Below are 50576 nucleotides of genomic sequence, written 5' to 3'. Positions count from 1 at the left end.
ATAAAAAAATTGAGTACTACCTTCATTCAATAAAAGAAAACCTTAATGATCCAAGTAAATTTTGGAAGTTGATTAAATCTACATCAGGGTCTATGACACCCTCTACTCTTCCTGATCTTTTAAAGGTAAATCAAAATGAACTAAAGGGTACGCATAACATAGCAGATGCATTTAATAAGCATTTTATCAATGCAGGCTTAGCTACTCTCTCAAATCTCCCTGTAGATGGTAAAGACAGTGTACCCACCACCCTAAGTTGCCCGGGAAATAGTTTTAATTTTTCCCCTATTTCTCCCACTCAAGTTTATAAAGCTCTATCGAGTCTTGATTGTAAAAGGTCTGCTGGTCCTGACCAAATTGAGCCTTATTTTTTTTTTAAACAGCAGCAGATCTGGTTGTGGGACCTATTGCCTCCATTTTAATCTTAGTCTAACCAGCGGTTTGATCCCCAGCTCCTGGTGTCATGGTTCTGGGGTGCAGTGGCCTTGTGCTGCCACTAGAAGGCACCCGGCATTTGAGAAATTTCTTAATTTGTTCCAGGTGTCTGATTCCCAATTATTTTCACCTGGGGAGGTGCCTTTATAAGCACTGACAGAAAAGCTATCAGCGCTTCTGTATAAAACCCCTTTATCACAAAGCAGGTACAGGTACAGGTACAGGTACAGGTACAGGTACAGGTACAGGTTGGTTGGTTGGTTCTGTGTCCTCTTTTAAGGCGATTCAGTCTCTTAGCGCAGTGAGCGCATTCTGACGCCTTAAGAGTATTTGTACTTTTATTTTGAGCTCGTGTGAGCCGTTGGGTATTGGGACGTTGTCCCTGGTAATGTATTTTGTTTGTGTTTTTCTGAGCTGCGTCTCAGGTTTTTCTTTTCGCTGAGTAATTTTTGCTACTCAGTTGTCTATTTTCTTTTAAGACCAGCTTCGCCTCTGTACCACTGGTCCCCTTCTTTTTCGCCCTGGTTTTCACGGGTCGTTTTTGGTTTTGCGAGCCAGTTTTACGGCTGGACAAGGTGGTCCTTCGGAGTGACTTTTTACTCCGTGTTTTTTTGTTGTTTATGATCCTTTGTGTGCGGGAGTTGATCTCCCAAGGATCTTTTTTTTGTGTTTTACTTTCGGGTGTTCCCTTTCCTTTGTCCTTCGGGACTTTGTGGTTAACGCTTCCTGTAGCGTTAGCTTTTCGTTCCCCTATATTAGTCGCTTCTGTTTCTCCAACACCCCCACATCATTATACCTGGAAGTCAACATTTGTCCTTCCTTTATTAAAAGGAGGAGATCCCTCTGTTCTGGATAATTATCGCCCTATTTCCAGGCTATCCATTATAGCTAAAGTATTTGAATCCCTAGTAAACAAACAGCTAAAACATTTTTTGTCTGATAATAATATTTTAAGTCAAACTCAGTCAGGTTTTAGACAAGGGCATAGCACTATAACTGCAGCCATATCAGTTACAAATGATATTATTACTGCTCTGGATGATAAAAAATCATGTGCTGCGCTTTTTATTGATCTATCCAAAGCGTTTGACTCAGTGAATCATGGTCTTCTCCTGCAAAGACTCAATTGTATAGGATTTAGTAACCCTGTGCTAAGTTGGTTTTCAAATGATCTGACAGGGAGAACCCAGTGTGTGTCTATTGACAATTATTATTCTGTACCTCTAACCGTAAAGACGGGTGTTCCGCAAGGATCTATTTTTGGACCGATTTTATTTTCTATTTATATAAATAATCTTGGGGTAGGATTAAATCCAGCAAAGGTACACCACCTTTATGCAGATGACACAATTATTTATACTATAGCGCCATCTTTAAAAGTGGCAATGGTCCCTACAGACTGCTTTTAATTTATTGCAGATGTCACTTGTTAATTTAAAATTGGTTTTAAATTCTAAAAAGACTAAATTTATGATTTTTTCACGTTCCCGTTCATCACCCACTGACTGTACGGTTTTAACACTAGATGGCACTCAGCTAGAGAGGGTTACCGCTTACAAATATCTTGGCATCTGGATTGATGACAAGATGACCTTTAGCGTCCATATTGATAGCCTTCTAAATTAACTTCGACCAAAGTTAGGTTTTTATTTTCGTTTAAAAAAATATTTTCCTTTTACTTCTATACATATTATGTTTCAATAGCTACTTTTTTGTCAGTCATTGACTTGTGGTGAATGACATTTATATTGCATGTCATCTTCATCTCTATTAGAAAAAACTGATGTATTAAGCTTCTGTATCTGCTCTTCCGGCTTTGTATACTTGTGCAAGATGTACATACGCACTCGATTGTAACTTTATATGAAATGGTTCAATTGACTTCATCGTATTCAGGAGAAAAACTCCATATGTTTTTTTTATTTTAAAAGCTTTATCTGGGTAAACTCCTGCAGTATACATACTCCGTTTACTGAAATATTACTTCTAGTAGCCCATAATCACTAGATCCTCGCACAGAAAATTCTCTCCTCATGGTCCTCAATACTCAGTAACAGAACATGGGTAAAATCAGCCTTTTCCTTTCATACCCCGCATGTCTGGAATGAGTTACAAGGCATTCTTAATCTGGAATCCTTACCCTCTCTTGACATGTTTAAAAATATGTTAAAATCAGCTTTTACTGAACAATGTTATTGCTTTTAGCAACAAGTGCCTTTTAGCTCCTGATCCTTGTGTGTGTTTTTTTTGTTTTTTTTTGGTATGTTTTTAATATGAAACTTTTATTTTTCTGCTGCCATCTTGACCAGGACTCCCTGGCAGAAGAGATATTGTATCTCAATGGGACCTTCCTGGTTAAATAAAGGATAATAAATAAATACATAAATAAATCGAAGTTTCTCTGTAAGGCGCATCAGGTGGGTCCGTTTATCACGGCATTCATATCATATACATTACATGCATGTACATTTTTTTTCTAAACTTTTGCGGATATTTTTTTTTCGTTCAAAGAGTACCAATTAATGCAATGTAGCCTACTGGCTAAAATACTATCAGTGTCGGATAAAATTCTAATTAACCTAACGTGAAAGATAGGCTATGTAGCCTACAAGCATAAGAGAAATAAAAAGCATGTCCCAGTTGCCTTTTGTACTTCTAGATATTGCCAGTAATGTTAAAGCACTATGGTCTTTGCTGTAAAACTAAATTGTAGCATCCCGACACAAATGAACTATATTGTGCTTAGCAATAATTGTTAAAATTTATTCATTCGCTTATTTAAACAATCAGTAATTGTAGGCCTATTGGTATTACGCCACTGTTCTGTAAACTGGTCACAGCAATAAATATTTTAGCAATTCTCTCCATCAAGCATATGACTTATTTCCCATATGGATATCTGTGCAGCCTGAGTGGTAGCAGTGACACCTAGTGTCTTTCAAACGTACAGTCACAAAAGCAAGTAATCAACTAAAACCATCAAGATACCGATCAATTCTGTCTATTTCCCCTTTCATAAAGGTTCTAAATTGTGTAAGCTTTTTTTATATACATAAAGGCAGAATATAGACACTCACCTTAGCTTACTGGCCCATGCTAACATTGTTCATTAACAATATGCAAATTTAAAAAATTATAAGAATTTGTGTGCTCATAAATACTGTAAATAAATAACAAATAAATAACAGTCCCTTAAAAATGTATCCATTTCTGCTTAACTGGAGAATCACATACAAACAGTTATTGTTCTCCTTTTCTTTTTTTGTAGGAAGAAGAGGCAGACCAGCTATTGATGTTACCAGAGAACATATTGAATTTCTGCTGAAGCAAGGTCATACAATTAAAATAAATCGCTAAAATACTGGGATGCTCTTCATCATTTCTGTACAAGAGGCCAAAGTTGATGGGTATACCTGTGAGAAGTAGGCTGTCTGCAATAGATGATGGCGAACTGGAACAGCACGTGAGGCGACTTCAGGGTCAATATCCTAATTCTGGGAATCGGGTCATTGGTGGTCTTTATCTTTTGTAATTCACATTTGCGTGTCATTGTTTTGCGAGTATCATGGTAATTTATTTCAGATGATGAGAGCCCTGTTGCATGCACAGGGTGTGATTGTTACACGGACCAGGGTGCGTGAGATGTTAACGAGGATAAATCCTACTGCTGCTGCAAGGAGATGGAGCCAGACAGTTGCAAGACGGGTTTATCATGCACCGTACCCCAACAGTTTGTGGCACATTGATGGGAACATGCACCTTATAAGGTTAATTACCAGATCTGTCATACTTTTGAATATTTTGAAAAGAACTATTGCAAGTTAAAAACTGAAGTTTACAGCTATATTGTTTCCAGACTGCTGTCCATACTATATTTTCATTTAAGTAATTTTCTTATTTGTTATCTGACCTTTCTAGATGGGGCTTTGTGATTCATGGTGCCATTGATGGACACTCCCATCTGATTACTTACCTCAACTGCAGCACAGTGCCATAACAGTGCTTTCTCAGTTTTTGAAAGCAACGTGCCTCTATGGGCTACCCTCGAGAGTCAGATCTGACCATGGTGGTGAAAACCTGCTTGTGGCTTTAATCATGCATCTAGTTCAAGGAATTGAACACAGAAGTTCCATAACAGGAGAGTCAGTTCACAATCAGAGAATTGAATGTCTTTGGCGTGACGTATTTTTGCTGTATATATATACGTATATATGTGCTGCAGCACTTTTACCTTACATTCTACTCTGTAGAGGATTCAGAGGTTCTAAACCCAGATAATGATGTCCATATACTTAAACTGCATATTGTTTATCTTCCTGAGATTCAAAACAGGCTGGAGCACTTTGGACAGGCCTGGAACCACCATGCGTTGCGAACAGAAAATAATCTTACACCGACTCAACTCTGGACAGAGGGCATGCTCACAAACATTGCAACAGACAACACAGCTGTCAACAATGTGTTTGGGGAAAATCCCTACAGCGACCAAAACATTGATGCCATCTTAGCTCGGCATGGAATTCAAACACTGCTGACACTTGATGACAGACTTCCCGGCTGTAAGTGTAGAGCCACCTCAACTCATCCTCACTCAGCAACAACAGGCATCTGTGCACAATGTAGTCCAACACATTTCTGATCTAAAGATAAAATATCAGGCTTGCTGTACTGCAATTGTCTGTATTTTACAAGCTCAAGTATGAGCTAGTAAAATTTAAAGCCCAGGGACTAAACCTGATCTGTTGCATATTATCCAGGATGGAAAAAGATTTTGGGTCTCTTCATACTTCAAATCCTGCATTAATTGTCACTGCATTAAGTCAGTAATAACAATTAGACATTTTGAGGCAATATGTAATATAAGTTGTTTGCATTGTAATTTGAAATAGACATGCCTCTATTTTTGAATTTGAATCCTAAAATGCATCAGCTTAATGTGACTATTATGGTTTATGTTAATCATTTGGTATAATGTCAGATTATTACTTTGTTAGACTTGATTGTCCATGTATGAATAAAAACAAGACATGGTGGTTTTTCTTGAGCAAGATATCCATTATAACTGTAAAGATCAATAAAAATGCTCATATTTATTTTTAAAATTTGTCTTATTTCCACATTTATTTATTTTATTTGGCACTTTAAATGTTCCATTAACAATGACATGCTGGAAGAAATGAAAAGACACAAAGTACTGAAGAACTTTTTTTAAATTTCATGTTGTAAGTGTAATATTTCTTGCTGACTGGAATCTCTGGAAGGCTGATAAAACTTTGTGAATTTACGGTATGCATGAATATAACAAGAAAGCATTTTCCCTGTCGTTATGTTGCGTCTTATTTGCTGTTGATGTCACGGTTTCTGTGCAGGGTAGATCATTTTTCCGTGCCTGCACCGGCTCAGTGGTTAGCATTCCGATTAGCCACTCGGCTAATCGTTATTTTGGTGTGTGGGGACGATTAGTTTCGAGCTTGCAGATTAGCCACTCGGCTAATCGTTGTTTTTGTTTCCTGCGGGATGATTGTTCCTGCGCTAACATTCCTTGCATTCCTGCAGGATTACCTCTGATCTGTTTCACCTGTTGGTTGCTTGCATCTTCCGCTGATTACCAGCCACACCTGTGGCTGGGTATTTAAAGCGTCAGTAGACAGTGGAACGGTGCTTGAGTGGAACGTTTTTTGCTCTAGCCAATTCCCTGTCGCTTTTCTGAGCAATGTATAAGGATTTTAGGAACCCAGGAATTTAAAAGAATTGAGACTTCAGTTAGTTTTTTGGGAATAAGGTATTAGGACAGTATTCTGAGGTTGGCAGTTTTTAGGGGTTATTGTGTCACCTTCGGGGCACAAACCTTTCTGCCTCTTACTAACCAGTTTTCCCGCTGGTTTTAGTTGGCCTCAGAACGTCTTCTGTTTGTTTTTGAAAAGACATTTTCCTTTTTCTCAGCTTCGGTTCGGAGTCGTTTATTCTTCATTTCTCATTTCCCTGTTCCTTTTTTTTATATACTCCTTCCTCAGTTACCCGTTTAGGGGTTTCTTATTCATTATTTGGGATGCGTCCCTTAGGAGTATAGCACCCCCTTATTTCGTCTCTCACGAGACTTGGTGGTTACTGGAGTGCCCTTTGGTAACTTGTAGATCCCCCTGTCTGGTCTTCACACTTCCCCTTCCTCACAGTTGATTAATCTAACCTGTGTTCTAACAGCAAAAATTTACTTAACAGGTTATTAAATATTTTTCAGAGAACTTTTAAGTCACTCTGACACTGACCTTCCCTCTAACATGTTTTGTTCAGAGTCAACTGAAGTTACTTGGTGCAGCCTTGAATCTATGAAAAGTGAACAGAACTACTGCATATTTCCAATTGTGGACACAAGATGTAATTTTCAATACTTTGTAAAAACCACATTACTGCATAAGATTCTAGACAAACTGCAGGTATCGGTTACCTATAAAATTTCAACCTGAACCAACATTGTTAGAAAAATACCACTAACAAAGCACATCAACGTGTGCAAAAATGTTTTTTTTTACATTATAGTGACATTCATGACAAATTATGCAACTCTAAAGGTTGGAGCTTGCAAAATTCCCTGCGTCATGTATTTCTTGAAGGCTTCATAGGAAGAGTGCATCGGCAGGTGGAGTACAAGAACACAAGTATTTGCTTCTGGGAAGATTTTTCTGCCCTCATGGAGAAACAGGATTTGTGGCTTGTGGGGAGATCAAAGGGGAGGCACTGCTGAGGCTCCAGAGGCAAATTCCAAGACAGTCTCAAGAGTGATAGGGCCAGCTTCCTCTTCTGTTGGACACCAGGTAGAGAGTAATTATCAGACGTGTTGGATTTAATTCCTCAATTATGTTACTTGGTACTTAGGAATCCTCTTTTTTTAAATTACAAAATACAAACCCTCAATATCAATCAACCAGTCTCTCCAGAAGCATACTGTCTGGTTTTTCTCAAGATCTTCTATTGCTGCCCTGCATGGAGAAGTCCACAGTGAAAAGACTGATCAGGTCCCTGGCCTGAAGTGGTCTTTCTTCACAGACAAACATCTCATGGAAGAGGGCAGGGTATATCTGGAGGTGTTCAAGTAATCCAAGAGTCTTGAAGCCCTCCGCAAACCTGCAGGACAGGAATATCCCTATTAGGAGCCATGAATGAATTTAGAAGGTGAAAGTGAGTGAAATTCATAGTAATATTAATGTTTTGTGATGGTTTAAATGGATGTTTGTTATTGTTTGTGATTTTTATTTATTGTGCAATCATGGTGATTATTGAGTTTGGTCACATGGGTATGGGCGGTCATATTCATAGTTGAGAAGCTCCTGTTCACCTGCATGCAGCTGGTAGGAGAGAAGGTGAGTGCGTTTTTTTTTTTTTTGTTGACCGCCACTTTCTTTTGATCGCTGTGATTATTTTGATTATTGTTATGCACGTTGTAATACGCTGATCTTTTTCATTAATAGGTTACGAAACATTTTTTTGGATCTCAGAATCTTTTTGGTAGCGCGTCAGACAAAGCATCCAGGACACACAATTTCATGATCAGATGGAGTGTCAGGATGCGTGGGGGGTTGGGACCCAAACGCAGAGGGTGGGAAAAAATACAAAACTCCAAATGAAAGAACAAGAAGACTTTACTTGAAACAAGGAAACAAAGGGAACAGAAGGGAACAAAAAACTTTGCAGGGCGGCCTTCAACAACGAAGGGAATACAACCAAACGCAGGAACAAAGAAAATCCAAAAAATACAAACACGAGGAAACCAGAACATGGACAGGGACGCATGGAGCAGGTACTTGAGGAGGGGAGCACAGAACAACCAGACATAACCACAAGGATCCAGCACCTGAGTCAAGGGAGGGGGAAACTTAAATAGACAGACACTGACGCGACACAGGAGGGCACCATGAACAATCAGGCCACGGAAGGGGAAGGGAAAACGAGACAGCCAGAACCAATAATAGGACAATTGAAAACAATCATACAATTAACACAGGGGGAGCAGGACACAAAACAGAGGTGCCGCCATCTGGCGGCCCAACAGGGAAAACGCAGACAGGCACACAGGACCATGACATGGAGACCCAACATTTGCATTTTGCTGCAACCTATTATTTATTCTTTTTTAGTTTGCTTTGATTTAATCATTTGAATTATCATGTGATTGAATTAAGAAGTTACAATTACAACTTAAGTCATACATCACTTCTGGAATGCTTATTTTTTTAAACACAATATGAATGGAATATTTTGGAGTGCTTAATTCTTTTGGTGATGTGCTCCTCTAATTGAAGGTGTCTGATGCAAAATTATATAGATTTTGCAATTTCCTTTGTGATTGTAAACAGACATTTTAATTATGAATAAATACTTTGACATTCCTTCAGGTCGTCGTTATTGCCCGGTCATTTTTTTCCCCATCAGGTACACCAGGTATACTTACATAACCCTACCCAGCAGAGCACATTTTATTTTAGGTAATTATTATTATTATTATTATTATTATTTATTAAGAATAATAATATTATTCACCCCTATGTACTTACTATGGCTTCAAAAAAGAACAGAGTTGAATAAGACCCTCTGACATTATCAACACATGAACATCATAAAATTGAAAAGTAAACATTTGTTTAGGTCTTTTTTACAGATTTGATTGTGCAGGTAAACTTTAAAAGTGTCAGCTGGCTGCATGCTTTGTTTAAATGAATAATACAAGACCAGGAATTGCTTACTGGTCAACAGCATCCCTCATTCTTCCATTCATGAGGAACTCCACGGAGTCCTTATTACATTTTTGTCACATGACTGAGGGAACCTATAATGCTCAGGCTATCTGCTGCTTCTCCAATGGCAATATTTGCCTCCTCAATTGTTGCTGCTTCTTGTATCTGAGTGAATTAAAAGAAATTAATATATTCAACATATACAAGTTCAACCAATAAGTTTTAATGTGAATACCAAAATTAATACCCATTAATGTTTATACTCATTATTTATACATTATTTATACTTATACTGGGCCTCGCCAGGGTTTAAAGTACCTCATAGCCGTAGTGCGCCGCCATGTGGCCCGTTTTGGGTATTGCCAAAACCGACTGACACAAATCTTAATACTTTCAGAAAATAATAACGGAACAAAATATGGGTGTCTTTTGAAATTCATTTTGGTTATATCTAACTACATTCTGTTTATCTGTGTAATAGATAATAGATAGCCTAGCTACTACGGTTTCTAATCTCGTTCCTTGTTTTTTTTCCATCTTTTATTAGTTATTTGTTTTGTGACTTGAATGTATGGATTTTCTATAGATTATTAATAGTAAAGTAAAATATTATTTATGAAAACATTATTATTTCCTCATTTTGAAAATTGTTAGGCCGCTCAGAGAAGGCTTAGCAGGCCCTGACGGTCCGCCACAGTAAATAACAAAGGTAGCCTACATATACACAGTCCGTAGTGCTAACATGCTAAATCAATCGTGCAAACTTACTTTGTGCCACTGGATGACGTCGGAAAAGTTGCCTTGTGGTAGAAAGTAAACCCTGCGGACTTCGACTTCGGGATGCAAAATCCTGTCTTGCACGAGAAGCTGCATTAAACAGTCGATCAAAATTCGATGTTCTGTCCCTTTCCCTTCCCCGGTCGATTTCTTTCTCGAATCCCGCTAAAACGTCTTGTGACAGTATCCAGTAAGAATCTGTTCCTAGGTGATGTGTTTTAGGCCTACAGGTCACACACAGTTACACGTCAAAACATTGCTTCAAACATCGCAGTTACGTTCATTATATGTCAATTAAAATTACAGATATCTAAAACTGCATTCTGGATAGGAAGAATTACAATTATGGATATCCACAATATTCATACAGATGTCCACAATTGCATTTTTACTAGTCATAATGCCAATTATGCATATCCATAATGACATTTTTACTAGTCAAAATGTATTTTTGGATATTCAAAATTACATTATAGATATCTGGAATGGTTTTTCATTTTGGATATCTGAAATTATATTATGACTAGTAACAAATCTTTGAAATTTTTGCAAATTTATTAAAAATAAAAAAATCACATTTACGTAAGTATTCATACCCTTTGCTATGACACTCAAAATTGAGATCAGGTGCATCCTGTTTCCATTGGTCATACTTGAGATGTTTCTACAACTTGATTGGAGTCCACCTGTGGTAAATTCAATTGATTGGACATGATTTGAAAAGACACAGTTGACAGTGCATGTCAGAGCAAAGACCAAGCCATGAAGTCGAAGGAATTGGCCATAGTCCGCCAAGACAGGATTGTGTTGAGGTACAGATCTGGGGAAGGGTACTGAAAAATGTATGCAGCATTGAAGGTCCCAAAGTGGCCTCATCATTCTTAAACGGAAGAAGTTTGGAATCACCAGGACTCTTCCTAGAGCTGGCCGCCTGGCTAAACTGAGTAATCCCACAGCCACACTGACCTCCTTTGAAATGCTGGAGGACTCCGATGTATTACAACTCATCACCTCTCATCGCGCAACCACCTGTCCACTTGACCCCATCCCATCTAAAGTTCTCCAATCTATCTCCAGCGAGCTCCTTCCCTATCTGTCTTCCATTGTTAATTCCTCTCTCTCCTCTGGTCATGTTCCCTCTGTTTTTAAGACGGCTCGTGTTACCCCACTACTCAAAAAACCCACCTTAGACCCCTCCGATGTAGCAAATTATCGACCCGTATCCCTTCTACCCTTTCTGTCCAAAACCCTCGAACGAGCAGTTCTTAAACAATTAACCTCTTTTCTCCATCTGCTAGACCCTCACCAGTCTGGCTTCCGATCTGGGCACTCAACAGAGACTGCACTCCTAGCTGTGACGGAGGCACTTGCCACTGCAAGAGCCTCACGCCTTTCCTCTGTCCTGATCCTTCTTGACCTGTCTGCAGCTTTTGACACGGTCAACCATAAAATACTCCTCTCCACCTTGGCTGGGATGGGAATTGCCGGGACTGCCCTGTCTTGGTTCGCTTCCTATCTTGCAGATAGGACCTACCAGGTCACCTGGAAGGGGTCTGCCTCTGCTTCTCATCCACTTGTTACGGGAGTGCCGCAGCGATCTGTACTGGGTCCTCTGCTGTTCTCCTTCTACACCAGATCTCTTGGTTCAGTCATTAATTCACATGGTTTTTCCTATCATTGTTATGCAGATGACACACAACTCTTCTTTTCTTTCCCCCCCTCGGCCACACTGGTCAATGATAAGATCTCTTCCTGCCTGGCTGACATCTCCACCTGGATGGCCAGCCACCATCTGAAGCTCAACCTCAACAAAACTGAGCTGCTCTTCTTCCCGCACAAGACCTCCTTGCTTCGTGAACTCTCAATCACGGTTGATGGCACCACAGTGACTGCCTCTCACTCTGCCAAGAGCTTGGGGGTGGTCCTGGATGACCAACTGGACCTCAAGGAGCACATCAAGGCAACATCAAGGTCCTGCAGATTCCTCCTATACAACATCAGGAGGATTCGACCATACCTGACGATGCACTCCACCCAGCTGCTCGTCCAGGCTACAGTGACCTCTCGCCTTGATTACTGCAACTCTCTCCTTGCAAACCTGCCAGCTTGTGCCATACAGCCACTACAGATGAGCCGGGCAGCGGCATTCTGAATCATCTACAACCTCCCCAAATTCTCCCACGTCACTCCTCTGCTGCGATCACTTCACTGGCTACCGGTCGCTGCCAGGATCCGATTCAAAGCCCTGACCCTTGCCTACACTGCCGCCAACAGGACAGCCCCCATCTACTTGCAGGACATGACTCAATTCTATGTGCCTGCTCGACCACTCCGCTCTGCAGCAGCAGGGCGTCTTGTAACCCCTCCCACCCGCCCAAAGGGATCACAGAGCTTCTCCACCCTAGCTCCCCAGTGGTGGAACGAACTCCCCGTCCCTCTCCGAACCTCCCCCTCACTATCCATCTTCCGCCGTGGCCTGAAGACTCATCTCTTCAGACTATACCTAGAATAACCACCACCATGCTGTGTATATATATATATTAAAAAAAAAAAAAAAAACCCTTTTTCCTTGTCACTTGTTACATGTTGCCCCATCCCTGCACTTCTTGGTAAATTGTATTTGTCCTAATACTCTAGCTTAATCTTCTGCCTAGTTTGGCTTTGCAGATGTTAGACCAGGATAGTGTTCATTGTTCTCAGCTAGAAATAGCTGTACAAAATAAGTAATTGTACCTTACTGAACCCGTGTTCAGCAGTTGTCTACGATCATGAAAATGCACTTCTTGTACGTCGCTTTGGATAAAAGCGTCTGCCAAATGAATGTAATGTAATGTAATCGGGGAGAAGAGCCTTGGCCAGGGAGGTGACCAAGAACCCGCTGGTCACTCTGACAGAGCTCCCGAGTTCTTCTGTGGAGATGGGAGAACCTTCCAGAAGGACAACCTTCTCTGCAGCACTCCACCAACCAGGCCTTTGTTAGAGTGGCTGGACGGAAGCCACTCCTCAGTAAAAGGCACATGACAGCCCGCTTTGAGTTTGCCAAAAGGCACCTAAAGGACCCTCAGACTGAGAAACAAGATTCTCTGGTCCGATGAAGCCAAGATTGAACTCTTTGGCCACAATGCCAAGCGTCATGTTTGGAGGAAACCAGGCACCGCTCATCACCTGGCCAATACCATCCCTACGGTGAAGCATGTTGGTGGCAGCATCATGCTGTGGGATGTTTTCCAGCTGCAGGACTAATCAGGTTCAATGGAAAGATGAACGGAGCAAAGTGCAAAGAGATCCTTGATGACTCAGAGATCCTCAGGACCTCAGACTGAGGCGAAGGTTCACCTTCCAAGAGGACAATGACCCTAAGCACACAGCCAAGACAACACAGGAGTGGCTTCGGGACAAGTTTATGAATGTCCTTGAGTGGCCCAGCCAGAGCCCAGACTTGAACTCGATCAAACATCTCTGGAGAGATTTGAAAATACCTGAGCAGCAACACTCCCCATCCAATCTGACAGAGCTTGAGAGGATATGCAGAGAAGAATGGGAGATATACCATAAATACAGGTGTGCCAAGCTTATGTGTCCTACCCTAGAAAACTTTTGTAATCGCAGTCAAAGGTGGCTCAACAATGTACTGAGTAAAGACATAAAAGAATACTCCCTATTCTATACAGAACAGTTAAATAATACACAATTGTGTATAGTTCATATCAATTCTATTTTTTTTTTTTTTTTTTTGCTACCACTCAAATATTTATTGATTTATTGGTCATTAAAGACATTTAAAAGAGAAAAAAATTGGTTATGTTCATACAATTGTACTAAAATATTTAGGGGGTCATGCTCCCATTGTATTGCTTGGTGGTATTATTATTATTATTATTATCAGACTTTTTGTAAAAAAAAAATGAAAAGCACAATGTCCCGATGGCAATCGTTGTAAAGCTGGCAGGTTCTCTGAAATTTTGAAAATATCTAAAATATCCTTTAGCTATTGCAATTAAAACTGCCCGGGTCAATACAAAACCTACACTAAAACTAAAATAGCCTAATATTTAAACAACCCAGAAAGTGAACTACGTCAAGGAGTTATGCTGAAATGCTTGGGGAGGTTTTCCTTGGCGACTAATAATTGTCGTCATATTCTTATTTACAAAGATGTAGGCCTACTTGGGACTACCGTAATATCCCCGAACGCTAAAAATTTATATTTATTTATTTATTTATTTATTTATTATTTATTTGTTTGTTCTGTTTCTGATGTCATTGCATAATTGTTCTGTTTTTAGTTCTTTAATTGTTCTATATAACTGTCGTGGCCCGTTCACTCTAAGGATATCTCAAATGGGACTCCATGGTAAAACAATGGTTAAATTAAAATGAAAAGAAAGTAGAAACTAAAGAAACTCAAGAAGACATCGACGTTGTTTAACTGTTTTCGCAAGGTTACATGACGGTGTCTCCCCAAGTTGTGCGGCGTCAGAGACGGCGTCTATGCAGACCCTGACGTCAGACGCAGACTGCAGACGCAGACGCAGGCTCTTCTGGAGGAACGAGAATGCAGCCATAGTGATATGTATGTAGCATATGCATGGAGCAATGTCGGGTCTTGTGAAAAGAGAGTGTGACATTTTCCCTCACCCAGAGTTCAATCCAAGAACGACGCAACTACTGATTGAACTGACACAACAGCACTGGGACCAGTACAAAATAAATAAAACTCAATTTTATCAAATGCTGCACGGTGAATTCCTTGCGCACGGATACAATATTCCGGCGCAAAAGATTAGGAAAAAGTGGAATAATCTGCTTGTCACTTACAAGCGAACAAAAGACAGAACCAGGGTGTCAGGCGAAACGAGGATTACTTGGGAGTACTTTGAGGTACGTTAAGAAGCTACCGATCAAATTTAGCTACATATAGCTTGTCAAATCCGCGACATTTCCGTCCTCTCACTTGCAACACTTCGTGGACATGAGCCCCGGTGTTTGTCAGTTTAAGTGTATGATCATAAGTTTTATTGTATTGAAGCTTATTTTTTCAACAAAATGTGTGTGGCACTAATGTAGCCTAAATCCTGATGCCTGGGACGGCTAAACAGGTCTCTGGGAGATAGCAAGGTTATTGCTGTGTACTGTTGTAAAGCTATCTGTGCTTCCTTATGGAGGATTATTCCGAAACTATGCTTTCTAATGCAGTGTTAAAACACGCGTAAATCTCGATTGATCATTCCTGCGTTAGAATTAACGTGCCCAGCCGAGGTTTTTAATCCATTATCAATTAGCCTGCCATTCCAATAAAATAATTGAATTTTTGAATAATTAAATTAATAAATTATGGAATATTTAGTATTGTGAATGTTTAAATTCCCGGTGATAAAATGCCAGCACAAAGTGAAATCAGTGTTCAAAATACATTTTTGTGTGCTTGTTTAAAGTGAGTCCACAATAAACTTAAATATTGTTCAGTCATTTGGGATAGAAGGAAACGTCATAGGCTATAAATGACATGAAATTGTAGAAGCTTTAAGTTCATAACAAACAAATAAGTAATCATTGGGTTATTTTTCTAGTTGGAATATTGGTCTTAATTTGAGGAAATGCATAATGGGTCTGTTACTTGGTAAATGGACTGCATTTTATGCAGCCCTTTACAGTTGATGCCTTTCATTCACCCATTCACGCACACACACTCACACCAACAGTGAAAGGTTGCCATGCAAGGTACCAGTCAACTGATTGGGAGCAATTAGGGGTTAGGTGTCTTGCTCAGGGACACTTCGACACGCCCAGGGCGGGGGATCGAACCGGCAACCCTCTGACTGCCAGACAACCACTCTAGTTACAGGGGCATATTTTGGCTGTTGATTTTTATTCTTGGATATTGGTTGCACCGATATTCAGTGTCCGATACTCAGTATGTTGAAAACGCATTGTAAACACTGATAATTGGTTAATTACTAATTTTTTAAAAATGACTTCCACTATTTCTGTTACTATACTATTACTATAATACTAAAATTAAAATGACTATGGGCAGCAGTGTAGTATAATGGGTAAGAAACTGGTCCTGTAACATAAAACATTGCAGGTTAAATTCCGGGGTGGGACATTGTCATTGTACCCTTGAGCAAGGTATTTAACCTGCATTGCTTCAGTATATATCAGCTGTATAAATGGAAGCAATGCAAATGCAATGTAAAAGTTGTGTAAATCGCTCTGGATGAGAGCTTCTGCTAAATGCCGGTAATGTACTAGTTGGAATGTGATAAATTAGTGACTGAACAAAATTATGATTAGCTAACTTTGTCATTTACCGGGCTATTCCTTGTACAAATAAAATCTGCAATTGTTTTGTTTTGGATTGCGGGCAGGCATATGTCAACTTTACAATCTGTGAATTTTAATCATCATAAAAGCTGAGCAAAGTAAAGATGATTCACCTTGCTAATTTATACTATAGACTTGAGCTGTGTGTATGTAAAAGTTCATATGTTTGGTGTTTCGTTCTGCAACTTCAGGAACGAAACACCAAACACAAACTTCATTTGTGATGGCTGCACTAGTTCCGCTAGCCTTGTGCAATATTGCATACACAAACGCTGCATCTGTCGCCACCTAACTGCAGCTGGCATCCCCATAATTGCCTTTTGCATTGCTAAAATTAAACATGGTTCCTGCGGATCCACTTTTATGTCTTTAAAGTTTTGGTGCAATATGTTGTACATTGTGAGGTTTGAGTCTTTGAAAAGTGCCTGTTCTCACTGATGTTCCCTAAAGAGGGAAGGAGTGCTGGGCATCAACACTGTTGACTGTCAAACCTCTGATTGCAACAACTGAAGAGAATCTTGATCCCAGAATCTGGGAATCTGGCAAATTATCGCACTTTGTTTCTCCCAGCATTTGGCAATAGGTTGTTGTTAAAATGCTTAGCCCAATACAAATAACTCTGTGGGCTACATTAAGGTTGACAGACCATCCAAAACTGCTGAAAAATCATGGAAAGTACTAAAAATTGAGGAAATTGTGGAAATGGCAATAAAATAAAATAAAATATGGAAAGTCTTGGAATCCGTGGCACCTGCGACTTCCGTGACAACCACCCAACCTTACTGATCAGTATATCCCAATCACCATGAAATCCCCATCTTTATTATCTGAAATTATTTTTCTCACAATCATGCAAAAATAATTTCCAGCATATTTTTTCCCTCTTAAATTATACCCTCGGTTAAGTTATGTTCATGTTGGCATTGATGTGAAGTACATATCAAGAGACAGCACAGTATGTGTAAAAAATGTACAAAATGTGTCAAACACATGTTCAGGTTTAATGGCTGCAAATGTTTTGTGTAGGACTTCATTCCGATGTGCAATGTCAAGCTTTGATTTTCAACCATATTTTTGTGTCCATTCTGCAGGCCCTTGACAGCATTCTGTCACAGACAGTGGGCGTACTGCCAATATCGAGGGCCGCTATCTCCACAGCGCTCTTCCCTACCGTTACCGAGCAACGCCCAGCACCAGCGCTTATGTTGCCCTCCCCTGCACCGTGTACGCCCACTCCTTCGCTCACTCAATCACCTGACGGAAGCCAGGGAAGCCCCACGGACTCCACCATCACCACCTCGCCAACGACGTCACGCCCGCCCAGGGCAGAGGCGGACAGGAAGAGGAGCACGTTGCTGGATGCCACAGACATGTTTCTGGAGAATTACGAAGGGCACGCGCTGCGACGCACGAAAGTTCTGGAGAGCCTGGCCAACAGACACACGCGGCGAAACTTTGTAGCGGAAAAACGGAGGGAAAACCGGGAGACGAGGAGAGAGAAGCGGGAGGAGGACATGCTGGCCTGTTTGAAGGACATGTCTTCAACGCTCCGCCAGATTTCAAAGCAACAGGACCGTATCATAGCTCTGCTGGAAAAAAGACCCTAATTTGTCCCTCTAATTGGTTTTGCATGTGTGTGCTCTATATATTTCATACATATGTATTTCATACATATGTATTTTATCTGAATAGCTTGTGTGCAGGCCAGAGAGTCAGAGTATGGTATGGAAGTCCAGCAGTCCTGGTCTAATTTTGTTTAGTGATGTCTACACTTGTTAACCCAGCTCTAAGTAAAAAAAAAAAGGAAGTTGCACAGGAATGTGAGAGTGGGTTAATGGTGCATTAGCATTTCTCACAGCTGTAAACACAGTGACCCAATACCAGTGTTCTTTTAAAACCCAGATCCTTTTTTAATGTTTACACACAAAATTCAAAACAGCAGGTGAATTGTGCTAAATTATAATTCCCTTTATATATATTTGCAGTCAATATAATTAATTGTTTCAAATTTCGTAGTGCTAACCAAGTGAAAATAAGTTCCATCTCTTCTGCTTCCCGTTCTATGAATAAAGGCCCTGATTACGTTTAAGCAGTATGTCCACTTGGGGGCAGTGTGTTAAATCAGTCAAACGTAATCAAGCCAGAGTAACCCATGCAGATGTTGGTGAAGGAGGCCTGCTTACACAGATGGGTGAATGATAGAGAGCCAGGTAAAAACAAAGCCAAGTTACTATCATTTAATACATGTGTTTCAAACCCTCAATACTCAAATACATTATGGCAAAGACTTGATTCTTAGAACTGATGTGTGATGCTTGAAGTGATGTAGACCTGAAAAAGTTGCTCTGTTTTATGAGCTGTGTCACCCTGAATCATAAAGGAAAGCTGGGGTTAAACTCCTATGGCAGAAGCTGGATAAATTGACAACTTTAGTATCCCCCCAGGTGCATTGTAATTAGAATCTAAAAACAACAATTTACTTTTATGATAAACTTCTCTTCATTTTACAAAATGTGTTTTCTCCAATATACATCTTGCCAGTGCTGAGGCACGTGTTTATGTAAGTACAGTAGATGGGTAGTTACTTGACTAACTCGTCTACCAACCTAGGTAGGTATTGTGAATAATGTCATGGTATTTTATGGAATTATGTTATGGAAACATTATGTTATGGAATTTTCTGCATTCATCATGTGATTGTGTTTTACAGCAGATTCTATAGAATAAGTTTATGGTCAGCTAACTCAGCTTGACACATTGTACTCATTCAAACCCCTTCGTGTATCTCTGTAGGATGTGTCAAATGAATGTTCCAGCATCCAGCATTAAGAGGTCAGAAACTTCAGTGTTAAGAATTCAGAGCTGTGAATTTGTGTTTTTTCCACAAAAAATGGAATAAAAAGTTGGCGTAACAGACAGTGGAATTTGGAAAAATGGGAGAGAGGGGAATAGAGTAACATCCACATCCGCATAATGGGGATTCACGCCTCGCTCCCATCAGCTGAATTGATCCTGACTGCAAAAACAATGACAGCTGCAGTGACGTTCAGGTAATTTCAGGTGTGGAACTAGGCCTAAAGGACTGTGATCTCCTCACTTTCTAGCTTGATGAAGGGAGAGATGTGTTATTATATTTTTAAGATAACTGGATGTTTTCCAAGATAACTGAATTCCACTATGCCAAAATAGTCAGTAGATTACCAAGCTGAGGGTGATGTTGACTTAGACATTTGTATGTGTAAATGCAAGTGTGAGAAATGACTTGATTCACGGGTTGTGTATGTCAGTCAGTGCTGTAATTAAAGAGACACTGTGACTAGGTCGACACACAAGTCTCCTTAAAACTTTCTCAGTCTACAGTGGAAACCTGTTCAAGAAGGTTTTTCTCTTTTTTCATTTTTAAAATATGTCTCATTTAATCCCTACAGTGAAATAGATGAAATGAGGTTCCATTCTTAGGCAAGTAGTATACAAATGTTACTACCACAACTACCACTGTTCTCTTGAATGTTTCTGGAATGCACATTTTGTTCAAAGAACACCCCAGTTCCTCACCAAGAGTACGAGTGCCTACGTTTGAATTTAGCCACGGCGTTGCTAAGTTTAGTCTCCATTTTGAAAGGAAGGTTCAGTGAATGCAGACATTTGAGCATATGCCCTTAACTGGTCTCATAATCACAGGTTCAAGCCTGGACTACGTCATCAGCCAACTATGACCTGGTACTGTGTTCATAAATAATCTCTAAGTAGGAATGCTGATCTAGGGTAAGTTTGGCCTTTCAGCTGTTTATGCACGAGGTCATTGTATGGGCAGGAGAAATCTGCCCATACAATGAGCCCTGGACTCCTCAGCAGTAGGAAACAGTTTGTTCTGCCTGAGGTAGCATAAGACAGCGTTCTTCAGGTCACCCTGTATTTAATTCCACTCAGTGACAGACCAGGCACCTACTAGCCTAACTTGTTAGGTTTGTAACCTGCTACAATGAGCCTGACCAGGTTGACACTGATGTGAGAGAAGTCTGCCCAACTTCCAGGAATGTGCTCTGCTGATAAACCAAAGGTCAGGTACTTCTTCAGACAAATCGTTAACTTGTGTAGGTTGGTGGTGATTCAAGCCAACTCGATCACTGACTTAACTCAAAGCTGGCTACAACTAGGTAGAAGCAATCACATTGTGAGAAACATTTCACAAACGGTGGGTTTCCTTTCAAGATGCTCTATAAAGAAAGCATATGGGGTATAGAGTGGACACCCACAGTTGCTATCAATGAAATACCCCTCCTCAGACTGAGACTAGCTCACCTGTACTACTATAATGCATATAATGTGCTAAATATTCACTGGCTCTCCTGTAGTACTATATAACCTGTAGGGTGTAAAATAGCCAGTGACTCTCCTGTAATAGTGTGGTCGGTAGGGTGTGAAATAGACACTGGCTCTCATGTAGTGTTATGTGACATGTAGAGTTTAAAATAGTCACTGGCTTTCCTGTAGTATTGAGTGGGTTGTAGGGTGTAAAATAGTCATTGGCTCTACTGCTGTATTGTGTGGCCTGTACAGTGTAAATAGTCACTGGCTCTCATGTAGTACTGTGTGGCCTGTAGGTTGCAGAATAGTCACTGGCTCTCCTCTGATTCTGTGTGGCCTGTACAGTGTAAATAGTCACTGGCTCTCATGTAGTACTGTGCGGCCTGTAGGGTGTAAAGTAGTTTCTGGTTATTGAGTGAGGGTTTAGGAGGCATCCTACAACTGCAGTGGTCCTCATACAGGTGTGCCAAGAGCAAAAGCAGTGAGCTGAGAGGCACAATTGTGAAAAAATGGGGGAAATGGTTCTAGAGACTATGGAAGATGCTGAACTGCAGACTTGTCACCATATAGTTAGCAACTATAGCTAAATCTAGAAAACAAATTAAAATGTTGAAATTGCTACAGAGCATTATATTTGGAATTTGTTTTTGATCTTTTTATAATAACACAATTATTTTTTATGGTATGATTCGATTTCAAATTAAATTAATCTTATTTTAGAACATTTACATTCACATACAGGTCATTATGCGGGACCTTAAGTGTAATGCATGAAGTTCCTCATTTTTGAAAATCATCAAGGTGTAGTAATTACATATTACCAACAGGGGTCACCAAAGCATAAACAATAAAAGAGTCAGCACTATTCTGTTTATTCTGTTTGCTCAAATTACTTTTAAAGTTGACAGCTGTCCCCAGCTCGTCCCTCCATTCTGTTTACACGACCCACAGGACACAATAACATTTCCTAACGAATCTGTATATTGGTGTAAAATCTGCTCCTGTTTACGTTTTGTAATTTGGCCTGATTGCATCGCAGTTTGTTTCAGAAAAACAGAAACAGTTTGGCCCTCGGCCTAAATGGTAAAGAGGTTTTTGGAAAGGAGAAAGGCCTACAGTCCACTAATCAATGCCATCTGTTTACGCGGCGTCTCCGTCCTCTTGCGCTCCCAGCGAAACTGCAACGCGGAGCCGATTTGTTTTCACTACTTGAAAGGGGAAAAAAACAGGATGTTTTTTCCACAGATTCCCCCCGAACGCGCAAATAAAAACATGCAGCCTACTTCATCTTCTGAAGTATGTCGGGATTAGGTCCCTTCGCTCATGCACTGCGGTTTGTTGTGTAATCGATGTGCTATGCACCGCGGTTCCTCGCTACCCAATGGTCTGCCAGCTCGTTTCCAGCAGCGATCTGGGCTCTTTTCCATCAGCATCGACATAATGCTGTTGGGAGTGGGGTGTGCTGCAGTATATGTTTTTATTTATGAAGCGGAGAGTGCCCAGTCCCCTCTTGTGTTGTGTGACTGTCAACTAACTACATGCTGCGCTAAGTAGTTGCAGGTCTTTCTGGATTGATTGCATAATCAGCACAAATACGATATTTCCCGCACAGGGGAACTCCAGGAGTATGCACAATTGTTTACGAATATCAGAAATCTCATTATAGCCCCTAACCAGCCATTCATCCACTCTCTTTGTATGAACCATGAACAGCCACGTCTCGCACATCACCTGTATACGCACTACGGATAAGGCCTTCAGAATGCCTTAGTCTCCATTAAAATTCCCTCTCCATTTCGTAACACACCCTGCATTCAGACAACCGAATGAAACAAAACAGGATGTCCATTTCAACCCAGACATTCAGGCTACTGTTATGTAGATTAGACAAATGGATTGTTCTCTCTGCATGGCCCCTGTTCTGTGGGGATACACAATGGTAGGCTAGGCTGCAATTTAAGCCTCTAACCTTCATATTGTGCAATCAGGCTATCTTTAGGGTTACATTACATTACATTACATTTATTTGGCAGACGCTTTTATCCAAAGCGACGTACAAAAAGTGCATTTCATGGTCATGGACAACTACAAAACACAGGGTTGAGGCCAGGCTGCTAGGCAGGACTGCTGTAGTCTATGGATGCTTCTAAGAACTGATCCAAGATCAGCTGGCCCGCAGTAGACCTTAGCCTTAACCACTGTGTGAGAAAAGCGTTGGCTGGTCCACGGTTACGTGGGGTGGGGGAAGGGGGGGCAGTGGAAATGTTGACGATTTTAAATTCCTTTATAAAACCTAGTGGAAATGCTGTTTGGTTGGCAGGCCTATTGAGGACAGAATCGGGCCAGTCACCATGCCTCGGGTTGTCCAAACCGACCCCTGGACCTGGTCATGTTGCCAGTCCAAACAGAAACACGAGATCCATTTAGCTGGAGTCGCTTTTGAGAAGCTGAGCAGGAAGGGAGTTCCAACAGGAGAAAAAGTTCACTGACTGCCTCTCCTTCTCTCAACCCTTCTCATCAACTCCATCCCCAACTCCTTACCTCGGTCTCGATTTCTACTTCAGCTGTCCCTAATCTGCCTATCCTGCATCTCCATCTGTCTCGACATCCATCAACCCTCTGCTCCCAAGTCCTTAACTTCTCTCCATCTCCCTCATCCTGCTCCATCTTACTGTCCCTCTTCATCTTTCCTCACCTACTGATCTACCTCTTCTCATTTCCCTCTTTCCATCTCCCTCCTCTACACCTCCCTCCTCTCCTTTCTTTCTTAATTTCCTCTTCATCTATCCCTCTCCCTCTATTTCTCTGAGAATGAGAGATTCCCTCCCATATCTCTCATTCTCTTTAACTCTAACTTAAATCAGACACAAACAAATGAAACATCTTAATACCAGTACTTTATTATCCAGTCTGTGGATGGTTGGAGCTGTCGTCCAGGCAGTAAGAGCATATGAAAATTATACTCCAAACTCTAAACTTCCTATTTTCATTGTGTATTTGAAATTAGAATTGATATTATATATATATATATATATATATATATATATATATATATATATATATTCCCAAAGTGCATTCTCTGTTTTATTTTTCTCTTGTACACTGACGCATTGCACCATATATAAATAATTACATTGTAAAAATGACTCAATATTTACAAGTATAATATATATATATATATATTTTTTTTTCATATAATAAAAAACAACCTTATATTAAATCTAAGGTAGATGATTATTTGGGGATTATTGCAGATTAGGGTTATTGCAGTTGCAGCTGTCTGTGGTGGTTCTGGTTGAGCAGGATCTCCAGCCAGCAGGGACAGGAAGTGATGCACTGTCGGGAGTAGCAGGAGCCCCACCCCTTGGCGAAGCTTATCCGGACGCTGTTGGGATCGAAGGGGCCTTCCGCGTGGACAAGGTCGGTGGCAGCGGAGGCCGGGGGGGTGGCGTTCCTCGGGAGGCGGGACCTGTGGTAGTCGAACACCTTGATGGAGTACCCGGGCGGGACCTTGCGTACGGCCAGGCCACGGGAACGCGGGGGGTCCAGGGTGGGCGAGCTGACGAAAATGGGGTGCTGGCTCCGGTTGTAGGCCCACACGCCGTCCGGCTCCTTGCTCAGAAGGATGCCGAAGCCGATCTTGCTGCGCGTGCGGCCGACGGCGCCCCTGGCCCTGCCCCCAGCCCCGCCTCCGATCCCGCCCCGAGCTCCGCCCACCCACTGCTCCAGGCCCAGCTGGCCCAGGCAGAAGCCTGTTCCCTGAGGTAGGTCGTAGAAGATGCTGACTGAGTGCTCGTGCACTGCATACAGGCGGCCAACCCGCGTCCGCAGCTCCCAGTACGCCACGCTGCACCAGTGAGTCTGCTTCCCGGCATCCGGAGATATGCTAGAGTCTGAGAGAGGGAGGGAGGGACAGGGGCGGAGGGGAAAAAGAAAGAAGGAGAGGGTTGTGGGGAAAGGGAGAGAGAGAGAGAGGGGAAGAGTGAGTTTTAATTTAACTTAATTTAATCAAAACATTAAGGAGATGTACATTTAAGCACAGCACAAATATATAACAAAAACCCACTGGATATTCAAATTGTACAGATGTATGCACTATAACCAATATTTACTCAAGCTATTTTATGCCAGTAAAGCACATTGAATAAGCAGGGAGGGAGAGGATGAGACAGGGAGAATGTTATCACAGTCTGGTATAATTCACAGCTGCTCCAGTTACATGCAATTCAGGGCCATAAATAATGAACTATACAGGATTCAAACTCGCAGCCTTGCACTGGACCTCACTCCTGTGAGGAAATTTGGTCTTTCGCTGACAAGTTTGACTCCCAACATATCCAAATGCACCAAATGAATTATGTCATGACCTTCATAAACCTCCAGGACGGCAAAGGATTCCATCACAATATGTGTTTGGCAAGAAAAGCTCATAATCATGATTGATTTTGATTTTTCATGGCTGAATATACAGTGATTGGGTTGAATATTGGACTTTTAGCATTTTTTCTAATTGAATCATGCCTTCCTGGCATGTGAAACATGCAGACCATACAGCAAAAAATGCACTCAAAATACCAAAGAAATTAACTGTTATCTTGTTAGCTTCTTAAGATGTGAATATCTTGAGATAATAGTATATAGCAACAATAATGTAAAATACTTTTTAGATAATAACCCATAATCAAGCTGATGAGGACCCTGATGATGATGATGAAGAAATCTTTTTCTGATTGCATTAAGTAATGTACATGATTATCACATATGATGGTTATATCTTATGACTAATTTCAGGTTTGTGCTCTTCACATTCAAATTCAGACTGAGATTTACTGGTATAACAAAATAGTGTTCGGCTACTTCAGCCACACTTATTGCTAACAGGTGCATAAAATCAAGCATAGAGCCATGCAATCTCCATAGAGGAACACTGGCAGTAGAATGGGTCATACTGAGGAGCTCAATGACCATCAATGTGGCACCGTCATAGGATGCTACCTTTCCAACAAATCAGTTCATCACATTTATGCCCTGCTGGAGCTGCCCCGGTCAACTGTAAGTGCTGTTATTGTGAAGTCGAAATGTCTAGGAGCAAGAACAGCTCAGCCGCGAAGTGGTGGGCCGCACAAGCTCACCGAATGGGACCGCCGAGTACTGAAGCGTGCAGCACGTAAAAATCATCTGTCCTCGGTTGCAACACTCACTACAGAGTTCCACACTACCTCTGGAAACCACATCAGCACAAGAACTGTTCATCAAGAGCTTCATGAAATAGGTTTCAGCAGCTAAACAGTCGTCCACAAGCCTAAGATGACCATGGACAATGCCAAGCATCTGCTGGAATGGTGTAAAGCACAACGCCATTGAACTCTGGAACAGTGGAAACGTGTTCTTTGGAGTGATGAATCATGCTTCACAACCTGGCAGTCTGGCAGACGAATCTGGGTTTGGCAGAATGCATAGTGCCAACTGTACTGGACCGAATAGTGCCACCTGTGAATAATGGTCTGGGCTTTTTCAGGGTTTTCATGGTTTGCACTAGGCCCCTTGGTTCCAGGGAAGGGAAATCTTAATGCTCCAGCATATAATGACATTCGAGAGAATTGTGCACATCCAAGTTTGTGGCAACAGTTTGGGGAAGATCCTTTCCTGTTTCAGCATGACAATGCCTCTATGTACAAAGCAAGGTCCATAAAGAAATTTGCTAAGTTTTGAAGGGAAATACTTGACTGGCCTGCGCAGAACCCTGACCTCTACCCCATCCAACTTTTGGGATGAATTGGAATGCCGACTGCAAGCCAGGCCTTATGCCAAACACCAGTGCCCAACCTCACAACCTAATGCTCTTTTGGCTGAATGGAAGCAAATCCCCACAGCCATGTTCAAAAATCGACTGGAAAGCCTTCCCAGAAGCAAATATTTGCTGTTACAGCAGCAAATATTAATGCCCATGGTTTTAGAATGAGATGTTGCACAAGTACATATGGGTGTGAAGTTCAGGTGTCCACATACTTTTGGAAATGTAGTATATACATGTAGTATATACATTCCACACCATAACGCACTGTACCACACAGCATTGGTACAGTAGCTAATGTACATTCTCTTTGGCATTGTGTGGCAGTTTTGACAAACTCTTGGGTCAAGTTATCCTCATGTGGGCCCCCTACAATGCAGTCATGATTATAGAATACAAGGGGGTACAGTAGGGGCTAAGAGGAGGGATACAGAAAACTGGAAACAATTACTGTGCTTCTGCTCTTGATTAACCCAGCCACTGTTTAACAGCCCTGCTCAGCCATTAGAGAAACAGCTTCTGTTGCTCCTCCCCCTCCTACTCCTTCTACTCCTTCTGTCCGCAGAACATTCCAGCGAGCCCCAAACGAGACTCCACACCCCAGTCTGCATCGGTACAGACCTTCCCATGACCACCATCCTTCTCTCTCCTGCTCGTTCTCTATCTCTGCCCTCTCTAGCATTCGTTCCATTCGTACATTCGTTCCATTCATTCCACACGTCCCCAGGAACTCCGAATAAACAACAGCACTCTCACACTCCTGTGTATGAGGTCACCAAGTGCAATTTGTGGCTAAACTTTCTGGATCAATCAGTTAACACTACTTAGTTAACACTTAGATAGCTAGCTAGTTAGTGCGAACAAACAGGAATGGCCATTTAGGACTGTACATTTGGACATCACATAACTGATCAAGGGTGGCATAAAACAAACTGAGACTCAGAGTAAGTGCTGCTATTGAAGCTGGCTAGCTTGGAAATTAAACTCGGACACGGACTGAAGAAGGTGCTTGCAGCATTGAAATGTCAGTCTGGCTTATCTGTCCCCGTGCTTTTACATAACATGTGCAATTATATTTGAGTGTTCTGGTTTTCACACAAGTGCTCTGGCTTGGAAACTTTATTTATCCCAGTCCTTTTTCAAGCATCTTCATGTACAGTAGCTAGGCTGGTATATGTAGGTTTCGCCCTTAAAGGGAGAAAGCAAATCAACAAATATCCAATTTCAGCTAACGGTACTGTTCCTACCCAAAAACCGGCACGACTTCACCCTGAAATGATACTTAGTAGAGTCTGCCTACTTCCACCAGAGGATTTGTGACGTACTAAAGAATGTCTGCATCCAAATAACAAGGGTTGCTACAATATCATTATTATCTTACACACTTGTGACATTGTCTTACATCGTTAAGCCAGCAAGGAATCTGTGTTGAGAAATCACTGCTTATTGAGCAATAGGCCCTTGCTAGTAACATTGGTGCTGATCAGTCTAGCATTTACAGAGAGCACATTTCTACATGCAACCCCACAAACTGGAAGTGATCACACAAAAAAACAACAAACATGGCGCCATCTGCATTTCCACCAATGATAAAGTGGCTAGGCTTAGACTTCTTCTGTGATAGGCAGTGCAGGGATAAAGTGGGGCCCTAATGGGCAGTCTAATCACGAGGTAGGGGCCTATCAGGCGCTCAGTGAGGAGGCAGTGCTTCAGTGAAATCCACACTGAATTTCCCCCTTGAGTTTCTCTCTGAGAGAGGAATTGTATAAACAAAGTCAAGCCAAAAAGATGCAGATAAAACGCAAAAGCACACTTAATTGGTCCAAAAAAAAACCGAAGAGAACAAACCCAACCAGTGTAAACAATGCACGCCTCCCTCACCCTCCCTCTGGCTCTCCTTCCTCTGCTCCTGGTGAGGATTCACAGATCTCCCTGCTGTCAAACTCTGTCTCTGCTCCTCTTCTTCACTTGTTGCTTTTAAAAGCATTACCACATGATAACTGACGACTGCTCCTCAGACTCTCAAGCTTCCTTTGTGTGCTAAGCTGCAATTATACTGTGTTGCTGAGTGACTCAGAGAGAGATAGACAGAGGGAGGGAAGGAGCGAGAGCAATGGAGAGAGGGAGAGGTGCGTTGGAGAGAGAGAGGTGGAGAGAGAGAGGGTGGGAGTGAGTCTGATGAACAGTTTCCTGTTGGTTTTCTGCCATTTCCCAAATCTTCAATGTCCTCTCAGTAAAGTACAGTCTGCTCTTGTCCACTAATGCAGAGAATAGATATCTCTGCATTCAGCCTTGCTCCTTCACAACATAGGCGGAGAGAGGGAGCGGCTGTCTTTGTCAAACTCTGCCAAGGATTAGAGTCCATGCGTGTGTGCGTGCGTGTGCGTGTGCGTGCTTGTGTACATGCACAAAAGTGAGTTAAGTTTCGGTGGTTAAAATTTGGCTTTGGAAATAACATCTACTCTTGTCCCAGTGTCCCATTTCCTAACCCTGTAAAAAATGTTTTGTGGGTTACAGTGCCAGGAATATGAGCAGTAAACAATACCCACCCCTTGTGGTACAGACTCAGATTTTTGAATAAACCAACAGGCCTCTTTTTAGGCTAGTGACTCTAAGACATTACAGTGCTATCCAAATATCAGCACAATCATCAGTCAAAAGGAAATGCACAGTACTTTCCTCTCAAACTTTTCTCTAAAAATGATTTTTTGTTATTTAAATTAAAAAACCCCAAAAAGAGCAAAATGGGAGAAGTTCTGACCCTTTGTTGAGTCCCCCTCCCAATGCCGGAAGCCTATATTTACCATAATCCCAGCCTGTATTTTAATGTACTTAGTAAAAATATGTTTTAAAAAAGCCATTGTTTATCAGGAAACTTGGGTTCATCATGCCCACATTACATTGTTAATATCACTTTATCACTTGTGTCTTCCTGACCTTTGGTTAGCACTACGCTGGAGCACTGCCATTGTACCTTTGAGTAAGGTACTTAACCTTGTTTCAGTAAAATATTCAGCTGTTTGAATGCATGTTTAAAAAGTCACTTGAGGATGACACACTGGATAGGAGTGCTAAATACCGAAAATGTACCCAATGTAATGCAGTTCTATGGCGAGTTGCACTTTCATCACACAGTTATCAGAGAATAGTTTGCTTGGCACAGCATTTTTCTTATGTTTCAGCAGACCTAGCGAAGTAGCTATGCTTGCTGCTGGTGACGATGCTGAGCTTGGTGGTATGGTTATCTGCAGAGTTCAGTCCATTTCTCCCAAACAAACCCACGGTTTGTAAAATAGAATAAATAGTCACGGTTACAAGTGCCCCTTGTGCACCATTTCACCTTGGTTTTTTTTTTTTTAAACAAGTAAGCCTACGGTACATGACACGTTATAAAAAAGTTAATGCTCTCCATGCTTTGCATCAAAAGCCTGATAGAGTCCACAATGCTAAATGATTGCTAAACAAACATACGATCCAACAAGCCAATCAGAAGGCTAACTAAGGGTAAATTCAAAAAGTCACTGCCAATCCCCATCTGCTGAGGGGAGGGGCAGGACTTCATTAAGCTGAAGCACTGAGAAGAGCAGGAAAGCCACAGCCCGGCCTGTAATTTAAACCTTATTTTAACATGCCACAGGCTGCCTGCATCTACTGCACTGCACAACAGAACACGCACACATGCACTCACCCACACGCATACGTGCAGACACACGTGCATACACACACACGGTTGCGCACACACACACACACACAAAAAGCACATGTACACAAGCACACAAAGACATCAGAGCACACAAACACATGTTGTGCAGATACACAAACACAAATTCACATAAGAGTGCACACACACATACACGCACACACATGCACATACAAAGACACAGAAACTCATCTCTCCTTGTAGACAAACCACAAAATTTCTACATCTCTCTGCATGTGTCATATTTACCGAAAAACTTTATCTGGAAACCATGGCAGGTTGGTTGTCTGGGCCTATCCAATAGTTTTCCCCTGCTGCTCTGAGCGATCCACAAAGTTCTTTTTGTGTATTCACATGAATATAAATGGTGGGAAACTGAACTCACCAAGAAGCATTTTTTTTCACAAGCAAACAGTGTCAACACCAAGAAGCCTGGCAATATGCAATGGATGGATCCACAGGACATAAGTGGTATATTAGGCCCCACCCACTCCCACTCCCAGCCACCAGTCGATTCAACCAGAGATGTTGCCATTGATGATTGCAGCACAACATAAGCCACGTTTCCATCCAAAGTACCCAGAACTTTTAGTCCCAGGAACTACTTTTCAAGGAACTAAAAGGTTCCTTCAGCCCATTGTTGTCTGCGTTTCCACCGCGGTCTAAAGACCTGTGAAAGTTAGGCAAATTAGTCCGCTGATGTATGGAAAAGCGACGGCTGTTTAACACGTCATTTTTGCGCGCGACTATACGACAACGATGACGCCACATAAAGCGACGGACAGGCATCATTATTTGTGCGACACTGCATCAACAGCATGGGGGAGATTCAAGTCGTGCTGCTGTTGATCATGACTTACTGCTTTGCAAATGGGGTCACTGAGTCAATGCTGGAGACGAAGAGACAAGCAGTAGTAGCAAAGCGGATTCAAAATGCCCGAAATGCTAGCCTTAAAGCAAGTAAACGGATTTTACGAGCTATTGCTCGTGATTTGACTGAGACGGACTCACGCCACATCATGCAGGCTCCCTGCCGCTCCGATAAAAACATTCCAAAAGAGACACCTATCCATGCACAACAGCCTGCAGGATGATCGAATGCCAGCCCTTGCAGGTGAAATACTCTGTGTGTTCCTGTATTCCTCTGGTCCAAGAATGAGGATGTGTGATCCATCAACTGCACCTACACACTGTGGCAACCCCCATCTGCGCTCAAAATATGCCGCCATTTTCTTTAACTTTTCACTGTTTGGGCACTGAATAACTTCTGCCATGAGTACCTTCTCGACAGAGGAGCAGAAATCATGTACACAGTGACACACTATAGTAATGCCGACTCCAAATAAATGAGAGATGCTCCCGTACTCTGAGTTGGTCGCAAGTTTCCACAGTGCAATGGCGATTCTTTTTTGAATGGGTACACAATCTCCCCAGTTCTGGTCGCAAAATAACAAAAGCTGTGTTTTGATGTGTTGAAGCACAATGAACAAAAAACAAACTGGTTTTTTAAAAATTGCGGTTGGAATAAAATGCTGCGAGTACTCGACCGATCAGAAATGTTCAGCACTGTAAGCCCCACCTCAAAAGTTCCTGTACTTTTGGAAAGTACTACCCTCCGAGCAGGGATTTTTTGGGGGGACAAAATAATGTCCCCGGAACTTAATTTAGACTCTGGTCCCTGCGGTGGAAACACGGCTATATACTCTATTTAACAACAAAGACATCCAGCTCTGGGTGCTTAACCGACTTGCCTTGGCTGTTGTCTTGACAAACAGATTGTGGCATATCTAAACATTGGTGCCAAACTGGATGCACATTAGCCATGTAAAGAAATAGAGTACATTAGTACCAATCTGGCCACAGCACATGCATCCTCAAAACTGGCATGCAGTGTGAAATAGGGTCTCCCAGCCCTGGTCCTGCTGCTGTTCCTACTTGGGGTACCTAGACCAGTGTCTGATGGTTTTCAGGGGGATTCTGGGGACCAACAGTTCATTGAAGTCACCGATTGGCTAAAGAATCCACACACCATGTTCTCAAGGTCTTAACTGGCAAGCTGATCGAAAATAATTTAGTTTGACACCTCTGCTCTAGACTATACATTGCAGTTTGAACACTGAGCCAGGAATGCCCATGTGATCTGCTCTCCTCACTCTCCCACGTACTTGAACTTTTAAAAATGTGGTGCACATTCACTGCGAGGAGCTTTAAGAACATTATGCCAATGCTTCTCCTCAGGACTTAAACCCCCTACTCCCCCCCTCCCCCCCCCAAAAAAAAAAAACACTCAAACTTATTTTAAACCCCAAATCAGAACCAAAAGAGTCTTTACATTACCGCCAGACATGACTGCGCTGCTCAGGCTCGTAGCCGCGGTTGAAGACGGCGGTCGATACGAACATCAAAGGGTGTCAGTGACTGGCAACCGTTCCGAGGGCTCGTGCCGGTCCCCAGTCGCAGCACGACCGCGATCGGAGCGGCCCCGCCCCCTCAAACGGCTCACTGTTCACTGCAGACCCGGGGCCTTACAACGCTAAACCAACAGACGGACATTCCGTACATATTTGATGGTGCTGCCGGGCGGTTATTTGTTGGTGTAACCCCGTGGCCTGTAGCTGAATGAATGGAGCCATTGGAGAGGCAGACTCTGTGGTGACGAGGGTGAGGGTAAGGTGGGTGGGGTGGGGTGGGGTGGCGAGGGGGGGTGGGGTGTCCAAGCAGGGCGCGGGACACTCATTTTTTTTGGCAGTGCTGGGGTGGGGGTGTCAAGAAACTGATTCATCTGGGACCAAAACAACCACCTAACCTCTACAGGACTACCAGTTTATTAATGACTGTATTAAAAATGAAAAATGAAAAATGAAAAAGTATTAGGACTGTGACACAATCTTAATTGTTTTGCCTCTGTACGCCAGCACATTGGATTTGAATAAATTAATGAATATGAGGTTAAAGTGCAGATTGTCAACTTTAATTTGAGGGTATTTACATCCATATCGGGTGACCCGCCTCCTCCCCTCCCCCGAGACCTCCTGAGGCTCACCCTCCCCCCTGCCACCGAATCAAAGGCCCAATTGACTGCCTCGCGTCCCTCCAAGACCCGGCAAGAGTTTTAAACCAGGATGTTTGCCAATGGCCGTTCAATCAGCCGCCCCCCCCCCCCCCCCACCCCCCCCACCCCCCCCACCCATGATGTCTTGATTTCTGGAGTCACAGTTTTTCCACATCCTCTTCCGTGGTTTAGTCAGGCCTCTTCTGCAGAAAGGAGACATAGCATGGGTGGTTTTCTCTCGCGAATGCCAGCTCTGGCTTGCTTTGAGGGCATTTAGGGAATGCATGCTAGGGGGCAGGAAGCTAGAGGGTATGGTGCAGGAAATTGAGCGTAAAGCTTTGGGGGCAGGGTTTATCCCTTATCAATGAGTATAATTGCGATGTTCTCAAACAAATTTAACTCCTAACCAAACTTGGTTTCAAGTCTGAACTGCAAAGACCCAACATGTGCTTTACAGGAAAATAGTCAACAATGTGTATCCGAACAATGTGTCAGCTAGAACACACCATTAAAGCAATAAAGCATCTCTCTCTCTCTCTCTTTTCCTTTTTTCAGTGGGACAGTGGTAGGGTTCACAGTTTCATATCTGTGATTAAGCTTAGCATTGTTCACGTCGATGGATAACATGACTGATCATGAAATGGAAAGCAGCAATACAGTGAGCTGTGCCTCAGCTCTGCTACACTCAACTGTAAACTCAACGACTGCTACAGTTACCCTCATTAATAGCCCCACGAACGCAGCATTTCATTAGGCCGTGAGCGTTTCATTGGTTTATTTTGCCATGCGTCAGCAAATTGGAGCTCCTGCCTTCATGCCTGCATGTATGGTGGACGTTGGAAAAGAAGTTAAACTTTGCTCCACTGTCAAACAGCATGGGACCATACACCCTCAGTACTGTGCCATTATTCTGAACGATTTCACAGTTTAACTGCAAAACAGGAGGAGAACATACAGTAAGGGCTATTCGGCCCATCTAGGCCTGTCATTGCCTAAAGCCTAGGGAGTATCCAGCACTGCATGAAGCCTGGATTTACGTCTCCCCAAGGACCTCTGTCACTACTACATAACTGGACAAGCTGTTCCATGCATTGACAACTCTCTTTGCAAAAACATACCTCCTGATATCTGACTGTCAGAGGTTTTTTGTTTTTACTGTACAAATAAGAGCCAACTGACACCAGGAAAGGAAGTCCTGTTCTGTAATGGACGTCATTTCAAGTTCAAATCATTCAAATCAAAACATTTTGTATACTGGTAATCCAAAAAAATTCAGATGAAAAAATAAATTAGAAGATTTATCCAGTCAGAAAGAACAAACACAAGCATCCTTAAATAGACTAAACATACAATCTTCTGTCACCTGTCAAGACCCTGTGCTACAGTCATACACAAAATATAAAACTGTTTTTTTTTACATGGGCCGCTGGAGGTTGGGAAACTCTAAAAGTTAAAATGAAAAAGGTTTGTGCTGAATCTTAGCCTCCTTGAGGAACCCCGCAGGCCTGCAGTGGCGCCTAGAACCCAGAATGTTCCAGGCTAACTGCTGAAAGTGAGTAACAAGCCTTGCACTCGTTTTGTCTGTTATTTATAGAAGTCTCCGTAGGGTCTAATGTTAAGGAAGTTGTTGTGTATTGACATTGGGAGCTTGGCTGCATGCTTAATTTACTTTTTCTTGGAATGTGTACAATATACAGCCGTACATTGGCATGGGAATGGCTGGATAAAAATGTAATAATTTAAACTGTAAAATATCCTCTGGCCGCAGACCCCTATCCTAGAACGCTATGCACATCTCTCTCTCTCTCTCTCTCTCTCTCTCTCTCTCACACACACACACACAGAAGTCAGACAGTCTGCCAGACAGAACAGATTGACAGACCAGAGGACTGAGCACTCATACTGTAAGACAACCATGTACACAGACTCTCAGAGATAGACACAAACAACACACACAAGCAGAACGACATATACATATACAGAGTGACAGACAGGCAGATACGCAAGCACAAACGCACACATACAAGCAGAATGACAAACCCAGCCATACATTTCGACAAAGTGACAGGCAGAGACAGACACGTGCAAACAAACAAGTCTTGGAGTTCTACCAGAGATCCTTCATTTTCACATCCTACACAACATTCCTCTGGAACCGCTGGGTTCATTAATGCACAACGTGTCCAACAAACACTGACTTGCATTCAGCCCTTATACTCAGTCTACTCCGGGCTATACAGGACGCGGTGTGCACAGTACGCAGTATGCATCAACATTATATAAACAGGATCTCCACATGTTAAAAACACAGAAACAGCTTCAGGGCTCACAGGAGCAGGGTAGTGGCTCGAGCCAGCTCCACAGGTTTGTGGGAGTTCTGGAAGGCTGTAGTTTGAAAGAGGAGAGGAAAAATTCAAACTGGGATTTTTACTCCAGTCTTGAGCCTATCACTCAGCCAGACACTTAGCGAACGCCCACACCAGGATTTGCTGTTAAATGCTTAACTAGTTCCTTTGTGGATTGCAGTAGGGAGGGAAGGAGTGGCGGAGGGAGGAGACGAGGAGGACCACACATACTATTCCCAAAATGAAGTACCAAATGTGTGTTTACTTTCAAGGCACTGAGGCAAGATGAGATCCGGGGGGTGGGAAGGAGGGTCTGGGGCAGGGCAAGCAAAACCTAAGGATATGAACTCTACACTTCTCCAGCTCAATAACACAATCAGCACTACTGCATTACCCAAACCTACGAGTGAACAGAGCAGGGATGTGTGGAAATACGCAGTCTAAGGTCCCAGCCCCCCAACAGAGAAGCATCACAGCAATTTTTTTCAACATGATAAATGCAGTTAATGTGATAACGCTACCTCCGATGTTCACATCACTGCTTAAGTTCTGCTGTGGACCAATCACATTGTTGCAAAACCAGGTCTGACAGCACAACCTGGTCTACTGTGGACCAACCATATTGCTACAAAAGGTCCACTACCAAATAAAGAACTTTTGAGATCATTCACTCAAGCATTTTTGTTTAGTAGCTATACACTGCTTAATATTCCTTATATACAAACTACAAGCAGACATCAAAAAAAATATTCTGTTCAGCCTTACATTTTTGCTTCAAGCTGCAGTTTGCCTGAAATTCCCCCCTGTTCCTGCAGGAGGAGCTCTTCTTTAGCTGTCCTCAGAACTGAGGCACTCTCACCTGGAAAGAGCTCCTTACCTCTGCAGCTGTGTGGACTCTACGTGGGGCAACTACGGTGTGTGGGGCAACTGAGGCAAACAGGGGCAAAGGTACACTGTACTAAACTCTGCCTTGACCTTACCTCATCAGCCAATAATCTACATCAGGGCATGTAATACACACATTCACAAGGCAACATGGCTGCTGTAAAAAAGGGAAAACTACTGAAAAGAAAAATATACACAATTTAAAGCTCTTAAAAATTGGTTCACTGTACCAGACAACAATTGAACCAAGTAGGCCATCTGATGAAGTCCATAAATGGATCAACAGCATAACATGTTACACAGCTGTACTGGATCACGTACCAATATATTCATCATGTTTTCATTTGACTAAGACCTGTCTAAACATTTCAAACCAGTTTTGGGAGACTTAAACCGCATGCAGGAATCTTCATCCCTCTCACACAAAGACACTGAGGGAAAGACTTGCAGGGACACAGTCATGTTGGAGAGTGAATTACCAGAAGTTTCACATGACCTTTGCCCTGATAAGTATGACATACACCAAGTACCCATAAGACATCACACATGACACACAGCACAGGCACCGAGAACACACAGGACGGAGCTGGTGAACATGAAGTGATTATTCGACACATACTAGTGTCCTACTGACAGCACAATGAGCATGCTCAGAGCATACACTCCTTGGCCTCAAACATTGTGAACAAACGCGCGCATGCAGAGGCAACCGAACATACATATGCACTGAACACACTGAAGACACAAAGGGTTTGACCTGAAATGGACTGAGCAGTTGCCCAAACACCTACTGAACAAAGACTGAGCACACACTCGGAGAAATGCAAATGCATTGAAAACACCCTAAGGGCCCAAACACTGAGCACGTTCTAAATATATGAACCCATGAACACGGAACACAAAGGCATAGAGGGACACCTTTCCCCTGTTAAATTGCTGTTCTTTTTCCCAGAGCTTGGGCAAATTGCAGCATTTGCGGACTGAGAAGACTGATGTTGTTTAAACCTTAATGAAACACAAAATGAAACTTAACGCAGTGGGATAAGGCTCCTGCACACATCTCAACACCAAGTCTCTTCGTTCCACTTCATCCCTTTCTGAAAAAAAAGCCTGTTTACTGACCAGCGAAGAGTTGTGTCTACAAGCTTAACCACAACTGCACCCACACAGTCCAGGGTCATGAGATGGATGATACAGATGGAAGACCAGCACGGTCCAGCTATGAGGCCTCTGCTGGTATACAGATGAAGAACACAGAGCCAGAGCTTCTCACCTGCAACACCAACCGCCTACTGAACAAAGACTGAGCACACGTACACCAGCTCCACACACATAAGAGTGTCTCAGGTGAGCGAGTACAAAGACATGCACTGAACACACACTGAAAGAACCCTGAGCACCCAAATACTGAGCGCACTGACGGAACAGCAGCACGGGTGCTCACCTGCAGGTGTGCCGTTTGGGGAACTGGTAACCTCCGTTTCAGTGTACGACAGCATCGAATCGGACCGATCTACGAGAGAAAGGAGAAAAGACAGCATCACAATCAGGGTCGCTGCTAAAGACTAAAGTTCCGACATTCTGGAATTTGAATGTCCATCCATGAGATCAATAATCGGTTACTCAGGTTAGCGTTCAAACACCAACTGAATGGAAAACATACGTTGTCCTCATTAATTTTTAACACAGTAACACAACATTTTTGGCCAGCATTTTCCCAGTCAGTGGGTGCTTTCTACCCTAATGAGAGTAAAACATTACTAACAAACCGCATATGAAACACTAAAAGAGAATTTGCAGATATTATAAACACCTCAATGCGTGGAAGCACTTGCATATCACACGATGACTGTCAGATGTGGAGTTGCTTAGAGACAGGAGCAGGCTCATGACAGAATGAAATACTGACGAGTGTTCACCGTCACATTTTCACTAGGTGAGTCATGGTTTCAGTTTCTTTTGATGGAAGGTGACACTTCATACCCAGGTCACAGCAGGCTACATCACTTGGCACAAGCATTTATAAATGTTTATGTCATGGTTATGAAGGCACTGAGCAGTTTTCATGAAGGCAGTTCTTATGTAGGTCCCATCACTTAAAGTGTTTATTTAAAAATCATTTCCCTAACTCTCATCATTAGCCCAATAGCACGTAATGAAGCTCTTTTCAATTCCATAAGAAGACTGGCTAAACCCCACTCCTCTCCACTGCGCCCCCCCCCCCCCCCCACATCCCCACTGCAGAGACTGAATCCCCACAGTGTTTGCTGCTGAGGAGGATTCATCACATGCTCCGGCCAGATTCTTCCGGGACCTTCCACCAGCAGCCCGAGACCAGATCCCGCTTCCGTTGATGTGTCAGGACTCGGTGGTTGCTGGCAGAAAAATTCCCAACTCACTACGTCTAATTACCACCGCTACAATTCCTGCGCTTGTTTACTCTGGCTTCCTTTCCAGCTCAAAGTGGGCCAGGGGCTCGTCCAATGAGCACCAAGCGCTTTCAATTTCAGCCAAAACCCCAAAACGCCTTCATTAAAAACACAGAGCTAGGACCTGAGTGGTTTACAGTAAAACTGAAAAAAGACACTATGTGTATAACAAACTACCACACAGTATTCTTGTGGATGACAAACACACTACAGAACTGTACGGTGCAACATACGATCTTTAGCATTCCCACACAAACCTTTTTCAGCAAAAATGTAGCCCCATAGCAATTTAACTAGAACATGGATTCTGATCCACATAATTTATATAAAGCATGAGCATCTTGAGCTATTCAAGATGATCATTAAAATCTCTTATCAAAAACACATCCCAGTGCAATTTTTCAGTTTTAATAACTTTCAAACCTTTGAATTTATTTTAGAAAAATAAAAATTATTTGAAGGGGGCAACTGGAACACGCCAGTGAACTGTGGTCAGTAGCTCCACAGGGCAACACGCAATTGCCGATTGTGTCACCCAGGGTATGGGAGGGTTCAGTAGTTAGTAGTCCACATTTCTATCTAGCAACCCCTGTTTGGTAATCAGGTGCCTGTGGACTGGATGTTAAACCCGCATCTTCCTCCGAGTCCACTCTATGCAAGCTTAGCTATAGCCTGCGATGTGAAGGAGGAGCTGGTAACACCGCGTGTTTCAGAGATCAGTGGATGTTTACACTCTCCCAAATCATATATATATATATAATTATATATATGCATACATGCGCACACACACACACACACACACACACACATATATATATATATATATATATACATACAGTACTGTGCAAAAGTCTAAGGCACCCTAGATTTTTAAATCTAATATATAGTATATATTTGGTCTTAGATGTTTATTTTTTGTTTTCTGCATTAGTGTGTCAGTAGAAAATAGCAAATTTGAGATTTCCAAACATGAATTTTCCAAAAAAATGAAATTTTACAGATACATTTTTGTATTTTGTTAAATAAAGTAACATTTTAAGTAATAGACTACTTTTCAGATAAAAACTTGATCAAGGGTCTCTGGGATTACCTGGAGAGCCAGAAGCAAGCGAAACAGCCAAAATCTGCAGAAGAACCGTGGCAAGTTCTCTAAAATCCTTGGAACAACCTACCAGCCGATTTTCTTATAAAACTGCCAGACAGTGTACCTAAGAGAATTGATGTAGTTTAAAAGGCGAAGGGTGGTCACACCGAACATTGATTTTATTTAGTTTTTAACAATTTACTGCTCTTTATGTTATTTTTTCGATATTTATAACCTTTCATTTCATTATTTTTGAAAGCATTTTTTTACAGGTGCCTAAGACTTTTGCACAGTACTGTATATTCAGTACAATATGCAGTGAACCCCTCAAAAAAGGTATTCCAGGGGAGCCCACAGAGGGAAGGGGGAGCACAGAAAACTGCAGACATACCCAGTGGCTTCAGTTCCTCACTGGTGGAGAGCCGTGAGTAGGGCGGCGGAGGTGACTCTGAAACACAAACATGATATTTATTTATTAATCTCTTAACCGATTTAGGTAAATAGTGTGGCCCTCTTCAACATCCGACTGTTAACCTTTGTGGAAATGTACAGTGTAATAGCATATTAAAAATGTATGCATAGTACATATCACAACATACCACAAGATTATATCAATATTCACATTTAGCTAAAAGTATGGCAGTTCAGCAACAAATTCTTAAACGTGCTCTTAGCCAACAAGCTAACCAGCATTGATTGCTTTGAAAAGACTTGATTAACCTTATCATTATATTTCAACGGTGATGGATTTTCGTGTTTTACTGATGAATGATTGCTGAAAGTGAAACAGCAGAACAATTTCCCCAATTTACATTTTTGTCCGCTACGATCACTCCCTGAAAGGCCTGTTACTGCATAGGTTTGAGATGTGAGATAACACCCCCCGAAAAATTCTGTGGCAACCACAGTTTAACTGTATCAGTGAGCAACATAAATTCACTCCAATGAATGAACAGGCTTTATATTATCAATCATAATTAGCTTAACATACAGACACCTTTGAAATCGAGCCCCAAATGTTTTCTCATTATGAAGACATACATTAATGTGAGTTGCTCAAGCTAAAGCCTTCTCAAAATATTTAGAGAACCTGAAAATGCAGGTTTTTTTTTTTTGGTTTTTTTTTTTTAACGAACTCGCAGAAAACTCATATTATCATATTACAATTATCACTTTGTTTATTAATCATATTAACATTAAATACCATAAAATGCAGGTTATCATTTTTTTCTCAATCATCATGGTGCTTTTGTGGCCATGTCGCCTGCCACTAAATAGCCCTACAGAAAGGCTTCGTCAGATGCTTAACAGGAAGATCATTGTACATTACAGTGCTTTTAATTTTAAAAATAAATTAATTCCAAAAAGATGTTAGACATCAGAGGCGTAATGGAGCACCTTGGTAGGAGACACAACCCACGCAATACCGAGAAATATCTGATTTGTCCGCTCCAATAATGCATGAAGCCCTGTGTAAAATTTCCACTTTTTAGGACAACAGATGATCACGACTTCTGAATTGGGAAATGCTCCAGTCTTGAGGTCTTACATAAAGTGAGTGCACCTCACATTCACATTGCGTTTTCAAAACCAGTGATGAGGTAATAGTTATGATTGACCTGGTCAATCAGTGAACTGTATAGCAAAATAAGATTTTTGTGTAACTTTACTTCTTTTTAAAAGCATGAGCATACATGCGAAAAACATTGTATGTCAGACGTCAAAAAACCATTTCCCAAACCACCTTCAGCGGTAAAGTGGGAGAAACATGAACTTAAGCAAGGGAACATGTGATAAGACTAATCTCTTTTCAATGCGTCACTGGACAGCACCCTGTGGCACAACAGTCAGACACGTGTACATTTTAAAGGTAAAATCTGAGTGGGATTCAGCAGCTACCTTCCTAACACCAAAGGACCACGCTTCCTTAGGATCTCATCTACTGACACAAAATAATTATCTTTGATGATTAATTGCAAGGAAAGAGTATTAAAAAATTAAATATATTTAATTTTGAACCAACAATCGTACATAAAAATGGCTGTAAAAAAATCAGATTTCATTTTAGCTCTAAAATTTTAGTTGTACCCATACATCAAGAATAGGACACAATATTTTTACCCCGTTTGAACAGACCAAACACTTGGAATTTTGTGTGCGGGCTCCAGAGAGTGCATGCTTGCAGGTTCCTCTACAAAGCCTCTAAGATTCAGAATTAAAGTCATTTTTTCAAATCAGCGTTTATCAGGGTTTCCCAACCTCTGTCAGCCAAACACAAAATCAGCATTGTTTTACATGTAGCCTGGGATGTCACATGTAGTCATAGATACCACCTTACACAAGGCTCCAAAAGCCCCCTTGAGTTTTTACACTCGCCCTATATCTCTTAAATTGCATTTAGATTTAGTTCAGCCTTTAGTCTAAATGCCAAATAAACATAATCAAGATTCAACTGCTGGCAAGGCCTCAAAGAACAGGCTGGAAACCACTCATTTTACCAGCCATTTACTAAGAGTTAACAGAATGCAACATTGCGTTTTCATTTTAAAAATAACTTTGGGTTGCGACATAAGTGCTGTGTGTTCATTTGTGTGCATTGCACCAAAAAAATCACCACCGTCACATTTTCTTGAGCCCCAGCCACAATACGCAAGATAGTTGAAATCTAGACACCGTGCTTGATCCTTAAGTACCAATAATTTAAGGGGACAGGGACATATAGGGTCAGATATCTGACATCCATCCATCCATCATCTAACTAGCTTATTCCTGGTCAGGGGTGTTCGATATCAATTCAAATCAATTGTATATGTATAGCGCCTTTTACAGAGAACTGTCACAAAGACGCTTTGTACAGCGTGCTAGAACCTATGACAGCATGCATTGGGCAAGAGGCAGGAATACACTGTGGAGAGGTTGCCAGTCCATCACAGAGATACCTGACAGCAGATGAGAATTCGAGGACACATTATAATCAGCTTAACAGGTGGACTTGCAGCCACCTGACCACTAGGGGCTGCTGGCAAGTGATGAGACACTGTCATCTGAGAAAACCTACTATCCCTGGGTGATGCTCAAGGCAATTGTGCATCACTTTACAGGGTTGGCAGCAACAGCCAGTTCTGACATGGTTTGGATTCAATACTTTTAATCCCATGACATCAAAGTGCTTTAATATTAAGGGGAGAAACTCACCCCAATCACTATCAACTTTCAGCTAAGAGCAGGAAGATGAAGTGACAGAGGGCACATGATGACAAAAACTGGACAACTGAAAATTGGAAAAAGTTTGCCTGGTCAGAAGAATCTCGATTTATGCTGTGACATGTAAATGGTAGGGTCAGAATTTGGCATAAACAGCCTAAATCCATGGATCCATCCTGGCCAAGGTACAAGTTGGTGGCGCTTTGCGGACTATTTGCACTTAATGACCAGTCTACCCTTTTGCGCTATGTCACAAAGTACAAATCCTCTCAAGCTGGTTCCATGAGCATGACAGCGACATTATATTACAGGCATTTAGCAGACGACTTGCACAACTTCTATATTTATACAGCTGGGATATATACTGAAGCAAGCCTCTAAGATTTAGCACTGCAGGTTAAGTACCTTGCTCAAGTGTCCTACCCAGGAATCAAACCTACAACCTTTCGGTTACAAGACCAGTTCCTTACCCATTACACTACACTGCCACCCCAATGGCAATACGCCAATGGCCAGATATCAATCCAATAGACCACCTTTGGAATGAAGTGAAGGTTTGCAACATAAATGTGTGGCCGAAAACTTTGCAGGAACTGCATGATGCTATCGTGCCAACACAAACCAAAATCCCTAAGGACTGTTTCCAGCACCTCAATGAATCAGTGCCACAAAGTATTCAGGCAGTTCCAGTAGCAAAGGTGAGTCCTACCAGGTTATAGATAGGTGTACCTAATAAAAAAAAGTAAGTCTATAAAAGCAATAAAAAATCAGTGTATATAAACAAACAAAAAAAACCCTTAAGGGTACAATGACTCAGAACGCAAGCAAAAACTGCTTATATATACATGCTCATAAGGATATTGTTTTGCTGTCTTAAAGAAATTAAAAAGATTCCACGTTAAACGGTAAAGAGAAAAACGGCACACACAAAAAAGAGGCAATGTCTTGTAATCGCTTCAGAATTCGAAAATTCAAATAGGCACATTCTGCATATAGGCGTTGACATTTTAAAAGGGAACAGGCAGCGGCTTCTTTAAGAGCTGCGCCGGTAATTACAGTACTAAGATCTGAACTCAGTCACTCAGATACACTAGACTGGCGCCAGCAGTATGCAAACGTGTATTATCGCCACTCCTTCGCCTAAACAGCACGAGGGAACCTTTTCGTGGAAAACAGGGCTTTAAAAGAGCAACTTGAAGCTGATCTCGTTTCAAAGGAATAATGGCTGCCCAAATAAAAAGAGAGCAAGAGAAAAAACTCTAAGACCATTTAAATCCCTACCCTCCTCGAGCAGGCGAGCAGACAGCCCCTTGACTCTTGTTTATTTAAGACAGTGAGTGCTCGCACCTCACACTGTAAAAGTGTGCGTGCGTACGTAGTTTGCGCATGTCGGACGCATTGCGCAGAAGGTGTTCCACGAAAACACTTTTCAAGAAGTATAAATAACTTTAGTTTGCGAGGAATGGCGTTCTGTTATGAGCTAATATTAGGCCGCATATTCCATTCGGTCTTCTACATGAGGTAAACTAGATGGAAGTGATGTAACATACCAAGTTTGTGCCCGTTCACATTTATAAGATTACAAATACGTCCTATATAGGGATGTTTTGGAACCGCAGCATTCCTCTTTGCCTGTGAGTCCCAATCGCACTGACTTGGTGACTGTACCGAAATTGCCTACTTAAATAAAACGGTTTAAAAACCCAGTTTAAGCCAAAGCTCACTACATCGCAACAAATTCCCCAACCAGTCTCTTAATTTGCATAACTATTTTCAACCTTAGTCCATTAGGCAAAATGTAAAGCTAGCTTCGGAATTGTGGCCGATTTAAGTGATTTTACCTTTGAAAAAGAAATACGCCAGATTAATGTATAAATTCTAGGAACATTTATAGAACGTTCTTAAAAGAATAGTACCACAATCCGCGATTGTCTACTAAATTACCACAGGAGATTATGAGACACGATGATTGTAGCCTCACATAAAAAGTGATAGGGAAAATGCTATCTCATTTTCTTCTAGTAATCTATGTTACTAACTTGGAATTTCATTCTTCCACGCTTAATACAGAGACGTGCAGTTATTCATGACCTCTGTAACACAGCAACATGCATTTCCCACACTATCAAGTCTGAAATCTTTAAATCGGCGTCTTTGAAGGGCGAGTCACAACTAGCTGGCTCCAGAGAACGCGGATGTTGTGGAAAAGGATCAAAATGCCATTCGGGCGACGTGACAGAAACTCTGACCGGAGGCGCAAGGCAAGCAACCCCGCACGCGCGTCTCGTGGCTAGCACAAGTGTATCACTCAGGTGATAGATGGAATAACGCCCGCGCAATGGTCAGCCTCAACCTCTTGGGTTGTGAATGTATCTGAAAACGCGTGGGTAAATTAGTAAATTAGTGCAATTGCTCGAAAATGGTAACCGAAAAAGGCATGGAATGTTTAAGAGCACATATTTCTATACCTCTGCATTTAAAATAACAGTACTATCCCCAGGGATACAAGTTGTTATTTTTTTAAACTGCTGAAAATTGAAATTAATAAGCAAGATGACAAGTCTCATTCAAGAAAACGTAGGCTAACATTTGCTTTATGGGGAAAAGATGGAAACCATTCAAAATTATCTTAAACCTTCACAAATGAAATGATATAATTTTAAACAATTATCAATACAAACATTATTTTCATTGTAACTTGGACATCTTATAATTACATGCAACACACAGCACACCAGAATCCGTCAGGCCATGGCTGTTAAATCTAAATGGCTACATTTCCACATTTGGCGCAGCCAAGTCAAAACAAACGCTCAAGTAAATTCATGCCAGAAACCATAAGCTAGAGACTACTGGCATTATTTGCTTGTCCACTGCTGGGCCACTGGGATGCCAATGATACTCTGCATACTGCCCATACAGTCCTTTCTTGGTGTTAACCATTTATCACAACTAGCTAACTGGATGGCACTAATATGCCCCAGCTTGTTTTTGGTAGCTTAGCTGGACAAACGACTAGGTTATCAAACAACATCAATTACAATGAATGAAAACAAACACTGGACAGCACATGATAGGGGTCGTGCAAAAAAATAATGTCGTGAATACCACTGGTTCAACATGTAGAATGCAGAAAGTTCTACCACTTCCAATCTCTCAAATGCATCAACTCATGTTTCCTGACAGTAGGTGTATTCTTGCCAAAGCTAGGGAAGAATAGTTCACCGCTGAAAATGTTTCCAAATCAGCTGTAGGTCTGGAAAATACTGATCCCGGAAGGGACCTGATTGAAGGAGGGTTCATGCAAAGATATTATATGTACTAACCAGATACTCAAATCCTGGAAGTGCACTAAAAAATGCAAAAAATCCATGTTGTCTACCCATGGCATGCAGAACTGTCAAATTAGGATCCAGGACAAACATTTGCTGGTCAGAACATAGGATATCTCAAACAATCTCATGATCTGTAGGGTCCAGGGCCAGTAACTAGTCACAGCGCATCTAAGTGCTGGAGTAGTGCTCATCTAGGATCAGTTAAACACATTATCTCAGTTTATAAGGTTTGGATATGGACAGAGGAAAACTGATCCTAGATCAGCATTTCTACTCCAAGATGCTTTATAAATATTGACCCAGCTTTGGAAAGCAGAAATTCAATGCAACAAAAAAAGGGTCCCTCTTGAATTTGACCAAGCCAGGGCTGTGTGGTCCTGAAAAAACGCAAGGGAACAGGGTTTTAAACTTATCAGACGCCTACAAGCCAAAATGCCTTTATATCCATAGGGGCTACAGCATGACAGCTGACCCCAAAAGCCCTGGGGTCTGCAACCCTGGCCCTGTAGAGCCACAATTCGCTAGAGTTTTGTCACAAGAGGTTTTCAGGTTTACTTTAAAATCAGCATCATAATCAGACTCACGAAAGCAGGTGAGGGGAGTTAACTGTAAGCAACTGCTTAAATGGGTCAATTAAGTGTATAATTACAAAGACCAACAGACCCTTCAGCTCATAATCCCAGACATCTTTCTTTACATTTGTGCCTAGAGTTACACCAGGATGATTTAACTAGCACCCTGGGAGCCAAATACAGGCTCCCCATTGACATACTCTTAGCTCTTGATGATCAAGAAGAAAAGAAGTATTATACAGAACATGGATCAAAAACTGTGCCTATGACCAGGTGTGCATCTGCACTATGTCAGCATACCTCCCACCAGTTACAATATAAAAAATACCCATGCGCATATTTTAAGGCATCTAACTTATTTACACATGTGCAATACATCTTATTCATTCATTATTTGTGAATGGTACAGAGAAAATAATTGGCTTGCACTGTATGCTCCATTAAAAAAGAATCTGGCCCTCAGGAAGAATTATTATGAAGAAATTTGAGTTACACCCTGTTGCTCAGCTCCGCTGTGCACTGGCCCTGTTACTCAACCTGACGTTTCACCCCATCGTTAGGTGTGCCCCTTGTACTTAAAAAAATAAACAACATATTAACTTTTGGCAGTCAAGTTCAAATACTAACTCAAAACGGCATTCTTTTATTAACCCGATTATGTAACCTGAAAGGAAAATGATACTGAACTCTGCTGAACTTAACTGTATACTTAAACAGTACTTAATTTGAACTGAAATATTTTCCATTACCTGTAGCCTATAAAAAAATTTGCTTAAAGATTTAAGCTTTGGTGGTTTGTATGAATGAGGTTGTCTATAAAGTAGTGTCGCGTTTAAATAGGCTATACGTGTTTGTGGAAAGGCTGAGGACCAGAGAAGGTTCGTCACTTAATTCTGACTGCCCGTTTCAGTGTGTCAAAGGACATTTCACATTTCATGTTAATGTAATGCACAGCAACGTTTTCCATCTTGCTCTTAAGCAACACATCTCCATGTTCTTCACTAATTGATGTCTAAGATGAAACTGCCGGTCAAATAAGACATGGATCAACACAGGCGATTTTTTTTACCTGGCCCACAGAGTCGACTGTAGTGATAGGGGTTACAACAGACCGCGGGGCCATCTTGAACCCTGAAGCTCTGGCAGTTGAGTAGGGGCTTGAGTTGGGCTGCGTGCTGCAGGTCGGGCCAGCGGTAAAGTTTGCAGAGCAGAAGCTGCGCGGGCGCCGTGTGGCCGCCCAGCTGCAGCTCCGTCCGCGACACCATGACACAATCGCTCGGCATCCCCCCTTTAGACTCCACGGCTTCCCACAAGGCATCCAGCGGTTTTTCCTGCAGTCGCTTCAAAAATGAGTAGGTGGCGGCCTGGAGCTCCTGTTCGATTGCGGAGGGAGGGAAGGAGTCCTGCAACCCTGCTGAACCGGAGTCCCTGGACGTAGGATTCCTCGTCACCCGCTGACACGACTCGGACTCTATACTCCTAACCCTCGCCGTAGGGCTCCCGGGCACAGAATGGTCCCGATCTTTGAACAAACAGCACGTAACCGTTTTGCATTCGCCCTCCTGTGTGGATCTGGGACTGTTATACTCCAGGACACACATTGCTCCCTCGTCTTGGTCCGACGTGACCCCCGAGCCACCCCCTCCAGAGGGATTTCTCTCTCGCACTACCCCGAAGTCCTCCACGAACGCCCCTTCCCGAGCCACAGTTCTGCGTTCTGTTTTTGGCACCTTTTCTGGGTTATTGCTGCTAACACTGTCCCAAACCCCCTCGCACTGGGCTCTGCTACATCCATCTCCCTCCTCTCTACCTGGGATCAAACGGCTTCTCCAAAGTCGCCGCACAAGACCTGAGCGTTTCGACCTGAACATACGACAGTTTAAAATTCGATGTTTTTATTCTTGTTCAGATCTACGTGGATTTGAACTAGTATTTAACTCGACGTAAAACATCAATGTTTTATGACGCCGTGCAATGAATGCACAGCAGAGTTCTGTTAGTCGGTGGCCAAACCGCAACATTAGATAGGGATCTATATTATGTTGCATTAAAGTTGAAGACAGTGACAAATTTGCACCGCTACATTGAAGTCAAAATGCATTAACATAGATTATTTTCCCTGACAGCACAGAAACGGACTGCCGCTTGTTTTTTCTACCTAGCAGTAAAACGGCATTCGTAGCATTTGTACGCAACATTAAACAATGTGATAATATTCTGGATACACACATAAACTACATTACAAGTAATACCCGAATGCAAACGTGTGGGAGAAGCCAGTCGCCCGGTATTCTCGTCGTTTCCGGACTTTGAAACACCTCAATATCTTTTTTTAAAGCGCCGCTTCGCACATGAATGGAGTTGCTCCGTTGCGAATTAATCCCATGAAAAAATCCATTGCAGAAAACTCAACCACATTGGTTTTCCACGATATTACAGCAATCGTTTATAATCCCAAGTCACGATATCACGTTAGTCTTGAGGATTGTCAATGAGGAATCCCTTGGTTAAAGCGTGCCCCTGGCTGCCTGTTCAGATGTCTTCAAACGGCACCCTAAACTTTTCTTTCTCTGTTACTCTTCTTTTTCTTTTTTTCTGAAACGCACACACACTCACACGGGGCCTCTGAGCGCGATGGAGCCATTGGCTGCCTCCTATCATGTGCTAGTCTAGACACTTTGGCGGCTGCGAGCTGCACTGATTGTTGCGCAAACAAGGTTTCAAGTTTCTTAACTCTTAAAGGCGTAATAGCCACCTCTCGGGTTTTATATATGGTATTTCAAGACCGTTTGCAATTATGCAGATTTTCATAGGGCGTCTGTGTACCCTAAATAAACGGGTCGCCAAAAGTACCTCAGAAATACAGTTGATTTGTATCGTTAATGCGTTGTTATCATACTCTGTAATTTGTTATCCCATAGCTTGAAGCATCATCAGTGTAAGGCATATTTTCAAAGTGCCTTTACTGTGCATCAACAAAAATGTCCTTCTACAGTTGTGCCTTAGGGAGCCGATTACCACACCTCTATTGTCGCATGAGCTTAGCCTTGACGCACACAAAATTTCGATTGACCTCGTGTCGACCAATGCTCCTCGCATTTATGTGAACTTTCCAGCTGCATAACTCCAGTCTATGCGGCCGCACGTGTTCTCTAGAGTTCGCAAACCAAGGCCCACCTCACAACTGTATGTATGATTGCGCACCACGATGAAAAATCGTTGCATAGTAATGTAAGTTTGTTGTGTGTGTATGTACACTACCGAAAACAGCTTCTAATCATATGCTGCAATATAACAATTAACACAACTGAGAACCAGAGTGGGTAGCTCAAATGCCTTTTTCCCTCTAGTACTTTCATTTATGTAATATAAACTTGGTCTCGGAAAAGTCAAGTGTATTAAATAGAAACGTTACGCTTCAAAGCAAACTATCTACAATTATAAGCGATTACTAGAAGTAGTAGTAATAGTAGAAGTAACAGTGCTCTTACAATTCGGTTCTTTAAGAGTTAATGCATTTTGCGAGTGGAGTCAGTGAGGCGGAGCCACGCCCCCCACGTATTAACCTGCTCCGAGCTGCAAACTTTAGGAATGTGGACC

The 50576-nt window shown here is 42.0% G+C and overlaps 1 protein-coding gene and 2 long non-coding RNA genes across 4 annotated transcripts; 2 read left to right on the top strand and 1 right to left on the bottom strand.

The window, feature by feature from the left end:
* Positions 1-7497: 7497 nt before the first annotated feature.
* On the top strand, positions 7498-8819 carry LOC135254945 (uncharacterized). The gene is made up of 2 exons (XR_010329995.1): positions 7498-7611; positions 7902-8819. It is a non-coding gene; the product is annotated as an uncharacterized LOC135254945 (long non-coding RNA).
* A 5467-nt stretch (positions 8820-14286) lies between these two features.
* On the top strand, positions 14287-19184 carry LOC135254944 (uncharacterized). The gene is made up of 2 exons (XR_010329994.1): positions 14287-14822; positions 17360-19184. It is a non-coding gene; the product is annotated as an uncharacterized LOC135254944 (long non-coding RNA).
* Positions 19185-23456: 4272 nt separating this feature from the next.
* Positions 23457-49639, bottom strand: LOC135254943 (mothers against decapentaplegic homolog 6-like). 2 transcript variants are annotated; one of them, XM_064335564.1, is made up of 4 exons: positions 48046-49635; positions 40257-40313; positions 37797-37865; positions 23457-24469 (listed from the first exon to the last, which is right to left on the bottom strand). In XM_064335564.1, the coding sequence occupies exons 1-4, from the start codon at positions 48845-48847 to the stop codon at positions 23838-23840; spliced, it is 1560 nt and encodes a 519-aa protein (XP_064191634.1). In that variant the 5' UTR covers positions 48848-49635; the 3' UTR covers positions 23457-23837. The 2 variants fall into 2 exon arrangements, with proteins under 2 accessions (XP_064191634.1, XP_064191635.1); XM_064335565.1 differs by lacking the exon at positions 37797-37865 and having other exon boundaries at positions 48046-49639.
* Between the last annotated feature and the right edge of the window lie 937 nt (positions 49640-50576).

This window comes from Anguilla rostrata, chromosome 5 (assembly GCF_018555375.3).
Source record: "Anguilla rostrata isolate EN2019 chromosome 5, ASM1855537v3, whole genome shotgun sequence".
NCBI classification, from domain to species: Eukaryota; Metazoa; Chordata; class Actinopteri; order Anguilliformes; family Anguillidae; genus Anguilla; species Anguilla rostrata.
Note: the sequence above shows the minus strand (reverse complement) of the source record. Positions and strands in the feature narration are given on the sequence as shown.

Bases quoted from the DNA above. Each gene is read 5' to 3' on its own strand.
- LOC135254943 (XM_064335564.1), bottom strand. From the start codon at position 48,847: ATGTTCAGGTCGAAACGCTCAGGTCTTGTGCGGCGACTTTGGAGAAGC. The intron at 40,314-48,045 runs GTAAAAAAAATC...TTTGTGTTTCAG, and splicing joins CAGTCGACTCTGTGGGCCAG to AGTCACCTCCGCCGCCCTAC. The intron at 24,470-37,796 runs GTGAGCACCCGT...TCCCTCTCTCAG, and splicing joins CCCAAACGGCACACCTGCAG to ACTCTAGCATATCTCCGGAT.